This window comes from Homo sapiens, chromosome 1, assembly GCF_000001405.40.
Source record: "Homo sapiens chromosome 1, GRCh38.p14 Primary Assembly".
Lineage (NCBI taxonomy): Eukaryota > Metazoa > Chordata > Mammalia > Primates > Hominidae > Homo > Homo sapiens.
In genome coordinates this window covers 29890926-29961996 of record NC_000001.11, presented here as the reverse complement: position 1 = coordinate 29961996, position 71071 = coordinate 29890926, and the positions used below count along the sequence as shown (strand labels likewise).

At 49.2% G+C, this 71071-nt stretch overlaps 4 annotated features.

The window, feature by feature from the left end:
- Nucleotides 27788–28543: an enhancer, noted in NCBI's record as "H3K27ac-H3K4me1 hESC enhancer chr1:30406301-30407056 (GRCh37/hg19 assembly coordinates)". NCBI's record gives its function as "activates a minimal SCP1, AML or CMV promoter by ChIP-STARR-seq in primed H9 embryonic stem cells {active_cell/tissue: H9 hESC(primed)}" and the evidence as "EXISTENCE:reporter gene assay evidence [ECO:0000049][PMID:30033119]".
- Nucleotides 30506–31087: an enhancer, noted in NCBI's record as "H3K27ac-H3K4me1 hESC enhancer chr1:30403757-30404338 (GRCh37/hg19 assembly coordinates)". NCBI's record gives its function as "activates a minimal SCP1, AML or CMV promoter by ChIP-STARR-seq in naive H9 embryonic stem cells {active_cell/tissue: H9 hESC(naive)}" and the evidence as "EXISTENCE:reporter gene assay evidence [ECO:0000049][PMID:30033119]".
- Nucleotides 34498–35143: an enhancer, noted in NCBI's record as "H3K27ac-H3K4me1 hESC enhancer chr1:30399701-30400346 (GRCh37/hg19 assembly coordinates)". NCBI's record gives its function as "activates a minimal SCP1, AML or CMV promoter by ChIP-STARR-seq in naive H9 embryonic stem cells {active_cell/tissue: H9 hESC(naive)}" and the evidence as "EXISTENCE:reporter gene assay evidence [ECO:0000049][PMID:30033119]".
- Nucleotides 39602–40496: an enhancer, noted in NCBI's record as "H3K27ac hESC enhancer chr1:30394348-30395242 (GRCh37/hg19 assembly coordinates)". NCBI's record gives its function as "activates a minimal SCP1, AML or CMV promoter by ChIP-STARR-seq in naive H9 embryonic stem cells {active_cell/tissue: H9 hESC(naive)}" and the evidence as "EXISTENCE:reporter gene assay evidence [ECO:0000049][PMID:30033119]".

Sequence of the window (71071 nt, the reverse complement as noted above, 5' to 3'; positions counted from 1 at the left end):
CATACAAGAGGCTGTGGGAAGATGAGGGAGACTAACTCAGATAGGGGTGATGTTAGGAGCAGATATTTAAGTTGAGAACTGAAGAAGAGCTAGGTGAAGAGTAGGGGCATGACAGAGTGATCTAGGGAGCAGGACAGCATGTGCAAAGGCCCTGGGGTGAGAAGGAGTGTGCTGGGAGGAATAAAGAAGGCCCTGGGGCAGTGTGTGGTGAGGGGAGAGCATGAGGAGAGGGGAGAGCATGAGGAGTGGGGAGAGGCAGCAGCAACCCCAGGTCTGCTGCCCCCAAAGCCTGAGCCTTACATGATGCTCTCTCAGGGACCACCCACCCTATGGAGGGATCAATAGGGCACAGTTGGGGAGGAGCCAGGGCAGGGCTCTGTTCGGCCTCCAGAACAGAAGCAGGGGTGAGCCAGGGAGCAGCCATGCCTCTGATGCTGGGACTCCCTCCCACCCAGAAGTGCTCCCCTTTCAGGCCCTGGCCCCCCAGCAGCCTTTAGAGCCCACCGACTCCAGTGCACAGGCCTCACCTGGCACTGTCCTGAGCCCTGTTCTGACATCTTGGAGGAGGGCAGTGCGTTCGGCTCCACAGGCTGAGAAAATGCACCCACATCTCCCTGTGCTAACGCCTCCCTGATTTTCGTTAAAAACAAGCAGGGGAGAGGAGGGACGCTTGGATTTGTAATGAGCCCCAACACATCACCTGGTTACAGATCTCACAGCCTATCTGATCTGCTCAGGCCTGGCTGTAATGACCTGGTCCCCCCCCCACCTATCATGGCCTATGACAAGGTACGTGCCTTGGGCAGGAAAGCCAGCCCTCGGGCTGTCCCTTTTCAGTGGCGGGGCCAGGGTGGGCGTGGGGCTCAGCCACAGCCAGAGGGCTCTGGTTGCCATGGAAACGGGTGGCTGGGGAAGGCTGGCCCTAAGCAGAGGCCCCTCAGCCAGGCTCCAGTGTCCGGAGCCTGGTTGATCTGAGCCTGGGTAGAGCATTGGCCCCTGGGTTCTCTGACCCTTGTTCCCCTTGTGCAGGTGGAAGCCACCCGTCCCTTCAGACCCCCCAGGGCAGAGGACTCAGGCTCCTTCTAGAGCAGCCTTCGTTCACTACCAAGGTCCCGCCCACGGAGATGAGCAGAGCCCAGGTTCAGCTGGGCACCTTCAGGTTTAGAGACCTCAGCTGCTGGGGCTGAAAACAGAGGCCACTGGAACAAGCCTGGAAAGAACCAGGACTGAGCTTGTGATGGCCCAGAGGCCTTCAGCTCCCTCTGCTCCTTTTCTTGGAGCAGCTGAGGCTCTGAGGGGTGGGCAGCGCAGACCCACGGTCGTCGTGCTCAGCCCCAACTTCCCTGCAGATGCCTTTCCCTGACATACAAAGCTCCAACCCCAGCCAGGCTTTTCATGCCCTTGTGTGTCCCGTTGGCCTGCAGACCACAGCAGGGCTTGGCCCCAGTTTCCGGACCATCTGCCCACATGGCCAAGGCTGGTCCTGGATCCTGAAACCCACAGCTGCCAGCTCCCACCCTGTGTCCAAGCCGCCCTTGCAGCACTTGAGCCCAGCCAGCCTTCCCTGGCCCTGTCTGCTCCCTGGAAGCACTGGCCACCCTGAATGCCCTGCCAGGGCCCAGCTGTCCTTCTGCCCAGCAGCCCCCTTTCCTCTGTGGTGTTAGGACCCCATCTTTCTTTGGGAATGGTCCCTCCCATCCCTGCTCAGTTCATGTGATTCTGTGGGGCAGGTCCGGGCACAGCCAGGCGGGGTCTTCCTTCTATCCCCCATGCAGTGAGTGGATCCGTGACAGGCAGGCAACCTGAGCTGAGTCAGGGAAACCCATTGCTGGGATTTCTGCTATGGTGGTGAGGAAGGAGGCCCTCTAGGTCTTCTGGGGCAGATGGAGTGGTTGGGATGAGGCTTGGAGGACCCCACAGGGAGGTGTTGGGCATCTGAGTCCTTGTGGAATCAGGTAAGAACCTGGATCTCTCTTATACACACATACACACACACACACACACACACACACACAGATGCAAACACAGAGACACACACGCACAGCCCCCTTATGCATAGCCCAGCACATAGTAGGTGCTCAGCAAACACTCCCTAACACATTGAAGAGCACATTCTGCTGGGAGCAGTAGGGGATTCAACAGTGAGTTTCCAGCAGAGCCACTAACCCCCTGGAGGCATGGAGGGGAGAGGATACTGGGGACCACTCTACCCCTGGTCTCCACTTTACACAGCCCAAACCCTGGCTTTAGAGCAGTGTCCTCAGCAGGTGGCACACTAGGAGCACCCAGGAGCTTTGAGACGGCACCTTGCAGGCCTGGCCCAGCCCTATCACTGCACTAGAAGCAGGGCCATTATGGGGTGTTGTGGTCAGAGGGAAGCAAGGGCAGTGGACCCAGGGCCTGGCCCTCCTGCTCTGCTGGCCTCAGCTCCCAGAAGGGGTAGACCTAGGTGCCCACCTGAGGCTGGTGGAAATGGGTCCTGGATGCCTGCCTGCTGCTGGTCCTCCTTTGCAGTTCCGTTAGGGGATGCCGAGGGGCCAGAGGGGATCTCGAAGCCTCCTGTGATGCCACAGGCAGCCTCTACTGCACCCCCACCCTCTCCACTCAGCACCTATGGGCTCCTCAGGATGTTTTCCTCCTGCCCTGTCCTCAGAGCCAGGGCCCCACAGCTTCTGAGGATGTCGTAGCACAGGCAAGGCTGTTGCAGCACAAGGAGGTCATATGGCTCATTAGCTCATGCTTCTTGTTACTGCAAAATACATGTAGCTGCCTGAGAAATGAAGATCTATTGACTCTTGCCATCTTAAAACACATTTTCAGTGTATAAGCATGCCCATACTTGATCTTTCCTCATATCTCAGTGTGAAATAATCAGACTCCCCCATAAACCATAAACCATCAGGGCACTTGGGTGAAATATGGGTGTCTTTAGACCCGTGGTTCTCCACCTTGGATCGGAATCACCAGGGGAGCCAGGAAGACTGACCAGCATGTGCCCCTCCCCATGCCAGGTGTTAGCTTAATTCATCTTGAGCAATGCCAGGCACCTCCCCAGATGGTCCAAATGCTGGAACGCTGAGCATCACTGTAAACAACTGGTTTTCCATGGTATTGTGGGGGATTCCAGCCGGATCTCAGCAATGTCTGGATCCCACTTGACAATCCACACTCCCAGCCCTCCCCTCGCTTTCAGGGTTTCACAGGGAAGCAGCTCTACTCAAAGGAGAAAAAGCAGAGTGGACACAGGGGATCACTCTGGTGGCTTCAGGCTGCATCAGCTAAGCTCATCAGGACCATGTTTCCCAAATTATCTTCCCCACATGGTTTCCAGTTGGCCCTGTCCCCTGTCCACAAGAAATACTATGCACATGTTTGGAAGGCAGGAGACAGGCAGCATCTGTGCCTGTTGGCCTCTGAAGGTCATAGCTGGGCAACAGGCATGGGGCAGCTTTGTCTGCTGGTCCACCATGTTGGCATGGGCACCATCTGGTGTGTGGTTTCTCCAGCTCCCACCGGATCTCTTCCTCCAGCCTCCCCAGGTCCTGGACCAAGAACACGTGGAGCTCCGTGGTGAGCGGTGTCAACCTCCCTGCAGGTCACGGGTCATGGTAGAAGGAGTGAGGGACAAACAAAGGTTCCAAGGTGTCTGTGTGGGTCCCAGCTCATGGGTTCTATTTTATCCTTAGATTTCACTTTGTCCTCACTTTCATCCACATCCAAGTCCTCTGTGCCTCCCTGACCAGCTGACATAAAGGCACTTCAGCCTCAGCGCTAGAGTGAGAGGCAGCAAAGAGCCTCCACAGGCTGCTTCTCCAGCCCCACAATTGCATAAGATCTAGCCCCTCTTAAAACAAAAACAAACCCACCTTTTTCTTTTCTTTTTCTGTGAGAGCAACTCAGCAAAATAAAATTCCAGTTTATTATTAATGTTGTGAACAACATTGTTTCACACATACATCAAACAGGCCAAAATAAATACATAAATGAACAGCAACTGTATAGACAAAAAATGACTTTGTAACCACCTCATACAAACTAACTACTTGTTTTTATCTTTGACCTTTTTCACCATCTCATACAAGCCAACTACTTGTGGTACGGCTAAGGACATTCACAAAAGCAGTTACTGGAATGCTCAAAATAAGTTTGGGTTTTTATTGTTGCTACTTTTTTACAAGTTTTTTTCCACCTTTGATATTATAATGAACATGGTCATACCACAAGTAAAGTCAGAAGCAGGACAGAGAATGCTCTGAAGGCTGGTTTGTTCATTCCAGATCATTAGAAATGGCTGACCCTAACAATCTATACAAAAACATAAAATGTAAATTAAAAATATAAATGAATCTCATTTTTAAAGTAGTTTTACGAGAAAAAACAGGGCCTGGGAATTTTGGTTCTTCTTTCTTCCCCTGTTGCACATTCTCACGGTTTTCGTTCAGTGGCACCCAACCAAAGCAAGGGCCATCTGTGCAAGATCACCTATTCTTCTACAGCACTTAGAGCATTTCTGCTTCTCTGATTGATCCTTGACTGATTTTTAAGAAGTCTTATTAATAGCTATGTAAATGCCTGATGTGGCTGCCACAACCCCCATTTGGGGGCCTCTGGTAGGTCCCAGCTCAAACCTTGTACCCACCAATGGCCCATCTGCTCTCCGGTTCATTTGTTCATTTCCCCCCCTTTCCATGCCCTGTGTCTCAGGAATCTAGGTGTTCCAGGGCCCTTGGCCTTCTGGCCTCCTGATAGATTAAGCTGGAAGAGATACTGGAGTAGTATGCTGCTTTTCTGCTTCAGGTGGCATTTTCAGCAGCAGCTGCCTCTCCTTTGTGATTCCAGCTCCCATCGGACAGCCCCTGTTTCCATGGCTCCAAGCTCTCTTGACATTCTCCCTCCACCATGGCTCTGGCTTCCACCTGATAATCCCAGCTTCTGGGCTCCAGGCATGCCACCTTGTTTCTGTGTCCTTTCAGTCCTAGGAATGACAGCTGCTTTTCACTACTGCTGTGTTTTGGGTGGCCTCATCATCTTTCTGGCTCTTCAGCTCATCCCTCTTCTACCTATAACCAGTTTCCTGCGTCAGACCCTTCGCTGAATCTCTAGTGTGGTTTTTCTGTTGCTGACTGCACCATGACTGGAGGTCCAAGTGAGACTTGAGTGAGACTTCCTGCTTCCTCCCATCCTGGCTTCACCATGGCTGGGTCTGCAGAGCTGACTTGCCTCCTAGTTGCAGGTGGTGGACAAGGAGCTGTGAAAGGGAGAGAGCTGGGTTGGCCGCCATCACCTTCCATGCATTGACCCTGCCTGCTTATGGTGGTGGCCCAATCAGTGTCCACTTCTGACCAATCTCTTTCTTCCTTGGGGAGTAGAACGAGGTCTTAAAAGGGCACCACATGTGGGTCTGGTACAGAATGAAAGTCAGAAGTTTCCTCCCCAGCAATAATAATGAGTCACACTGTGATAGTTGTTGCTATGTTAGTGATTACTGGAAACACCAAGCAGGACATCAATTATTGTTCATTTCAGCTGGGAGGTGAACTAAGACTCTGAGAAGTTCTGCTTTCAACCTAGATCTTGGAGGTGTGATTTCAGTGGGCAGCTATGGATTCAGTGTTGAGGGATGGGGGCAGAAGGAGCTTGTATTAGTCTATTTTCATACTGCTATGAAGAAATACCCGAGACTGGGTAATTTATAAGGAAAAAGAGGTTTAATGGACTCACGGTTCCACATGGCTGTGGAGGCCTCACAATCATGGTGGAAGGCAAAGAAGAAGCAAAGGCATGCCTTACATGGCAGCAGGCAAGAGAGTGTGTGCAGGGGAACTGCCCTTTATAAAACCATCAGATCTCATGAGGCTTAATCACCATCACAAGAACAACATGGGAAAAACCTGCCCTCATGATCCAATTACCTCGCACCTGATCCCTCCCATGACATATGGGGATGATGGGAGCTACATTTCAAGATGAGATTTGGGCGGGGACACAGCCAAACCATATCAAGCAGGAGTATAGAAGGTTCAGAAACACTGAGGAGTCAGGTGTGGCTGAGGACGAAGGATCCCATAGGTAAGGCTGGGGTTAGGAAAAGTGGTTTCCAGCAGAACAGAAGAGCTGGTGGGAATAAAGATGGAAGACTTAAAGTCACAGAGGGTCAGAGATAAACATTCCCCAGACATCGTACAGTGCAGGACTGAGATGAGCACCGCCAGTGGGCTGAAGGTTCAGAGCAGGTTTCTTCGAAGCACACAGCTTCAGATTACTAATAGGCCTTAGGTGAGTAGAATTAGTAGAATACAAAATCATTTCTTAAAGCCTTAGAATTTTAAAGACTTGTAATCTTAGGATAGTTGAATCATTGGATCTCGGAGTCTTCGGTTTTTAAAACAACAGAAATATTGTATGTTAGATCACTCAAGGGTGTCACACCCAGCCCCTCCTCCTCCTAGGTATGATAATATGTACTCTGTGCTCAGCGCTTTGCACACAGTCTGTCCTTTCGTCTCCATGACAACCTTAGGAAGCAGGAACTATTATTCTGCCTGATTTTCCGGATGAAGAAACCGTGGCTCAGTGAGGGTAAGTGGGTTGCAGAAGGTCAGATACCTTGTAGGCAACATGGACAGGGTTCAGCCCAGACCTCTCAGTCTCTGAAGCCCATGCACTCAGCCTCTCTGCTGTTTGCCTCCTGCAAAGCCCCTCTGCTGAGTGCTCACCCATCCTCTGTGCACACCTCCAGGGATGGGGAGCTCATTACCCCTTCCCAGGGTTGTCCATCCATCCCAATTTTAAACACCTTTCTCCTTTTCAGAGCATCCACTCATTGGACCCAAACCTCCCTTGGGAAACCCCACAGAAGACAAACCTTCACTCAGGACTCTTGTAGGGAGAGGGAGCATCTACTGGAGGTGGGGCAGCAACTACACAGGAGAAGAAACTCAGATGAGGAAAGCCCAGATGCAGCCCAACCTGGTGAAAGATGAGGGAGTTTACCCTGAAGGAGGGAAGCAACTAGAGGCATGGGGAGCAGGCCCCCTGGAAGACTAATGGGACAAAACCTAGAACACTGGGCCATGCGGGGGGTGAGGCATGCATTCATAATTCAGAAATACAATTCTCCAGCAGTCAGAGTTATGGGGCCTAATGAGATTGGAATCGGAAGTGCTATGCCTTTAATTTCTTGGCTTTTCTCCCTGGAAACTTATTCTGTAAAATGTGCCTTGTGCCATCCATCCTCCCAGATGGCTTTTTAAGTGAAGCTGTTTGTTAAGTGGGAGAAGAACAGAGACAGGGTGGGAAGGGGAGGAGCAGGTGGAGCCACTGCAGCCCCCAGGGAGGAGATCCAGTGGGAACCGCAGTTCACTCCTGGCCAGGGTGGGCTTTCCAGGATGGAGAGCTTCCCTACCTCCAGGCTCAGCCAGGCCCACAGGGCTCAGAATCCCTATGATCACTGCTGTATTTTGAGCTCTCATTGTCTTATTCTAGATGCTTTGCATATATTAGCCTGACAATCTCTCACAACACACTTAGGACCAACCAACAGATAGAGAAACTGAGGCCCTGGAGAGCAGAAGTGAACAAGGCTACACAGCAGGTCACTGGAGACGGATGAGAAAACACCATTGCTATCCAGCCCACATGGGCCTCAAATGGATTCTGGTCCCGTCTCCTCCTCTTGTGAGTTCTTGTTTCCCCTCCCCCTCTTCCTCCTTCGTCGGTACAGCCCAGTCTCCCTCCATTCCCCCCGCTCCCCAGCATGCTGCACTGCTTTACCTCTGCATGCCTCCAGAGCCCCCATGGCCTCTCTTCCTGAAGGGCAGCTCAGCACAGGAAGCACAGCTCCAGCTCCCGTATTGACCTCACCCCACCTCATCCTCCCACCTTCCTCCTCTGCTTTCTGAAATGCCTTGAGTCTCAGATAGCACTTCTCGCCCAGTATGTCATAGAATAAACCTGTATTCCTGGGAAGGGAGGCTGATGAACCCTTGCTATTCATACCCTTCTTGAGCCAGGAGTGCTGCGCACACTGCTTCACAGTGCCCATGGGGCCAGGGAGTACCAGCAGACACCCAAGGGATTACCCGGGTTCACAAGCCTTCTCCCCTGCCCCCTTGTAAAAAGGTAGCCCTACCTCTTCCTACAGACCAACATTCATCCCCTCAGCCACTATTGTAACTCCATTTTTTTGGAGATTGCCTTTGGGGCAGCCAAAACTTGTAGTTTCAATGGGACCCTTGCTGTGTGTCCTAGCAAGAGTATGTGTCTTTGGGGACCAGGATCTCCAAAGTTGTAGAGCTAAGAGTGGCAGAGCTGTAAATAAGTATCGCTGTCTGTTCCATGTGAATGTGAGCTGTTTCTTATTCCGTTTCCTAATAGAAATGGAAAGGAACACATTTCCTAAGTCTGCGGTTGTGTACTTTCTTCCTGAGAACTCTTTAATCTGTTCCAGCGATGATACTGTGTTCCGTATGTCGCCTCCAGTCAAGGCTGCTACCTGATGGAGCCTGCAGTGGTCTAAGGTCATTTTCCAGGCTCTTTCTATTTCTGCAGGGGCCAGACTTGCAGATCAAATGGAGACGTGATAAGAACACTGTCTCTGTTAGATTTTTAATGATGTTACTAATCTTCACTATCCTCTACCCCTACCTGAGATGTGATATTGTGTTCATGGTAATCTTGGCCAGGAAGGGGATAATTTCAGAGGCTTTCACTTCTTCACTGTGATAGTTCTTACCTCACAAGCCAGGAGCCCAAATGTGGGGTTAACCAAACTGCCAAGTGTATTAATTCCAATTATGCACTGTAAGACTGGGGAATGGGCCACTGGGTGGTTCTGTAGAACCAGTGGGCCCAGTGTAAAATAGACTTTAGCCAGGATTCTATTTAATACCCAGCTCCTATATGCCCCTACTCGAACAAGGGAGTCATGATGACACTGAGTCTCCAGGAATCAATGCCATCTCAGACTCTGTGCCCAATAGTCCTCAAAATGTCTGGTTATTCTCCTTTCCCCAGCGTACAGTCACCGGCCTCACTCACTGTCAGTCCCTTTGGGGAAGGACTAGGGGAATCATCATGGTCTATACTTACCATATTAAAGAGAACCTGGCCACAACTTCAATTGGTTCCAGATCTGAAAATTGACTATGGTCTGATAACTGAGCAACTGATTATTATGTTTTAATGGAGTGGCTTCTGTAAGCCCTTCACCATTCTTGTCTTTTATTAAGCTTTTATTTTGTGAGGATTACATATTCACATGAAGTTTCAAAAATGGCAGAGAGGTCCCACATACCTTTCACCCAGTTTCCCCCAATAGTTACAACTCATGTACCTCTAGTACAATATCAAAATCAGGAAATTGACATGGGTGCGATTTGTATGTATAGTTCTATACATCCATCTTATCATATGTGTAGATTTTTGTAACCACACCCAATCAACATCAACTATCTCATCACCACAAAGATCTTCCTCAATTTACCCCTCTGAAGTCACACCCACCATCCTCCCACTCCCACCATTTCTAACCCCAGCAACTACTAATCTGTTCTCCATTTCTATCATTTTGTCAGTTTAAGACTTACATAAATGGAATCATGCAGTATGTAACCTTTCAGGACTGACATTTTTTTCTATTTGATATAGTGTCTTTGAAATCCACCCAAGTTGTTTCCGGTATCAGTAGTGTGCTCCTTTCTATTGCTGAGTGGTATTGTGTGGTACAAGTGTCTGTCTTTGTCTATTATTGGCCATCAATGCTAGGTGACACACTTGTGGCCATCTTTCTCTACACTTTCCCACAGGTCCAGCTCCTGTGGCTTTCCCACTGATCTTACCATTCATTTTAGTAATTGCAGCCCCCTTGCTTCCAGTGGTAAGAGCCACCAGCCGGCCTCCATTACTCAGGGTACCCAGCCTCTGTTACTCAGGGCCCCCTCATCCCAGATGAGAGGAGAGCCACCACTGCACTTCTCAGGGACACGGATGCCCCTCTCCCCAGTGTATTCCTGATAGCTTTGGTGAATGACGTGTCCTCAGGGCCCCCCTGTGGGCATTCCAGCCTCCTCTTTCCACTCAGCCTCTATTCCTTCCTCTACCACCTGCCAAGGCAACTCAGGCATTTTCACATCATTGAGAATCAGCAATCGCTTTTTTCCAGGGCATACTCTGGGGGCCTCGCTGGATTATTAAATCCTGTGTCCCCTAATGTTCCATGAAAGGGCCATATATGCAATACGACTCCCAAATGCTGAAGGTGCCAAGAAACCAAAGAACAAGGCAGGCAGATTCGGTTTTATTGGGGGAACTTACAGACAGAAGCATGGTCTTGGGTAGCCACAAGACAAGTAGATCTCTGTGCTGTTACTCCCCAGATCTAGGGCTTATATGCCATAGGGAAAGGGTAAGTGCTCTGTCAAGACAATTAAAGGCAGCCCTCTAGAACAGGCAACAATGCTGTGTGCATCATAGCCTATACTTGATAACATCAACAAGGTTGACGTGCTCTTACACTGGGGACAGTAAATAAAGTAGGGATCAGAAAACATTCACGGGACTGGGGCTAATCAGAAGTCAGTGTGGCAGATTAGCATCCAAGATGGAGTCACTTTGTCTCTACACCCAACATGCCCTCAAGTCAATAAGTTCTCTTCATGCAGTCTTATATGATGGCTCCTTGATCAACATACATTAAATCTACTCCCCTGCTTCCAATAGTACATGTTAGCTAATTCTTGCTACCCTTGGTGGACAGTTTCTTTCTTCTCTTATCAGGCTCAGAATGCTCCCAAGCTAGATTATGCTAGAACTGAATCCCTATATAACATCCTGGCAGGCAGAAGAGGGGGTGAGTCAGGTGCTGAAGGAGGCTCCTGCTACCTTATGGAGGAGAGGCCTCTACAGCATCTTTCAGCACAGTAGAAGTTCTGGACCTTTATAGGGAATGGTAGCCATATCTGAGAGCCCAGAGGGTTTTGAGGAGGGTTACAAGGTTAATATCTTCTGCTATCCTAGTCCCATATTTCAAAGTTTCAGATGTTTCCCATCAAGGCCCTGACCTTTGTATAACAGACCTTCCTTTGCTGAGCAGCATTCAAATATGTCTAGAAGGCTATGACTCTGACAATTAGATCCTTGATCTGATTTTCAGCAGAGTCTGCCATTCCACTGCAACGGATAAGGGCCTCTTAGTGAGCTGCCATAATGGCTGGCTCTCACTCCTAGCCATTAAGGGCTTATTAAGAGCCTCCTATCTCTCATTACCCTTCCACAGGGTATGAATACAACTTAGACTCAATTCTCAACAAAGTAAAAATGTTTGAATTGTCTTAGCAGATGGTAGGTAGAGGAAGCAACCGGCCAACTCTGCTGCCTTTATGGGCATTGTCCCTGCCACCTCACATCTTTTGAATGCCCGAATCATTGCACCTGCCACAGGGTGGCCCTCCACTGGCACATTTTCCCAGGTAACCACAGATAAAAATCTTGAGCAGTTAAGCCACCACTTTATGCCAAGTAGTATCTGTGTCCAAATTTCCACCATGTTGGAGTTCTTTGCCTAGGGTGGGTGAGCCAGTTCTTAACCCCTTCTCGTCATTTATTTTCTTGGACCACTTTTTCCCTCAGACCACTAACTTTTGTGGGTCTGAGTTTTCCAAGAAGCAGACAGCAAAATGGAATTATACACAAACAAGATTAAGTCTGGCAAACGCTGTGAGGAGCAAATGCAAAGGGATTCCAAGAAGCCTAAAACAGCCATCAGGCTGCAATTCAGGTCTGATCCTTGTGAAGGAGAAAGAAGGAAGGGAAGGTTGGGTGGAGTATCATAGATGGTAGTGAAGGGAATGAGGTGAGCAGCTTTTAGAAAGTTTCTTCTTCATGGAGAGGGTAAAAAAAGAGCTCACATTTACCAAACACCCACTCTGAGCCAGGCCCTATATATCAGTGTTTATATAGCTCTCTAGGGCACCTTGTAAGGTGGTTACATTGCCCTTATTTTACTGAGGAGGAAGCTGATGCCCAGAGGGGCCACCTGGTTATCATATGGCAGTGAGCCAGGGCTGCTAGCCAGTGGACTGATGGCAAAGTCCATGCCTTGTCCATGGCACCACACTGGCCCTGAGAGCACCATGGACAGAGGTCCAGGTAAGTGGCCCGTCATTGGCCCAGTATGGCCAGGGCTCAGGGTCAGGGTTTGGAAGCTGTGGGAGGAGCCAGTCAGAGTCAAATCATGATAGGCTCTAAATGCCAGGATAGAGGGGTTAGATTTGATCATGTAGGCCAGAGGTGGCCTCTGGGCATATCTAGTCTGCAAGCAGGATTTGTTTAGCTCATTCAAAGTTTTAAAAACATTTGATTTAATTCCCAAGAAAAACTTTCAGATTTGAAATAAAAATCTTCATTTCTGGTCTCTCCTGAAAAATGAGAATATGTGACCATTTGGGACCCTATTTCCTATTGCAGGAGTTGAGGTGAAGTGGTGACAGGTGCTCTCCACATTGCAACCACCTACGAGGAAGCCACCACACACGAATGTCCCTGCTTGGCTCCTTGTAAATAGGATAAGTGAGGCTCTGCTGCAGTGACAATTCCAAATCTCACTGTCTTCACACAGCTCATACTGTAGGTCCAGGAGATTTGGCAATTCGGGCTGCCTCTGCAGTTCCACCACCAGAGCATAAGTCTTCCTCCAAGATGCCCAGGCCAAAGAAAGAGAGCATTGAAGGGTCTTACGCTAGAAATTAAGTACTTCAGCCTGGAGGCATCCTAAGCCTCTTCTGCTTACAACTCATTATGGAGATCTGGTCACATGAACCCAAATAATGTAAGGGGATCAGAAAGGTGGGCTCCTCCTTGCTCCAAGTAGGCATGGAAAACCACATATGAGTGGGCAGGAGACATCTTTACTCTGTGCCTATAGACTTTAAGTCTGTAACCCTGATACAGGAAGCAGCATCTCAAATTCACTTACCTAGGGCTTCTATCTGCAAGTATCATTCTAAAATTTCCTCCATGACACTTTAGTTCATTCTTACCATAACTCTATGCAGTAAGCATTACAGGACTAGTTTTATGGAGGGGAAACTGAGACAGAGAATGATTATGTAACTTTCAAGCCCAGGCCATGTGGCTCCAAAATCTGCCTTGTCAACCACCATCCTACGCTGTCTTCAGCAGAGCACAGGGAGGAAGAAGGAAATGCAAGTCATGGGAGTTCAGGCAAAGGAAAAGGGGAGGATGTGGTGGCCGTGTGTGTGTGTGCAGAGGCAGGGGTGTACGTGTGTGTGTGTGCACAGGCAGAGGTGTGTGCGCGCGCGCGTGTGTGTGTGTGTGTGTGTGTGTGTGTGTGTTTAAAGAGCACTTGGCAGTTCAGGCTTCAACAAATATTTACTGAACACCTACTGTGTGCCAAGTAGTGTTCTTGGTACCAGATGGGCTGGAGGGAGGGATAGCAGCAGGGGGCTTTGCACAGGTGGCTACACAGAGACCCAGGAAGGATAAAGGACATGCCCAGGCACATAGCAGGTGAGGGTAGGGGTAGGACCAGCTGCCCTGACTCCCTGCCAGGGCGGTCAACCCCAGCCTAGTTCTTGTCTTTGTCATAAGGCTTCCTGGGCACGTGGGGATCTGATATGATGATCATGTCACTGGGAGCCAAGCACCCCAGGCCAAGGCTCTGGCAGTGGGGACAGGCACCCCTCATGGGCTGCTGGAGGTGCCAGTCAGGGTGACTTCAGGAAAGCGACTGGGCGATAAAGCCCCCCAGCCTGGGAAGTGTCCCATTTCTGGATGTCCAAATCCCACCTGCAGGAATCTGTCCTGAGGAAGTGTTCAGGGGGCCAGGCAAAAGGTGCCCAAAACGTTCATGGCAGCCTGATGTGTTTGAGAACAGCCCCGGAAGCCTCCAAGCATCTGACAGTCGAGGATGGTGAGGTAAATGATGGTGCATCAAAATGAGGTACAATTACAAAGCTATTAACATCATGCTTTTGAGGAATTTTCAATGATGTGGGAAAATGCTGATGATATATAGTGAGTTTTTTTAAAACTCTGAATAGCTGAATAAATTGTATGATCCCAATTACATAAAATTCAATATGTGTAGTGAGAGATAAGAAGATGGGAAGGAGGAGGGAAAGGAGGAGAGGGAAAGAACCGCAAGAGGGAGAGAAACAAGGAGGAGATGGAAGAGGATGAGAAAAGGGGAAGAGGAAGGAGGAGGAGATGAAGATGATGGACAAGGAAAAGAAGAGGAGGAAGGAGATGGTGCCTTTGTACTGAGCATTTACTGCGTGCTCCGTACTACCCCATACTGTGATTCACCCCAACCCCTGGGGAGGTTCCATTGTCTTCATTCCACAGATGAGGAAAATGAAGCACAAAGAGGTTAAGTGACATGTCCAGTGTCACAGGGCTGAGCCACTGAGCCACAGTGTGAACCCAGGTCTGGCCGACCCCAACTTTTTATATTTACTAAGTTGGGGAAACTGAGGCAGGGCTGAGTGTGGGCATTTAACCTCCAGATTCAGGGTGATTTGGCAGGTTGTAAAAGGAATCCCATGAGCCTTACAGGACGTGTGGTGGTTGCAGATCACGTTACCTCTATGAGGATGGTGTCATCATCAATCCCATTTTATAGATAAGAAGACTGAGGCTGGACACAGGGGCTCATGCCTGTATCCCAATACTCTTAGAGGCTGAGGCAGGAGGATCTCTTGAGCCCAGGAGTTCAAGATGAACCTGGTAGCATAGCAAGACCGCGCTCTACTAAAAAATTTAAAAATTAGCCGGGCAGGGTGGCAAATGGCTGTGGTCCCAGCTATTCAGGAGGCTGAGGTGCAAGAATGACTTGAGCCCAGGAGACTGAGGCTGAAGTGAACCATGATTACATCACCGCACTCTAGCCTGAGCAATGGAGCAAGACCCTGTCTCAAAAAGAAGAAGAAGGAGAAAGAGAAGGAGGAGGAGGTTGGCAGTGTCTCTTCAAGATAATAGTGGAGGTGGACGCAGGTGCACCAATTCTCTTCCCCACCCTCTTACCTCTACTCTGAGTGGCTGGTCTGGGGCTGGGGAGAGATGCAGACAGGGACATAGGCTATTGGTATATCCCCTGGCAATGTCCTTACCCAAGGCCTGTGGGGATTCTGCATGCCTGCTTGTGGGGAGGAGAGAAGTGTTCTCCACTTGAGCCAGCCCAGGGTCCACCTGCAGGTACCCCCATATGACTCCATTCAAATGGGTCAGCCTCAAGGTCCTCTGAGTTAATCCATGCGTCTTCTCAAAGCTGGGGCTGCTTAGCTTAGGGATGGACAACCTAAGGGCTGCCTGGTAACCAACCTGTGACTCACATGAGCTGCTTCTGCATCCAACATCTTCTGCAAAAAGCAAACAAGAGGCAGGAGAGACTATTACTCAAGGTACCCTCAAAAGCAGAAGCCTTCCCTGCCTCACCAATGAATGACTTTTCCTAGCGCCATGTCTTCTCACCCTCTCCCCTCTTCCACCGCCAGCTCCTCTCCCTGCCTGGTCAGAGGCTCTCAAGAAACCCGGGAACAAGAACTCTACCTCTCAGGCCTGTCTGTTGACTGGCACACCTAGGAGGACTGGCACACCTAACCCCACCCTGCCCATCCTCCCAGCTGCCCTGGGGGCTTGATCCTCTCCTCCTCCTCTTATCCCCTGCTGTGCCGATGAATCTGATGCCTGCTCTAAAACATGCTGCAGCAGCTCCAGCAGGACAGGGAGGCTTCTGCAGAGGAGGAGGGAACTTAACATTTCCCTACTCCTTACCCATTCCCTCCCCATCTCTCTGCTTCCCACTCCCTCTCCTGGGGTATTTGGACTTGAGGTTTAATGCGGGCTTTGCTGTGCCTTGGCCACTGGAGTCAGGCTGTTCAGGCTCCTTCTTAGTGGAATCTCTGCTGCATCCTGTACTGTGTGCATTCACTGGGAGGAGTTGGAAGGGTTTTAATTCACTTTAATTCACCCTGTGTGTGTGTGTGCACGTGCACGCATTGAATCTTTTACAAAACACTTTTTTTCTATCCATTCTCCACAAACCAGAGAGGCTGGATGAACTATGAGTCCCATTTTACAGATGAGACAACTGAAACACACTGCTTTCTTACAGAGTTTCCACCTAGCTAGCTGTGGCAGCTGGGATGAAACTCATGTTTGATTCACAACAAATTACTGCCTCCCGCAGAGAAAGGAATCCAAAATCTCTGCAAAAGGGTGGAGGAGAGGGTCCTGAGCTGGGCAGGCTAAGGATCCTAAGTGCAAACATATCCTTTGGTCAGTGCTGGAATTGCCTCCGTCTGATCTTCTTCACTGAACCTCCCAGCTCACTCCCAACACTCCCAGTGACAGAGCAAACTCCCCATCCCGAGGACTCCCGCGACCAAGACCAGCTCTGATTACATAACCCCTCTCTTCCAATAAGCCGCAGTCTCTTCCTTCATTCCTTCGTGTAGCCATCACTCATATTGACACCTATTACGTGCCAGGTTCTGGGTGCCAGAGATACAGCAGGGAACAGGCACGGAGCTGCGTGTGTTCAAAGAAAGATACATGGAGGCAGATGAGGAAAAAGCCAGAGGCCCTGGCGGAGAGGGGGTTGATGTGGAGCCACTTTTTTTTTTTTGCAAACAGAGTCTTGCCCTGTCACCGAGGCTGGAGTGCAGTGGCATGATCTTGGCTCACTGCAACCTCCACCTCCCAGGTTCAAGCCATTCTCCTGCCTCAGCCTCCTGAGTAGCTGGGATTATAGATGCGCACCACCATGCCTGGCTAATTTTTGTATTTTTAGTAGAGATGGGGTTTCATCATGTTGGCCAGGCTGGTCTCAAACTCCTGACCTCGTGATCCACCCACCTTAGCCTCCCAAAGTGTTGGGATTACAGGTGTGAGCCACTGCGTCCCGCCTGGGGCCACTTTTGACCACGACTGGGGAGTGTACACTCTTTTATCTGATCTGTGGCTGCTCAGCTCACCTGCCCCAGGCAGCTCCAGCCAGTCTCCACCGGCCTGCTCTGAGGGATCTCCCCCAGCCTTGGGCCCCCCCAGAGTCTCAGAGGGTCTTCTCGTCCTGTGAAAGGGGCTGCTGATACTGTGGTGAGCAGCTCTGTGCCACAGCCACCCTCCATGGCCATGTCCTTGGCTTCCTGCTTGGGCCATCGTAAAAGGCAGAGCTGGCAAAGCCATTCGGGGCTCTGCCTTCCCTTCCCCTTGCCAGAAAGCTAATTGGTTTTGCAATTTAAAAACGCAGAGAACAGGCGATGCGATCACTTCTATGAAAACTTGTTCAGTAATGAAGTGTTTGCTTCCAAATGGGGTGCCTCTCAGTATATCAATCTGGGCCCCTCGCGCAGCTTGACAGAGGCAATCCTCGTCTGCCTCATTTTCCAGATTCTGATGCGGTTTGCTGGGTCCAGGAAGGACCTCGAGGCATCGCTGAAACCTGGCCCCCTGGCTCAAGTTTAGGGGCAAGTATAATTTTCTCTGTTTTAAAGAGAAGAAAATGCAGAGTCAGTGAGGTGTGGTGGCCTCCTAGGGTACACAGTGAGGCTGGGGCAGAGGAGTCCATCTCAGGCTCCTCCCACTTCCGGCCTCACTGCCCTTCCGGTTCCGCTACACATTCAAGCCAGAAAAGTCTCTCAGCTCGAAGAGAGAATGGAGCTCCTCTCACCAAAGGAAGCAGCCTGGCATATGTTAGTGTCCACTCTGTGCCAGCTCCAAGCTTGGCCCTCAATTTACATCACCGCATTCAACCTACAACAGCCTTGCAGGGGGTATCATGTTCCAGTTTCATCAAAAAGGAAACCGAGGGTCAGAGAAGAGCAGTGGCCTGACGGAGCCCACACAACTGGGGGACTAGAGCCTCAGCATCTTGCGGCTTCTGGCCAGTGTGTTTCTCACCCTGTATGTGTGGTTAAGGAACATCTTCTGAAATCAATGAGAGATAGGAGAATATTGAAGCTCTTGGTCCCTAAAAAGAGGGACAAACTTTTTAACACCTACTTTGTGCCTGAAGTGTTTTGTTTTTTGTTTTTTTTTTTCCTTTGAGACAAAGTCTCGCTCTGTTGCCCAGGCTGGAGTGCAGTGGCGCGATCTCATCTCACTGCAACCTCGGCCTCCTGGGTTCAAGCGATTCCTGCTTCAGCCTCCCAAGCAGCTTGGATTACAGGCAAGTGCCACCACACCCGGCTAATTTTTGTATTTTTAGTAGAGACGTGGTTTCACCATGTTGGCCAGGCTGGTCTCAAACTCCTGAGCTCAAGTGATTCACCTGCCTCAGCCTCCCAAAGTGCCGCGATTACAGGCATAAGCCATTGCACCCAGTCTCTGAAGAGCATTTTTAACACTGACTAGGTCCACCTTACATTTTTCTCTTAGTTAATCACTGCAGCAGCCAGCCAAGGTCGAGGCTGTCATTCCCATTTTACAGAGGAGGAAACAGAGACACAGGGAAGTACAGTAAACACACTCAGAATCACACAGAAAGCAAGTGAAGGAGGCAGAATTCAGACCCAGGTTCCCTGACTCTGAAGCCTCCTCTGGACATGGACACACCTGCTCTGTTGTCCCCATAGAGGATGGCGGGTTCCCATCACCCACTGAGAACACTTTGTCCTTAGGGAGAGGCGTGAGGTGGGGCTGATCAGCCAGTCTGTTGTGTCTCCTGGTTACAGGCTTGAATCCTGACTCTGCTGTTTTCTAGCTGTGTGATAAAAGCAAGTTACTCCCCTCTCTGGGCCTCAGTTTTCTCAGCTGTAAAATGGGTTCATATGAGGACTTTCTCACAAATACATGGTTTGGAGGACTGAGTGAGGTAGGTCTTTTAAAGGGGCTCCAGACTCCTCACACCCCAGCCCTCTCAACACACCTGGTGTCAGGATCTCCCTGGCCATGTAGGGTCCTGACCTGAACACATTTATACTTTTCTTAAGCATCCACTGTGTGCACAGAATCCATCCTAAAGTCAACTGTGCTGAGGGAAGAGTCCTCTCCCTTATTCTTGATGTGCCCCAAAGTCTTGGGGTCTTCCCAGCCCAGGGAGGTCAAACCACGTCTTGCTGTTGTTTGAATACACCAAGTACATTCCTGCCTCAGGGCCTTTGCACATTCTGTTCTCTGTCTGGAAGGCTTTTTGGAATGATTTACTCCTTCTTCACTCACTCAGGTCCTTGCTCAAATTTCCCCTCCTCAGACAGGCCTTCCCTGACCCCTGGTTCAATGTATTTCCTCACTGCGAGGTCCCTTATGTGTTCCAGAGCAGGGCAGCTTGGGTTCTAAAGGCCCAGCCTCTGTGAGCCTATGCGGCCGGTTTCCAAGGGCAGACACAGGCTCTGCTGGGGTGGGCAAGCCTCGGTTCAGGCTCCACCTCCATACTGTTGGGATCTAGGCCTCCCTCTGCCCCCCAGACCCTGTGACTGAGTCTGTCTCTTTGACTCCCTGAGGATGGCTTCTCTCTCCCTGGGGTCCTGCCATGTGGGCCCCGTGTGAAGCAGCTTCTACCTCCAAATCTGCTGGGTGTTCCCACATGGCTGCATGTGCAGAGTCACACCGAGTGTCAACTGTGCACTCAGTGCTGTGCCAGGAGCTTAATGAGTTCATTTAAAAAGAGATAGGAACTTGCACAATCCCAGTTTTATAGCTGGGGAAACTGAGGCACGGGTGGTCAAGTAACTTGTCTGAGGCTACTTCACTGTTAGATGGAGGAGCTGGGTTTGAATGCAAGCTTCTCACACCATGGCCTACGCTCTTAGCCACAGTGACCACGCGGCCACTCTCAACACCGGATACCAGAAGTTTCTCTGTGGATGAGCATAGGCCTGGGGGAGGGTTAATCACTGACCTCACACCCTCACCCATGTGAGCTCAGTAGGGTCCCAGTTACCCAAGGTTGCTGCTGACACTAACCCAGCCTTTTGGGGCAGATATGTGGCAATTGGAGGTTTCCCTATAGCCTTGTAGGAAGAGTATAGGCTTTGGTAGCCAGTCATCCACTCATTCATTGAAATCATTCATTACTTTGGCTACTCATTTGACAAATACTGATTGAGCACCTGCTACGTGCCAGTTCCTGTGCTAGGGATGCAGCACGAGCAAAGGAAACCAAACCCAAGCCCAAGGGGCTCCCAGTCCAGGAGATGGGAAGAGACAAAATCAATGACACAATCGTGAAAATAAATGTAACCTGGAACCTGTAGGGGATCTAACAAGGCAATGCAGATGAAGCCATGGGACCTGTAATGGGGAATTTGATCTAGTTAGAGATCAGGGAAGGCTTCCTGAAGGAGGGGGCACCGGAGGAAACTCTGAGGCCAGGAGGCTACTTGTTGGTACAGTGTGGAAGGAACTTGGCTGTGGGTTGAGCAACTGGCAAGCTGATAGTTAAAGATCTGGAAATTCTGAGAATTGCCATGTCCTCGGGTTCTAAGATTGTGACCCAATGTTTTACAGTTTTTAAGATTCCATTAAGCCAAAAGCTTACGGCTTGAGAATCTAAGATCCTGGGTTCCACCTCAAGAAATTATAGTTTTAAGATTCTATTAAGTAAGGATTCTAAGACTTGGAAATTTAAAACTCTGGGATTTGAGGACTGTTAGGTCCTGAGAGACCAGGATTCCACAGTGGTGGCCTTTGCTGCTGGAGAACAACCTGCCAAAGCCCTCCATCACCAGGAGTGGGTTCCTCCCTCTTCCTGGCTCATGAAGTGGGTGTATATGATGCAGCTCTCTGTGGCTGAGAGAATGTAAATTTATTCTGCAGTTTTAGCATCAGGTGTTCGTCTTATCTGCATGTTCCAGTTTCCAGAATAAATATTAGAAGACAAGTCTGCAGAGATTTTCTGTGTATACATGAGCTAAGTCCTCCAACAGGGGCACATTCAGACATGGATTTTAACACAGGCACTATTCCTGCATTCACAGAAAGCTCAGAGAAGGGAGGAGGCCCCCATCTCCTGAGAAGGGGCCTTTGTGTGCAGAGCTGGGGGGCTGAGATGGAGGGATGGGAGTGAAAGCACTCTAGAAAGTCCCGGCTGGCTGTATGCATGGATGGGGCTATTCTCAGCTGACAGGCTGGAGGTCTGTGTGTGAACCACCTTGTCTGGCTCAGTCAGGACTGGGGCTATGGGCACCTCCCCAAGAGGGTTGGAGGGAGCAAGGCAGCCCCCACCAGCAGTCAGACACTGTGCTGGGCACTGATTGGGCTCCAATGTCAGATGGGGGCAGATCTTGGCACCTTCCTGTGTGACCTTGAAAAAGCCACTTCACCTCCCTGGGATTCAGCTTCTTCAGTGCAACCCATGTTCCTATCCACCCACTTGCCTATTGGTTCTGAGGATTGGAGGGAAACACTAGTGTTGGGCAAAAAAAGTCAAGGGGTAAAAAGAATCTAAATGATGTCTGCCAGGTTGTTGTAGTAACCTGGCTCCATGCTTATTGCTTGTTGTTTTCAGTTAATTACCTGGTGCCTAAGTGTATCACTTTTACATCTCAAGCACTGCTCTTACAATCAACTCATGTTTAATTAATGGCACTGCTGATTGTATGGCAATTGTGTTGCTGGAAGCACTGCACAGGGGTTCAGTCCTCACCCAGCCCGGTGACACAAAGGAGGAACAGTTCCTGCGCTCAAAGCTGCAGGAAGAAGGAGTTGACATGGATGAAGAAAGTGGGGGCTCTTATGTCCTCCATGCTCCTTCATTAACTCCAAGGTGACCTTGGCAGCCTGGAGCAGGGTCAGAGTTCTCAGACTACTCCCTTCTAGTGGGGCCTCTGGTCTCAGGAATTACAAAACCTGAGTGGGGGATTTTCTAAAATGGAAGTAATGATACCATCACCATGGGGTTGGTCATCCTTCTAGAAATGCAGGTCTTAGGACAGAAGTAACATTTTATGAATCTTGTTGGAAGGAAGGGACGAGTGAACCCAGTGGACAGGCAGGTCTTGAGGACAGAATCGTGTCCCCTCTGCCCCACCCACTAAGTGCTGTGATGAAGGATGTGCTGGGTGCAGGGATGCATGGAGGTGGGGTGGCGGCAGTCCGCAGAACATGATGTCTGGTCTGGGTCTTGAATAGACCCAGTATAAGTAAGAGTGATGGACAGGCAGGGAGAAGGGTGTTCCAGGGAGAGGGAGAGGGCACAGCATAAGCAAAGGCCTGGAGGCAGGAACTGCCTTCATTGAGGGTTGACCAAACCCAGAACTTCAGTCACAGCAGAAGATCGAGAGCCGGATTCTAGGGCAGTGGAGCTGAAAAGTGGCCAATTCTTAGGAACCCAGATAGGAGGGGTTTTAGAAAAACTGTGAACTTGTTTACAGATTTTTGGAGTCAATTGCCTGATGTTGGACAAGTTACTTAATCTCTCTGTGCCTCAGTTTCCTCATTCGTGGGTGGGGATAATGATAGCGCCATCATCACTGGGGGTCTCTGTCTTTCACTTTCAGAGACCAGAGACCAAGAGAGGATGTGGCCTGGCCTGGAAGAGAGAGTCAGACAGAAGAACCAGGCAGGATTGAGAAGAGAGGTGCAAAAGTGCAAAAGGCTGGACCCTAGAGACGGGGCTGCCTGTGCCTGCCTCACCCCCGTCCCACATTGGTACCCTCATGCTCCCTCCTCCTGGTGATGTGGGGAGTCACAAGCATGGGCTTGAGTCAAACACATCTTGGTTCAAGCTCCATTTCTGCTCCTCACTCATAAGGTGATCTCAGATCAGTGACTCAGCCTCTCTGTGCTTCATTTCCCTCATGTACAACATAAAGAGTATGACAGCACCTGCCTTTTAGAACTGCAGTGTGGGTTCATGAGGTAATGCAGATGAAAGGCTAGGCCTGTGTTTGAGGTCCACATTAGCTCCATTTCTAAATGTCCACTTGCTCAGGGGTGACTGGGGGTAGAGAGGGAGAGAAAGGGGCCACTGAGGGGTGGTGTTGGGGTCCACAGACAACTTCAAGACAGGTCTTTGTCAAAAGGATGCTAGACAGCAATATGAAAGCATATAAAAATGTAAAGATCTCTGGTAAAGCAAAATATATAGGCAAGTACAGAATTCTGTAATATTATAGTGGTGGTATATAAATCATTTTTAACTTAGGTACAGAATTTAAAAAAATAAAATCATAAGACTATAAATATAAAACTATGCTAATGTATTCAAAATGTAGAAATGTGTAATTTGTAACATCAATAACATAAAAGCAGGGATATGTAAAGGGGTAGAGCTTTTGTAGGCAATTGAAGTCGTTATCAGTTTAAGAGACCCGCAGAATCTCTAGCCAAACTGATTGATGAAGATTTTCCTGTATAAAACCAGTCAATAAAAACTACTAGAGGTGACTGTTTTTTCAAATGCAAAAATCTCAACAACAACAACAACAAAAATAACAAGACATACAAAGAAACAGAGAAACATGACCCAATAATAATAAACCTTTAGAAACCAACCCTGAAGAAATGGAGATCTATTAATTAACTAATGAAGAATTAAAAACAATTTTCTTTTTCTTTTTTTTTTTAATTTTTTTGAGATAGAGTTTTGCTCTTGTCACCCAGACTGGAGTGCAATGGTACAATCTCAGCTTACCACAACCTCCACCTCCCAGGTTCAAGCAATTCTCCTGTCTCAGCTCCCAAGTAGCTGGATTACAGGCATCCACAACCACACCCTGCTAATTTTTTTTTGTATTTTTAGTAGAGACGGGGTTTCACCATGTTGGTCAGGTTGGTCTCGAACTCCTGACCTCAGGGGATCCACCCGCCTTGGCCTCCCAAAGTGCTGGGATTACAGGTGTGAGCCATCGTGCCCGGCTCAAAAATAATTTTCTTAAGCTCAATGTGCTATGAGACAACATAGATAGGCAACTAAACAAAGTCAGGAAAATGATGTGTGAACTCTTACTGTGTGACCTTTGGGCCCACTCTGGGCCTAAGTTTCCCCAATTGTACCATAAGACAGTTGGATCAGATGATCTAGTAGCATTCTCGATTTGGTGGTTCAAGAAATGGACCATATATTTCTTCTATTATCCTATACAAGAAAATCTTGACCAGATGTTCATAGAAAAAAAAGGCATTAGTTCTATTATGATGGTCTCTTTTATGAGAAGTGAGACAGAGGAAAAACATCAGCCTGATGACAAGTCACCAACACCATGACCAGAAATCAAAAATCATAGTGCCATCCTGGTCAACACTGGCCTGGCTGCAGGGAGCTTTAATGCCCAGTGTGACCTGAGCAAGATGAAGACCTGAGCCAAAATAAACATGCCCCCTCCTCTTATATGTGGGTCATAGAATTACCTAAGCCAGTGAGAAGGAATGAAGCCCCTTTTTGATGTCAGAGCCTTGGGGGACATGCACCAGTGAGGAGGGGCTGAGACTGATGACTGGAAAGTGGTTGTGGAAATGAGGAACAAGTGTCACCATCACCATTATTCATCATCATCATCATAATCATCATCATCATCATCATCATCATGATTAGAATAACAGCTAAGAATTATCATGAGCTTACTATGCACCAGTCTCCTTCTCCTAGCTCTTTGTAAAGCCCAGGGCCTAGCAACAGTAAGTGTCCACGCTGGCTGGACTGATTAATTCAGTGGCTACCAGTGATGTCTATTTTTGATCTTTTGAAATGGCATTTCCTCATATTTCTGATGTTTCAGGCCAGCTCTTGAGATACCACTAAGTGAAGCTGAACAAAGAAAAGGTAGAAAATTCTCTAGAATGAGAACGTGTTGGAATGAGAAAGTGCTGGACCAAGGAAATATGGTACCTCCCGAGGAGAACGTCACCATCCCATGAAGGAGGCTGACCTGAAAACAAAGAGGAAGCAGCATGGCAGCTGTCCCTCCTATTACTGCCCACATTTTAATGAAGGAAATGCAGTCCCAGAGAAGCCAAGTGATTTGCCCAAGCTCACACATTCCAGGATGGCAGAGGAGGCTCAAACTCCAGCTCTGCCACTAAGTCCCGTGCTCTTTCCCCAACCCCACACTACCCTACTGGAATTACGAGGCCAGCATGATCTGGAGGCATCAAGGAGGGATTCTTGGAGGAAGGGGAGCTCAAGCTGGGCCCTAAGGGACACAGTGAAGGGGATGAGCATGCAGGGAGGGCGGTGAAGCCTGCAGTTTGCTGCTCTCAGATCTTTAGGCCTCTGTGTCTGGAATTCTCCATGAAGAGGCTCAAGTATTTCCTGGGGCAGGTCTGCCCAGGACCCTCTCCCAGAGCAGATGGAGCTGCACCTGGGCCCAGGTGGGAGGCAGTCCCCAGGTAGAAGGTGGTGGCAGAGTGAAATAGGAGCTGCTGGGAATGTCCTGTTCACTTGGTTTTGGACCCAGGTGTGCCTGAATGAAAGTAGCATCCTTGACCATCTGCTGCGCGGGGGACTACGGTCTCTCAAATGTCTTTGATAAGGCTATTAGATCACATTCCATCAGCCAGTCAGCCCCAGCAGCCATGCAGACCAACCCTGAAAAGTGTTTCATCAGCAGAGAAATGCACAGCCAATGAGCCCTGTGATTTCCCTTGCAAATTCCCCATGCCAGTAGCATCCTTCGAAGGTAAGAATCTTCCCATTATGTCCACAGTTGGGAAAATTAGTCCATTTCTCTTCCCTGTTCTGCCTCTGAAGCCCATGTTGACAGTCTATTTTCCCATAATGAGGCCACAGACGCTAAACAACATCAGGCAGGCAGGAAAATACACATCAGCTCAGCTGCTGGAGGATATTCTTGACGTGCGGGTGGGGCCGGCAAAATCGCTACTATTTTGGGAGCCAGCTGCCTGCATGGGTGGGAGACACATCGATTCTCTGCACAGATCAGCTTTTCAGACAGAAGCTGAGGAAGCTGAGTCTGCAATTCTTTAAAATCTCAAATCCCCTTTCTCTCCTGCCCACTCTCCCTGCAGTCTTTCAATAGATATTTATTGTTGCCTATTAGGTATAGGCTCTGAAGTGGGGCCCCAGACTATGGGGATGATTGAGACAAATTCTAGCCCTTGGGGGAAGGTCGTCTTGGGAGAGAAGTGCGCTAATCAGGGGACGCCCTGCAGTGACAGCTTACCTGATCCTCACAATTAGTTACCTCCCATTTTTTACTTCCATAGAACCCTGGGAACATCGCTGATTTAAGCATGCATTAGTTAGCATTCTCCAGAGTAACAGAACCACTAGGAGACAAGATAGATCGATGATAGATTGATTGATAGATAGATAGATAGACAGATGATAGATGATAGATAGATAGATAGATAGATAGATAGATAGATAGATAGATAGATAGATTAGATAGATAGATAGATAGATAGATAGATAGATAGATAGATAGATAGATAGATGATAGATAGATAGGAATTGGCTCACACAAGTCTTGAATTGACTTGCCTCTCACCTGAGAGGTCCCACGATTCACTGTCTGCAAGCTGGAAAACCAGGAAAGCCTCTGGTATAATTCAGTCCCATTCAGTCCCCAAATTCAAAGGCCGAAAAACCAGAAGTATTGAATATCTGAGGGCAGGAGAAGATGGGCAGTTCACCTCCAACAGAGAAAATGAATTCACCGTTCCTCCGCCTTTTCATTCTATTTAGGCCTTCAATAGATTGTACGGTGCCTTTCTCACAACAGTGAGGTTGATTTTCTTGACTCAGTCTACCCATTCAAATGCTGGTCTTTTCTGGAAACACGCTCACATTCTCTTCTGGAAAGGAAACACCCTCACCGACACACCCACAAATAACGTTTTACCAGCTTCCTGCGCATCCCTTAGCTCAGTTAAGTGACACAAAATCAACTATCACGAGGTCCCAGGTCCCCAGCAGCCTTCGCCACATCCCATGAAGGAGACTCAGGAGGGCAGGGGTGGTGTCTAGCTTTAATCTCCTTCCTCTGTTGTCCTCCTTTTAGACTGGAAGCTGCACGAGAGCAGCATCTCATGCACTGTTGTTTTCCTGGGGCCTGGAACACTGTGGGACACACCGCAGGATCAAAAATACTGGATGGAAGGAAGGGAGGGAGGGAGAAAGAGAGGGAGAAAGACAGAAAGGGCCTTGTTTCATAGGCACAGAGTGAGGATAGGAAGCAGAGAAGACAAGTGAAAATTAATGGTTTGTGAGGTGGAAAAAGCAGAAGAGATGAAAGATTTTAAAATGGTCACACTGTGATCTATAACATTTTACTTAATCAAGGACAAATTGCTCTTCACCTTCGGTGGATATGAGAACTGGCCAGAGTTTGCATCTCAGAAGAGCTTTTTGAAATGAAACAAGCTTTATAAGGATCATTTCATGCTCAGCTGGACACATCAGAGATGCCACAGACAGGAGAAAATCCTAGCACAGCATCGTAGAGAACAGAGGCCCTGGGCTGGATGTCTGGTCCACTCCTACTGCAGCAATGAGTCAGGATTATTCAAAATCCTGCCCAGGCCCCAGGAAGCAGAGGGGCCCTCAGCCACCCCCTCCTCCCAGCCCTGCCCACAGGCTGTCTCTGGGCCCAGCTGGGGCTGATCCCTACTTGTCCCCCCAAGATCTGCATCGCCTGTCTAAGGGTGTGGGCTGAGCCGGGACCGGCTGGGCCCCAGATCCCTGAGAAGTACCAGGACCGGCTTCCTGGTGGTTTCCTGAGCACATCACACTCAAGCCCAGCCTGTGGGTTCACTTCCCAAGCACCAGAGAAACACTCACTGGGGCGTCCTCATGGCTCTGGGACTCTCCACACCTGGATCAGTCTTGGCTGCCCTGACCACCAGCTGCGTGACTGGAGCGCTTCCCTTTAACTCTGCAGGCCTCTGTTTTCTCATCTACAAAATGGGAATATTCCATTCATTCGACAAATATGTATCAGGTACCTGGAGTGTGCCAAGCACTGTCCTAGGTACCAGGGATAGAGCAGTGTGGACAGACAGGGCCCCTGCTCCCATGGCGCTCCATCTAGTGAACAATCCTCCTGTGTCCCGTGCCCGAGAGGATCTGGATGATGGGCATAGACACAGAGCCTGTGTGTCCTCAGAGCTCAGTAAACCCCCTTGGGATGAAAGACAGCAGCAGAGAACCAGGCCCTGGGCTCTGAGGTTGGAGGCACTGACTTACCTCCTCTCCCTCACTCCCACCCCAGCCCTAAGAGCTGGTGTTTCTCCCCATGTTAGAGATGAGTACAGGAGGCTCAGAGAGGTTAAACACATTGACCAAGGGCACACAGACCAGGACAGTGTAGGTCAGATCCCGGCCCTGTGCTCTTCTCATGACCCCCCCAGTTGAATTTCTGGCTCCAAAGGCACCTTTCCATCCCTTGGGGTCATATCCCTGGGGTCCCAGGGACTCCCAGGGCCACCCATAGGATCTCAGTACTTGGCCCAGTAAGTCTGTCAAGTTCTTCTCTCCCCTACCCCCACCCCACCTGCCCTGACCCATCCCTGCTCCCTGAGAGTGGGATTGAACTCTACCTGGCCCCTTCACTCCACCTCTCTGGAGCCACGTTTCCCTCCCCTGTAAAACAGGGCCAATAATAGCCCCTTCCAGGGTTGTTGGGAGGATGGAGAGAAGTAATTTGCATAAAGCTGGGAGCAGCTGGCATCTCTCCTCTCTCCAGGAACTTCCTCTTGCCCTGTGGCTCCCTCCTTCCCTCGGGCACTTCCCAACCATCCTCCCGAAGTCCCCTCCCCTTCCCACACACCCTCCCTGCATCTAGCATTTGCTATCTTAACACCCTATTTATTTCTTTCACAGCAAGTTTCAGTCTAGGTGATGATTTTATTTATTTGTTCATTTAGTCATTTTTTTTGGCTGCTTCCCCAAATGCATCTGAGACTTCCTGTTGTTCTCATCCATGGCCGTGCCCTGGTGACACAGAGCCTGGCCCACGGAGGAGCTCAATGAACACTTGCTGATGAAGGTTGATGAGGAGTGGGACTGGGTTACATCAGCCAGAGTGGGTGAAGTGACAAAGAGCCCCCAAATCCCAGTGGCTTTACTCAATGGATGTTTGTTTCTCTTGAGCAAAGCCCAAGCGGAGGTCCTGGCTGGGGCTCCCTGTGGGTAGACAACGCCTCCAGCCGAGATGAAGGATCCAGGTTCTCTCTACCTGAGATGCTGCCACCTTCTTATGTGGCCTCCAGGCTCTGGGAAGGGAGGCTTGGTGGGGACTCCCTGACCACCCACGGTGTCTCTGGACTTCCAGGAACCCTTCTCAGCCAGCCCTTCTGAGAACCCTTCTGCTGACCCATCCACACTGTCCTGAGAGTCCCACGCTAGCAGCCGCTGCTTCTGGGCTAGGATCCCAGCTTCGCGCTTCTAGCCCTGTGACCTTCTGTCCACTGAACAATTCTGACTTTTCTTGCTGTTTGCTCTACCTGTAAAACTTTTCCCACCTTTCTTTGCCTACCTAATTCCAGCTACTCCTCTGAGGTCAGCTTAGAACTTCCTCTGGGAAAACTTCTCTGACTCTCCCACCTCACCCTCGTGTATGTTGAGTCTCCCCAGCCCCGTGCCCCTTTAGCAAGAATCTTCCCATATAGTCCTCATCCGTTCACATGTCTGCCCCTTCCTATATCTTCCCCAGTGTGAGGCTGACCATAGCTGGGTCACAGCCACGTCCCCGGTGCCAGCAGTACCCAGTGCCTGAGATGCCCAATCAAGAGGGAAGAAACAAAGGAATGAGCAAATGCAATTCTCTCAGCCTCAGTTTCCTCATCTGAAAAAATGGTGTTAATAACTCCTCCCTCACAGGGTGGCTTCAAGGATTCAGTGAAATAAAGCAAATGAGGTATATTGTTTGTAAAAATGTCTGTAATTACCCACCCCCCTTGTCTGGCCCTTCACAATGTGACTTCGCATCTCCCACATTGGAATTTGGAGTCTTCTTCTCTATTCCTTAAATCTGGGCTGGTCTTGTAGCTTGCTCTGGCCAAAAGAATGTGTCAAAAGCGACGTCATGCCAGTTCTGCACCTAGAGCTCAAGAAGCTATGTACCTTCCCCTCACCCTCCAAGCACTTTGTAATCTCATGCAAATATGGCCAGCCTAGGGCAGGCCATGAGGACCAGAGCCATACCGGTCAACCCCGTAACAGCCAAGGCCCCAGACTCAGGAAAAAGCCCAGTCAAACCAGCTAAGCCTACCCACTAAGCATCTGCAGATACATGAGCAAGGCGGTCCCGGGCTCCCAGACTTGAAAGTGAAATCAGTGCTTCTTGTTTTAGGCTAATCTGCATTGGGGAGGTGTGACCCCATAGCAGCAAACTCACTGAACAGGCAAATGCTGAAATGCAGCAGGCTGCCAGCAAGCATCACCGCCTCCACTCTCTCCCAGGAGAGACAACAATGAGAAATCAATCAGAAGGGTTCCAGTGCACTGCGCAGAGCCAAATGGGAAAGGTGTTTCGAGGTTGGTTCCTGTGGAACTGCTGCGTCTCAGAGATTCCCACAGCCTGAATGCCAGATTGTCGGAGGAGGTGGGAACAAAGCCCCCTCTCTGTGCAGAGACACTTCGGGAAGACAAAGGAGACAGGACTTATCAGCTGCATTCTTGTCATTGGCACAGGTGAAGATGCATTTTTAACAATTCAGCCTCACAGACTCTTGCTATTTATCTCAATAAATGCCAGGGTGACTTTTTCTTTCTCTTTTTCTGTGCTATAAAATGCTCAGAGAGTAGTGCAGTGAGAAGATGAAGGATTGACACGCAGGGAAAATTCATTTTTAGAGGTTTCTATAAAGCTCCCCCAGCCGTGCACCCACTGAGCAGAGCCAAGTGGCCTGGGGGCTGAGAGGGGCAGGGGCAGGCAGGTAAGGACTGGGGTGGGGTTGAGCTGAGTTGGGCAGTGGGGTGAGGGAGAGAAGATGGGCAGCTCTGGATGTCCCGAGGGGAGGGGAGGGGGATAGAGGGGGAAAAGCATGTACAGCGGCCCTGCCTTTAGCCCCACTCCCTCTAAAAAGGGCCCCTGCCCTGAATTCCCACCTTAGAGGGACCCACTCCAGCCACCCTCTGGCTGCCTACAGCCCCTTGACCTGAGGACTCCACAGAGGACACAGTGCTTGGAACCTGCATCTCCCTTCCTATGCCCTGCTCTGCCTGCCCAGGGCCTTGGGATTCTTGGATGCTCCAAGCCCACTTCAGATCCTGTGCAAGCCTCTGTCATGTTCCTTCTCCCAAGAACAACCCGCACTGCCTACGTGAGCAGCCCTAGGCCACAAGGTGGGTCCAGGGACAGCTGTAGGGAGAGGGTGGAATGGATGGATAGTTCTTAGACCTGCAGGTTGTGTCATCCCATGGGAGCCAGGCTCCAGTGGTTGAGGACAGAGCTGGGGGTGGGCAGAGGAGGGGGACAAGGAGGACCACACACACTCTTGCCCTACAAGTGGTAGGATTGGGCCCAACTGGAGGATTTCTACCATGCATCCGCCTTTCCCACTGCTTCCAAGACAGCATCCTCCCTGACAGCAGTCCAGGGACAGGCAGCCCTACTCCCACCTTGTAGACAAGGAAAGTGGGGGCTCAACAGGATCCCCAGCCTAGATCACATTCAGCTGACAAGAGGCCCAGGCAGGATCAGAGCCCCATCTGTCTATACCCAGGACCTAGCAGGTGGCAGGGAGGCAGTTCAGCACAGGAGTTTAGAACCTGGATGTGCACTGGAATCCTTGGCTGTGAATCCCACATCTTGCCCTTGCTAGCCAGGTGACCTCAGCCTCAGAGAACCCTTCTCCTCTTGGTGCCTCAGTCTCCTCAACTGCACATTTGGGTAATTTGGGTTCCCAGTCCTTTACCTGCAACTCCCAAATCCCCAAAGTCCCCCAAGAGAAAGTTGGGTTTTGTTTTTCCTTTAATTTGGCTTTAGAACTACTTTGATGGCAAAAACTGACCAACGCTGATCTGAGGCTATTTATAGTCTATATTTAAACCACTCAATGCTGAAGAAGTATTGCTGGGTTCCATTGCTAGGGTTTGCCCTGGGTTAGGGTAGGGATTGTGAACCTTAAGTAGCTGCTTCAAAGGGTTGTTCTGAAAATTATAGAACAAACGACCCAGTTTCTTCTGCAAATAAATTGTAAGAGCACATAAAGCGTGAAGGAGAAACTCTCAATTTAAAGAGACATAGATTTATCAACCAATCACATGTGTCAAATCCATTTGAATCCTTAGTCAAACAAATTATGAAACAAAGACAAAAACAAAACGTCTATGAAACCATAGGAAAATTGAATATTGTCTGCATACTTGCAGATACTCAGGACTTATTGTTAATTTCAGTGAGTAGGATAATGGATAGCAGTTGTATTTAAAAATTAAAAGTAAAACAGGCACGGGAGGAAAAATAGGTTGTGTCCCTGAGGCTACAATTGAATTGAAACTACCACTTTCTGCCACAATCTTTGGCAAGTCGGAACCACAACTTAGTTTTTCTTTCCACCTATGACTAACAGGATTCCTGGCTCCAAGTACTCAATGAGTGCATGCTCAAAGGTGAAGAAGGGAGAAGCAGTGACTCCCGTTGGAATACCCCTCAACCCACTAGGAGACTGGGGTCTGGAACCTGGTGTCCAGGTCTCTGCAGCTCAGTGATTTTTAGCCTCGCATGGCTAAAAACAACCTCCAGGCCGGGTGCGGTGGCTCATGCCTGTAATCCCAGTGCTTTGGGAGGCTGAGACGGGCGGATCACAAGGTCAGAAGTTCAAGACCAGCCTAATCAATATGGTGAAACCCCGCCTCTACTGAAAATACAAAAGTTAGCCAGGCATGGTGGTGCACGCCTATAGTACCAGCTACTCGGGAGGCTGAGACTGGAGAATTGCTTGAACCTGGGAGGCAGAGGTTTCAGTGAGCCGAGATCGCACCACTGCACTCCAGCCTGGGTGATGGAGCAAGACTCTGTCCCAAAAAAACAACAAAAAAAAAAAAACAAAAAACAAAGCAAAACAAACAAAACCCTCCAGTGGTTTCAGGAGCTGCAAGACACATTGATGGCAATCAGCGCTTGATGCATCAAATTTTTTTAAAATGCGCTGAGCAGTGTTGACCATGGATTCCTTGGGTATGAAAAGGGCAGATCCAGCCATAGTCATTGGTGACTCTTCTCCTCAGGTGGCAGCCGCCACTCACCTGAAACACAGGCTGACCTTGTGACTCGGTTGATCAATAGAATGAAGGAAAATTGGCACTGCGCACAGATAGAAACATGGCAAGAAATCTGTGAGCAAAGCCTAGAGAAAAAATGGTAAGAAAACTGTTAGGGGAGGTGGGAAAGGCAGAGAGGAAGCTCCTACAGCAAGTTTGAAAAATAAAGACTCATGTGATGTAGTTGCAGAGCAATGGACAGTACTTTGGAAGATGGAAAGTATGTGGAATGAACCCGCAGACCTTGGCAAAACGATTTTCAGAAAGAATGGTCAAAATGTCTGTGATAGTTAATTTTATGTGTCAGCTTGACTGGCCAGGGGATGCCCAGGTGTCTGCTTAAACATTATATTCGCGTGTGTCCGTGAGGGTGTTTCTGGGAGAGATTGCTATTTGAATTGGTGAACTGAGTAGGGCAGATGGCCCTCCTTGATGTAGGTGGGCATTGTCTAATCCCTTTAGGGCCTGAACAGAATAAAAAGGCAGAGGAAGGTTGAATTCACTCTCTGCCTGACTGCCTGCGATGGGACATCAATCTCTTGCCCTTAGCATTTCTAGTTCTCAGGGCTTCAGACTTGGACTAGAGTCTACACTGTTACCACTTTAGCTCTCAGGCCTTTACACTATGCCATCAGCTTTCTTGGGTCTCCAGTTTGTAGATAGCAAATTTGGGGACTTCTCAGCCTTCATCATCATCATCATCTGAGCTAATTACTTTATTATTTATTTATTTTTGAGATGGAGGCTTGCTCTGTCACCCAGGCTGGAGTGCAGTGAAACGATCTTGGCTTACTGCAACTTCCGCCTCCCAGGTTCAAACTATCTTCCTGCCTCAGCCTCCCAAGTAGCTGGGATTACAGGCATGCACCACCACGTCCAGCTGATTTTTGTATTTTTTGTAGAGACAGGGTTTCACCATGTTGGCCAAGCTGGTCTCAAACTCCTGACCTCAAGTGATCCACCCGCCTCTGCCTCTCAAAGTGCTGGGATTACAGGCATGAGCCACTGTGCCTGGCCTGAGCTAATTCCTTATAAGAAATTTTATTATATTTACAGAGGGTGGGGAGGGGAAGTGGAGCCAAGAGCCCAAGGAGGGGGACAAGACCATGGAGAACAATGTACTCCCAGAAGGCAGACCTGGGCCCCAGTCACGGGCATCCCTGTCTCTGCAGTGGCAGAACCTGGCAATATTTGCCCACCAGGGTTCCAAGATGATATGGACCATTCTCTTGTCATTTTAGTTTCTGGATCTCTTGATTGAGAGAGTCATGCTCAGGGATCCTCAGCCACCTAAGGACCTGATTTGATCATGAGATCCAGGACATCCTGGCTTATGCTGTAATTGGGTGAGATTTGGGAGATCCTGAGGATATTTGCATGTGAAAGTAATGTAATGATTATGGCCAGAGGGAGGATAGTGCCACATGGCAAAAATGGACACAGGGCTTTCCAGCTCTTTACACCAACAGATGAAGTTTATTATTGCACTGTCTGTCAGCAAGAATGAGTTTGTCAGATCGTTTTCCTTCCCAGCCTCTTATCTGAAGGGTTAAGGGGGACTCACCTGCTCATAGCTCCTTACTGGTGTCAATACATTTTATCCTCACAGTATCCTCTGATGAGTGGGACCGTGATTGTTCCCATTTCACAGATGAGGAAACTGACGAACAAGAAACGGAGTTACTTCCCCGAGGCCACACAGCTGGTCAGGAAATTACTAGGATTCACACCCAGCCAGGCTGCCGTGTGGCCTGCCTATCCTCTTCACCTCCCTGCCCCCAGCACTGCCCAGCCCTGGTGCTGTGGATGGGTCACACGTAGGCAGAGATGGTGCCCCCTTGGCCCTGGTGCAGGTGGTGGGCTGGGGGCAGCAAGATGCCACCTAGGGAGCAGTGTTGCCCCTCCCCCAGGGCTTCGGGCAAAGGGCACCTGATGAAGGGGAAGACTGCCAGTGTGGCCTGCTCTGTGTGGCACACCCTCGTGGCTGGCATCTAATGAAGGGGTCTGGCTGTTAGTGCTCCTGGTCTGCTATTATCATCCCAGCTTTTGGCCTGTGTGCCTCCTCAGGACATCTGCACACACGGGTCATTCCAGGCTCATCTTCTAGGAGGTCACAGGGGCCAGCCAGGTGGCCTGGTGGGCCTCCTGCCCTGGAAAAGGGGGCCATGTCCATTCTGAGCCTCTCAGTCCCTTTTACCTTTTAGTTCAGACCAGAGCAGGCTCTGCAGCCTATTCTGTGCTCTCCCCTGAACCTCCAGGGGGGAGACTTCCTTTGGGCTGTCAGAACAGGTCTGTCTCTAACCCCCTTTAAACACAAATACTAGAGAGATGTGGGGAATCCTTTATAAAGACGTGACATAATCACATCCCCTGTTTCTCACATCACTCACCTCACTCCTCCCAGGGGCACTAGTAACCCCTACATTCCCCTTTCTCAAGTCCCCAAGAGGGACCAGCCCCCAGGCCTTGGAATCCCCAAGCTCTGAAGCTGGCGTGGGGGAGGCAAAAACAAAGGGTCTTGATGCCTCTGTCTGAGAACAGACCAGGAGGTGTTCATTGCAGGAGTCGGCTCAATGCTTTATTAACTTCTCATAAAGCCAAACAGCCTGTCGTAGAAACACTGGTGTCATTGACAATTGCTCCAATGCCCCATTTAGACACAGTCATTACCCAAAGGCCCCCAGGTGTTTTGAGAACAACCTAACAATATGGCTACTGCCTCACGTGCATGCAGAATGCTGTTCCTTCAGAGCCCTGTGCATGTTGCACGTGTTTCTTATTTTAAAACCAAGAGGGTCTCAGCCATGTGAGGGAGAGGAGACTCTGCCGTCTTAGGGCAGTTGGGTGGGCTGGGACTGGAAATTTCTTTAGACCTAGGGGTTGCCTGGCAGGTAGAGTGACCAAGTACCTGGGACTACCAGGGGACTTCCTGGGGCAGGGGACTATGAGTGCTAAAACCAGGACAGTCCTGGGCACACTGGGGTGGTTGGACACCCTATCGGCAGAGACAAAAGCCCAGGTCAGGTGTCATGTCAGTCAAGAGCGGCGTGCTGAGTCAGCCGATGCAAGCCAAGCTCGAGGGGGGATGTCACAACATGAATTTGATGATACAAAGGCAGATTTCCTGGGCTGTTACCATGTGCCAGGTAATACTCTCAGCACTTCGTGTTTGTTTACACATGCACTACTCTTAGTGTCCTTCGAGGTATTTTTGTCCCTCTGTAGCTTATGAAAAATGAGAGATACAGAAAGGTAAAGTGAACTTCCCAAGGTCCCGCAGTGAATAAGTGGCAGAGCCAGGATTTCATCCTGTGTCCCACAGTCTATTCTCATAGTCACAGTGATAAACTTCAGACTCCCCAGCCAAGCACAAAAGACCCCTCACTGATGGAGTCCATCCTCCCACGTATCAGTTAGCTTCTGCTGCATAACAGACCATCCCAAAATACAGTGGCTTCCACCAGCAAACGTTTATTATGTCTCATGATTCCATGGGTTGGTTGGGCAGTTCTTCCTGTCTCGACAGGCTCTACTGGGGCTGGATGGTCTCAGGTGGCCTCATTCACCTGTCTGGGTCTCAGCTGGGACAGCGGGGAGGACTTGATGGCTGAGGCCTCACTCCACATGGTCTCTCATCCTCCAAGAGACCAGCTCAGACTTATCCACGTGGTGGTGCCTGCAGCGTTCCCAGTACTGGAAAGGGCTAGGGCTTTTCAACCTGCTGTTTGTGTTTATTGATGCCCCTTTTTGCAAAAGCAAGTCAGCCAGGCCAAGTCCAGATTCAAGGTGTGGAGAAACAGCAACGTCCTAGAGCAAAGGGCATGGCTTCAGAGGTAGGAGGAATTTGTGGCCCTGTTGCAATCTGCCACACTGAGTCTCTAGTTTCACCTCCCTCCACATCTCCCCACCTGTCTGCTATGGGGCTCCCAGAAGGTACCCACCTTTCTCTCACCACGGGATACACAGGTGTGCACTGTTCTCCACCAGGAATGCTTCTCCCTCAAATTCCCCTGGCCAGCTCTTTTGTATCCTTCAAAACTCAGCTCAGGGGATGCCTCTCCTGGGAAGCCTTCCCTGACCACTCCCCAGAAACCCAGGAGGCTGGGTTAGGGCCTCCCTGGCTTTCCTTCTGTGTCCCCTTCTCAATACTCTCACAGCACTTCCCACCTCTAGGAGGCTGAGAGGCCCTGAGGTCAAGAGTAGCAAATTACAGCCTCAGTGTCCAGTCCAGAGGAGGGGCTCAGTAAATGCTGAGGGAAGGAGGGAGGGAGGGAGGGAAGGAGGGAGGGAGGGAGGGAAGGAGGGAAGGAGGGAGGGGGAAACTGAGGCTTGGACAAAAAGGTCAGCGTAACCAGGGGATGGAAGCCAGGCCAGTAACTAGGCAGGGCCAGGCAGGCCCAGGCTGTGTTACCAGCTGTGAGGAGGCATCTTGACCCTGAGCCAAAAGCCTGCTAGCCCTCCTGCTCAGGAACTCCTCCACCTCCATCATAGATAAGCCTGACCCACAAAAGGAGCTGAACACCTGGCTGGAGTGGGGGAGTGGGGACCTGGAAGGACTCAGAGGCCAGGAAGTTGCAATATTGATTGAATGCCAAAAAGAGCCAGGCATTGGGACTACAGCAGGAAACCAGACAAACGGATCCTGGCAGGGGGACTCAGACACTGTCTTGTTAATTACAGTGAAATGAATTACCCCAGCAGGCAGCCAGGGAGGAGATGGATAACTTGGTTTGATCTGGTCCCAGGTGAGATCCTGGGAGGCTTCCCTGAGGAGGTGACGGTTGAACTGAGGAGGCATTTGTGGAGGAGGGGAGAGGAAGGGAAAGCATTGAGTGGGAATGGTGGGTGGTCAGAGCATGCTTGAGGGGCTGAAGGAGACACAGACTAGAGTCTCAGGAGAGAAGCAGCAGCTCAGCCCCCATGGAATTAAAGGAGGGAGCCCTTCCTGGGGGCTTGATGCTCCCCAACATCAACAACAAGAATAATAGTAAGTGCTTCATTAGCACCTGCTAGGAGCCAGGTGTGGAAATGTTTCCCACGTTTACTCATTTAATTCCATAGTTATTGTCCCCATTTCAAAGAGGAGGAAGCTGAGACCCACAGGAGTTGAGTTATTTGCCCAATGTCAAAGCCAGGTTTCAAACTCAGTGTTGCTTCAGAGGCTGGGCTCATAACACTGACCTACTGCCTGTGATCACAGAGTCACTCTACAAGCAATCTTTAAGCAGCTGGTGTGTCCTGTTGGTGCTGAGGAATGTAGAGGGGAATAATCAAGGCACGGCCCCTGCCTTGGGGACAGGGGGAGGCTGACATTGTAACCTGGACAAAGAAGTAAATCACAAATATCAGATGGAGATCCATGCTACATGCAAATAAAGGAGCACAATGTGACAGAAGTGATAGTGGGGGATGTGGGGACACAGCTGGATGGGTGTCTGCAGAGCCACTAGGAGGAAGTGACATTTGTGCTGAGATCTCAATGCCGTGAGAGGATGAGGAAGAAGAGCCTCCCAGGGAGAGGAAAAGGCAGGTGCAAAGGCCCTGCGGCAGGAATGGATTCCATGCATTTGAGAAACTGAGTGTGTTAGCCTGTTCTTACATTGCTATAAAGAAATACTTGAGGCTGGGTAATTTATAAAGAAAAAAGGTTTAATTGGCTCACGGTTCCACAGGCTGTACAGGAAGCATGGAGGCTTCTGCTTCTGGGGAGGCCTCAGGAAACTTACAATCATGGCAGAAGGCAAAGGGGAAGCGGGCGCATCTTACATGGCCAGAGCTGGAGGAGGAGAGGGCAAGGCGGGAGTTGCTACACACTTTCAAACAACCAGATCTCCTGAGAACTCACTCACTATACAGTACCAAGGGGGGTGGTACTAAACCATTCATGAGAACTACCCTCATGATCCAATCACCTCCCACCAGGCACCACTTCCAACACTGGGGATTACAATTCAACAGGAGATTTGGGTGGGGTCACACACCCAAACCATATTACTGAGCAGAGGTCAGTGTAGTGGAAACAGTAAGAAAGGCAGAGGGCAGGAGATAAGGTCAGAGGGGCAGGCAGGGACAGATCCGGTGGGCCTTGGGGCTACATGTGCTGCCATCCTCTGAGTGCCCTCCAGACCCATCCTCAGCCTCCTGCCAGAAGACTGACTTGCATGGACGGCATCAACAGGGCTCTTGTGCCCTCCTGTGCCCCAGCTTCTGTGCGTTCTGGAAGCACCAGAGGAGACCAAGGTACGGGAGTAGAGAGAGGACGAGTGCTTATTTCCCGGCTCCCTCCCTCTGAGCCACAGCAGCAATGGCTGCATTTCTCTCCCATGGCCCCAGCTCCATCACATGGCTCCTTTCCCAAGGCTGCAGTTCTCTCTGGGGTCTGGTGACAGCTTCCTCCTTTGGTCCCTTCAGTACTAAGATTAAAACAGCCTCCCACTGTTGCTGGCCCCAGGGGTCTCACCATCCCTGCTGGCTTCCTGTATGCCTGCCACACCTTGGAGAACCCTCCCTCCATTCCACTCCTTTCAGTTCTTCCCACGTGGGCCATCTGCTCCCTGCCAGTGCCGTGGTTTTCACTCCATGATGAGGAATTCAGATTTTGTTTTAAAACACTAGGAATTTAAAACAGGAGCAGGGCTTAGTTTGGATCCAAAGTTTGCTAAGATGTCCCTGCCTGCCATGGAGGAGGGACAGGAAATGGGGTGAGAATTAATGGGGAACATATTGGGGCTACTGCAGGGTTCCATAGAGTTTGATGGGATTTGGTTTAAGATGGAGGCAGTGCAGAAGGATGGGGCCCAGGTCAGGCAGGACCAACAGCCAGAACAATTGAGCTTGCGTAGGATCCTGTGGCCCCAGACCAGGGAGGCTGTAGGGCCAGGATCCAAGCTCTGAGCTAGTGATGGGATGCCAGGAGACTAGCATGCCAGGATGCTGGAGAGGGAGCCCTGGGCACTGGGCCTGCCAGGGACTGGGAAGGCAGGACCAGCGCAGGGGCATGAATGAGAGCCATGAGCCTCTTGTGATGTCCTTTAGTGCAGGGGCCCCCAAACCCCAGGCCACATTAGTAACAGCCACATAGCAGGAGGTGAGTGGTGGGCAAGCATGAGTGAGAGAGGCTCCATCTGTATTTACAGCTGCTCCCCATTGTTCACATTACTGCCTGAGCTCCACCTCCTGTTAGATCAATGGTGGCATTAGATTCTCATAGGAGTGCAAACCCTACTGTGAACTACAGGAGTGAGGGATCTAGGTTGTGCACTTCTTATGAGAATCTAGTGCCTGATGATCTGCCACTGTCTCCCATCACCCCCAGATGGGGCCATCTAGTTGTAGGAAAACAAGCTCAGGGCTCCCACTGATTCTACATTATGGTGAGTTATATAATTATTTCATTATATATTATAATGTACTAATAGAAGAAATAAAGTGCACAATAAATGTAATGCACTTGAATCATCCCAGAACCAAACTCCCCACCCCCGTCTGTGGAAAAATTGTCTTCCACAAACCGGTCCCTGGTGCCAAAAAGACTGAGCACTATTGCTTTAGTGGGGACTTTGGGAAGCCATACAGTCCCCAGCCATGAAGCCTGTATCTAAAACAGCAGCCATCCAATTGCTTCACACGTACACATGCCCCTGGTAGCATCCCTGCAGAGCCGAGCAGCAATGCAGCTGGTCCTTCGTCACCTCTTCCTGAACAAGGTCTCACACCCTGGTCTGTCTGGCTCCATAGCCTCTGTTGTCTTCTCTGAGCTGGCAGCAGACCAGGTGCTGAGCGTCCAGGGGTGACAAGAGGTGGGATCGCCTAGGAGCTGTCACAGAGACCTCAGTGGAGATGGGGCACATGTCAGCAGGAGGGAGGCAGGAACTGCCAGGTTGTACCCTGGACAGGACAGGCCAACCCGGGAGCTGGATGCTTAGCCGAGACACCCAAGAATAGACTCTGCTGGGTGCACGCGTGAGCACTGAGCCTCAGCCGTTCTCGGCGCTTTGGCCTGTCAGCACCTGGGAATGATCAGAATCCCAAAAAAGCACTCATTATTTCTCCCAGGGCGGTGGTGCCCTTTGGAAAAATGGACGTTTCCTGCGAGATCATCCCCTGAAGCTGCGTTTGTCATAGGCCATTGTGTAAACCCATGTTTGGCCCATTTTTAAAAAATATGAATTATCCACTTGACTGGCTTTAATGCTCCTTCTCCAAACTCTCAAAATGTGTCTGATATCAGGAACCCGGAGAGGAGCCATAAAGCCTCACACGGGAGCGGCCTGGCTGGGTCCAGCCTGGAGCTCTGAGCTCCTCGTGCTGCCCCGTAGGGAAGGCCAGCGTGGGCAGCCAAGGGGAGGGTCTGGGTGGGGTGGAGTCACCCTGCTGGGGGCTTAACACTGCTCAGGACGCCGGTCACCCTGGGGTAGCCATCTGTCATAGCCTGTTTGGGCTGCCATAGCAAAATACCATAGACTGGGGCTTAAACGACAAACATGCACTTCTCACAGTTCTTGGGGCTGAAAAGTGCCAGTTGGGACTTAGGGTTTGGTAATGACCTGCTTCTGGTTCAGAGGTGGCCCTTCTCCCTGTGTCCTCACATGGCAGAAGGGCCCAGAGAGCTCTTGGGAGCCACTGTTATAAGGACACTAATCCCTTCCATGAGGATTCAACCTTTGGGTCACTTCCAAATGTCCCACATCCAAATACCATCTCCTTGGGGATGAGGTTTCAACATAAGAATTTTGGGGGAACACAAGCATTGAATTCATGGCACGCCCAAGTGTCTCTCCTGTCAGAGGCCTCAAAGAGAGAAGCTGGGATCTTCAGGAAGGCTCATTCATTCCACCAAGGTTCACTGAGGCCCTACTGTGTGCAGGCCTAGGGGTGCAGCAATGAACAGACAAGGTTCTTGCCCTCAGGAGCAGACATTATGGAGTGGAGAGGAAGACACAGGTAAACAATGCATCAACAAGACTGTTCCCGGTAGAGACAGGTGCAGGGAAGAAAGGAAAACTAGGTGACACTATGGGGATTGACTCACAGTGGGGGTTAGACAGACACCACCTTAGAATGTGGGGACAGGGAAATTCTCTCTGAGAAGTGACCTTCAAGCTGAGACCTGAAGGACAAAGAGGAACAGGCATTTGAATGACAGATGGCATGGCAGGATGATATTGTTTGGCTGTGTCCCTACCCAAATCTCATCTTGAATTCCTACATGTTGTGGGAGGGACCCAGTGGGAGGTAATTAAATCATGGTGGCAGGTTTTTCCTGTGCTGTTCTCATGATAGTGAATAAGTCTTACAAGATCTGATGGCTTTAAAAAGTGGAGTTTCCCTGACAAGCTCTTTTTTCTTTCTTTCTTTTTTTTTTTTTTGAGACGGAGTCTTGCTCTGTCATCCAGGCTGGAGGGCAGTGGTGTGATCTCAGCTCAGGGCAACCGCCGCCTCCCAGGTTCAAGCAATTCTCCACCCTCAGCCTCCCAAGTATCTGGGATTACAGGTGCCCACCAGCACACCCGGCTAATATTTTGTATTTTTGGTAGAGACGGGGTTTCACCATGTTGGTCAGGGTGGTCTTGAACTCCTGACCCCAAGTGATCCACCCACCTCATCCTCCCAAAGTGCTGGGATTACAGGCATGAGCCACTGTGCCCGGCCGAAGCTCTCTTCCCTTGTCTGCCACCATGTGAGATGTGCTTTTCATCTTTCATCTTTCATCATGATTGTGAGGCCTCCTCAGCCACGTGGAACTGTAAGTTTATTAAGCCTCTTTCTTTTGTAAATTTCCCAGTCTCAAGTGTGTCTTTATCAGTAGTGTGAAAATGGACTAATACACAGGCCAAACATGGGCAGTGGTGGGGCCAAGATTGAGCCAGGAGAAGAAACAGAGATGGAGAAAGGGGTGTGGATAAGTGGAGGAGGGAGACCCACCCCCAAGGGGGCCTAAACTGACACTCCCCCTGGAATGCTCTCCGTCCAACCCTTCCCCTGACTCCTCCTCATCCATCAGGGCTCAGTTGAAATGTGCCTTCTTCCAGGAAGCCTTCCCTGAATCCCCCAGACCCATTTGGAAGGATAGAGGTGTGTTATTCACAGACTTAACCCTTGCCCTTTTCTTTGACATTCAAGGAGTACATGACCACTCATTCAACCTTTCTTCCCACACACTGATGTTCACAAGAGGAGACACGGGGGATCTGTCTCAGTTGTGGCAGCATCCCCAGCACCTAGCACAGTCCCGGTCCACAGTGGGAGCTCAGCAAATGTTTGTTGAATGAATAAATGAGTCCGTCCAGTCCAACAAGATTTTCTCCTTTCAACCCCTAAACCCTCCCTTACTAATCATTGCCCTTATTATGCCATTGCAGGCTATGACATTGGTGCTGGCATCACTCTGCAATGTTGAGCTGCAGGTAAATCGTTGCTTTATTTTATTTTCAAGCAGACTTTCTGATGGTCCCAACAATGCTCACCTCCTGCTTGCATACTTCTGTATAATTTCCTCTCCTTGAGTGCAGGCTGGACATATTGCCTCCCTTGTGTCAAATAGAACATTCCAGAAAAGATGGGATTTCCTTCCAATACTAGATTATAAAAGACTGTGGCTTCCGTTCACGTGCTCTTTCTCAAGCTCTTGGATTGCTCATCATCGGATCAGCCAGGTGCCATGTTGCAAGACAGCACTGTGGAGAGACCACCTGTGTAGACTGCAAAGTAGATGCTCCCAGAGTCAGCCCTGAGATGACCACAGTCCTGGCTACTGCCTCTGTTGCAGCCACGTGAGAGACCTGGAGCTTCAGGCACCCAGGTAAGCTCTGCCCAGATCCCTGCACCACAGAGACTGTGAGATAATGTTTGTTGTTTTAAGATGTTAAATTCTGAGGTTGTGTGTTACGCGGCAATAGATAATTAACATAGTCATTCACCTTCTTACAATCCCATTATGGTTCCTCATTGCCTTCTGGATAATTTTCAAAATCCTTTTAAGTAGGATTCTCAACAGCTTGAGATTGCAATCTTGTCCTAATCTCATATATGCACTCAACACCTAGTACAGAGTCTGACTTATAATAACTGTATACAGGCTGGGCGAGGTGGCTCACGCCTGTAATCCCAGCACTTTGGGAGTCTGAGGCGGATCACGAGGTCAGGAGATCAAGACCATCCTGGTTAACACGGTGAAACCTCGTCTGCTACTAAAAATACAAAAAATTAGCCAGGCGTGGTGGCAGGCGCCTGTAGTCCTGGCTACTCGGGAGGCTGAGGCAGGAGAACGGCGTGAACCTGGGAGGCACAGCTTGCAGTGAGCTGAGATCGCACCACTGCACTCCAGCCTGGGTGACAGAGCAAGACTCTGTCTCAAAAATTATAATAATAATAATAACTGTATATAATTTGTGAAAGGAAGAGAGGAAAGAAGGAAGGGAAGGGGAGGGGAGGGGAGGGGGAAGGGGAAGGGGAAGGGGAGAAAGAAGGAAGGAGAAGGGAAAGGGAGAAGGAAGAAAGGAAGGGGAAGGGGAGGGAAGGGGAGAGGAAGGGGAGGGGGAAGGGGAAGCGGAAGGGGAGGAAGAAGGAAGGGGAAGGGAAAAGGAGAAGGAAGGAAGGAAGGGGAAGGGGAAGTGGAGGGGAGGAGAGGGAGGAAAGAAGGGAAGGAAGGGAAGGAAAGGAAGGAAGGGAGGGAGAGAAGAATACTAAAATTCATGTTTTTCAGTACTCCATTATGTACAGCCTTGAGAATTCATTGAGAGTGACCATCCAAAAAACTAGGTGGGACATGATTTGTCTAAGATACTCAGGGAATCACATTCCTCTTGCCACAGTAACTGGTTCAATCAGTACAAACTCTAGGATTTTTGCTGAGAATTCTGTGACGTAGATGTCTCTGTCTTTCTGAATGGTTGGGATAAGGATCTTGAACTGAAACTTAATGCAGCCACTTTATCACCATGAATAAAGCCAGCCTGAGACCAAAATCAATACATGAAGGTGGGTATAGTAGAGAAAACTATCAAGAAGTGAACCTGACACCCTGATCAAACCACTCCTGAAGCCCACATCTGGAACTTTTTAGTTCCGTTGGTCAGTAAACTCCCTCTATTGTTTTGGGGAGTTTGTGTTTTGTTTTCTGTTTCTAGAAACTGAAAAGCTTCCTTTTCATAGAAGTTTCTGTCTTCAAAAGTCTTCAGTCTGTTGTTCTGTACTCAGCTCAGTTGTCTGATGACTTGGTTACTCAATGCTTCCCTGTGCTGGGCTCTTCTACTTGTCCTAGGATAGAAGCTTCTCCTAGGAACACAAAACTAAAAAGCAGCCCCCAATTTAAAGGGCGCGCTATTTCTGTGGGCTAAATTGTGTCCTCCCAAAATTCATGTATTGAAGTCCTAACCCCCAGTGTGACTGTATTTGGAGTTAGGGCTTTTAGGAGGTAATTAGGGTGAAATGAGGTCACAAGGGCAGGGCCCTAATCCCTATTGGATTGGTGGCCTTATAGGAGGAGAAAAGAGTGAGATCTCCCCCTCTGTCTACACGTGTAGACACCTGGGAAAGGCCTTGTGAGGACATAGCAAATAGGCAGGTGTCTGCAACCCAAGCAGATAGCCCTCACCACACACTGATCCTGCTGGCACCTTGATCTTGGACTTCCAGCTTCCAGAACTGTGAGAAAATAAGTTTCTGTGGTTTAAACCACACAGGCTGTGGGATTTTGTTCTGCTATGGGATTTTGTTCTGGCTGTCTACGCTGACGAAGACAAGCAGCCAACGAAGCACCAGGAGTCACTATTCTGGCAGAGGTGTCTACGGCATGGAAGGCAGAGCAGCTACTTCCTCCTGGTAGGATCAGGGAAAGCTTCAAGCAGGAGGTGACACCTGAGCTAGTCTCTGGTGGGTGCCGAAAATTTCACCAGGTGGGAGAGAGGAAGAGTATTCCAGACAGAGAAGACACAGGTACAAACGCCCAGACCTGAGGAGGTGCCTAATATACTGAGACAATTTCTATCATAGCCAGAGGTGAGGAGCCATGCAGGGCAGAGGCGGAGCCAGGACAGAGGCAAGGCTGGGTGTGCCCTTGGATCAGCAAGTAATCAAATGCCATGCTAAGGGGATCGGACTCCATCTAAATGCCAGGGGGCCCTTTAGAAGTCTTGAAGCAGTGAAGGAGCCATTTAGTCTTTGAAGGAGGTAGGGTCCTAAAACATCCAAGATCTTTTCCGGCTTGAAAATGCTGTGAGCCAGCAAAGCCAGCAACAACTAATGACTTTCACTGGGTGAAAGTTAATAGACTTGTTTGAATTGAGGTTGCACAAATAGATTTGAGGTTTCATGAAATCCTGGGAGGAAGCTGGGGGCAGATCACAGAGACCAGAGCTGGTGGGGGAGATCAGGGCCATAGTAACCTAGGCTTCCTTGTGTGGTGTCACATAGAAACACACAGCCAAGCACCGGGATTAGTCTTCCTAGGAACAGCCTCCCCATCCAGCTTTCGTCACCCACCAGATGTGGCTGCAGAGCCCAGACCTCCCACTGCTTCTGCTGGGAATTTACATACAGACTTCAGGAGCAGCCCCCAAGACCAGTCCCTCCAAGACCAGCCCCAGTGAAATCAAACCTTTTCCCCTTTTATTTTAGAGCCTTTAGAGTCAGACTTCCCCTTGGGAGGTGATAGATGCCCATCTCATCAAATTGGTAGAAGCCAGCAACTCTCACAGCAGTGAATAGAGACCCTTTGAAGGAAAATGTCAGGCCAATAAAACATCAAAGGCAGTTTGGCTTCCTAGGTAACAAGGAATAATGATGATGGGCTCCCAATTCCCCCAGCAAGGCAGAGCTTTGGAGATCTCCAGTGGAGGTGAAGTAAAAAGGCTTTTCCTGAACCTAATCAGGAAAAGCGTCCTCAAATGACCACATGTGGTGGATGCTGTCACAGCAGCCCTACTGGGCAGATGAGGATACTGAGGCATAGATAAGCCACGCCCTCCTCTGGTGAGTGCCTAGGTCCTGGCCTGATGGACTCCAGCCAGCACGCTCTTTACCACTCTGCTCACTAGGCAGGAAGCAGGAGCCCGCAGTGTTAGGTCCTCCAGAACCTCAAAGCTGTGTCTGTCATGGGATCAGGGTCCAGAAGTCCTGCATTTGAATTCCAGCTCAGTCAGTGCTTCAGAAAATTGGGATAATAGTCCTAAGATCGTAGCATTTTGCAGGGGGTTAAAGGGCAAATGTGTATAATGTGTGGAGCATGGGGTTTTGCACAGAATAGATCCTCGATGGGTGCTGACTCCCTTCTTTCTTTCTCCCATTTATAGATGAGGAAATAAAGCCCTCAGTTATAATATCATCAGAATACTAAAGATGATATTAGCAGCTCTAAAAACTTCGCCCTAATATTTAAGGGTCTGCCATGATAAAAGCTGATTTCTCTCCCATGTAAAGTTGAGGGTAGGTCTTATTGATGGGTAGGTGGCTCTCTGCAGGGGGAAACTTTGACCCATGCCCCTTCCAACTTGCAGCTCTGCCGTCTTCAACACCTGGTTTCTGAGGTCAAGGTCATCTGGCTCATCTGTATGGGGCTGGCAGAAAGGGAAGGAGCTCCTCCTGTGAGGTTCTCAAGGGCCCAAGGTGGAAGCAAGACCTGTCACTTCTGCTCGCATGCAATTGGCTGGAATACAGTCACACGGTCCCACCTACCTACAGAGGAGGCTGGTGGACATAGTCTTGCTGTGTGCACAGGAAGGAAAAAAAAACATACTTGGTGAACAGCTGAACAGTCTATGTCACACCTGGAGAAGTGAAATTATGTCCGAGGAAATCCAGCGGGTCAATAGCTGAGCTCAGTTTCGAGCCCAGGTTTCCTGTGTGCACCTGGGTCCCAGGCTCTTCCCTCCACATGTTGTGCTCCAGAGTGAGGCAGAGTCACGGGTGGCCAGTGGAACCTCAGACATGGGTTCACCTGAGTAGGGGGAAGGAGGCACACAGGTGGTCAACCTATTGTCTCTGTTGCCTGGAGGAATGACAGGTAAGGGACAGAGAGCCACAGCTCCAGGGCTCTGGGCTGTGAAATGGGTCCAGATGCAGAGTTGACCTCAGGCAGCCGTTGGGAACAGTTTCCTCTCCTGCCCCACAAGGCTGCAGGGAGAGGACCCACTGTATAGGATTGTGTGAGGGTGAAGGGAGATTTGACACCCTCATTGCTCACCTTTTCCAGCCCTGCTTTCAGGGCTTCTTTCAGGGCCCTACTTTCTGAAGGGCAGTTCTGATGTAGTCAAGCTAAGGACTTTGAACAATGTTAGTTCCAGGGACCTCTCCTTCCCAGGGATGTTTGAATACAATAGGAAGCTGGGGAAAGGGGAAGGCAGTCATGCAGAAGTCGAGTCCCTCTCATCAGACAGGTGAGGATGTGACACTCTGATAGGGGATGCTTTATAAATATGTGTCCCAACCCAGACATCCCACCTCTAGGAATTTAATCCTTAGAAACAATCAGGGATGCACACAGAGCTCTAATGTATAGGATATTGCTGATAATAGCTAAAGAGCAACACACAATAATCTAATAATCTGGAAATAATCTATACACCTCAAGAGTTAGGTAGAGTTATTTATGTTACATCCACTCAAATGAAAACTAGGCAATAATTCCACATTTCAAAATTATCCTGTGGAAGATGTTAAGTGGCAAAGCAAGATTTTTATGCCATAGTAAATGTAAACAGAAGATTATAGAACAGTGTGTTCTATACAGTATGTTATCCTTTTTGTAGGAAAAATGTAATTATACAAACACACACACACACACACACACACACCAATGTTTGATAGAAGTTATCTGTGGGTAATGGGATTGTGAGTGATTTTTCTTTTGTCTTTTTCTTTCTTTCTTTTTTGGTTTGTTTTTATTTTCTATGATGAACATGAATAATTTTTCAAGGAGGAAAAAATATATTCTCAAATCAAGAGGTTTGGGAGCTTTCATTGGCATCCTCAGGACTGGGTAATACCTCAGAACAAGGAAATTCTGTCCTTCTTTGACTTTAGGTTTAGTAATCAAGAGTGTCTGAAACAGAGCCAAGGCTACATAGGTAAGGCCTGGGCTTCTTTTGCCTTGGAGATCATTGGTAATTGTATTTTTTGAATTTTTCAAAGTGTTCTTGTGTCTTAGTCCATTTTCCATTCCTATGATATAATACCTAAGACTGGGTAATTTATAATAAACAGAAATGTATTTTACTTATGGTGCTGGAGGCTGGAAAGTCCAAGAGCATAGTGCCACCATCTGGTGAGGGCCTTCATGCTGTGTCATCCCATAACAGAAAGCAGAAGAACAAAAGAATACATGCAAGAGAGAGAGAAAGAGCATGACGGGCCAGGCTCACTTTTGCAACAACCTACCCTCAAAATAACAAACCCATTTCCATGATAACAACATTAATCCACTTATGAGATCTCTGCCCTTATGATTCTATCACCTCTTATTAGGATTCACCTCCCAACACTATTGCATTGGGAGTTAAGTTGCAACATGTGAACTTTTTGGGACACATTTAAGCACATCAAATATCATCTTGATTTCAGCTTTCTAACTTATAATTCCAATGAACTTTTACCTTCTTGATTAGATTGAGTATATGCAAAAGAGTTCAAAAACACTGTATTAGTCAGCTATTGCTTTATAACAAACAACCACGAACACTGGTGCAACATGCTACAATCAGTATGTATTTCTCACACATCCACAGGTTGGTGGCTCTGAGACTCAGATCAGATGCAAATCTGCCCCCATGTACTCCTTACCCTCCTAGAACCAGAGAGATAGACAGGGCATCTTCTTCTCATGAAAATGGCAGGGGCACAGGATGGCACACAGGAACATGCAGTGCACCTTAAAGCCTAGATTCTGAACTGACAATGATCACCTTTGCCCACATACCATTGTCTGAAAGAAGTCATGGGCTGAACCCAAAGTCAAGAGGCTAGGAGGTTTACTCTGCCTTCTGTAGGAGTAGCTGCAGTCATGTGGCAGAGTGCTTGGGTCCAGAGAAAGGTGAAAAATTAGGACCAGTTCTCTAATACAGCGTCTCATATCCACAAATGGCCACTGCAGTCAGGTCATGGTGCAAGATAGCTAAACTCACTTTGGACACTTTAAAAATGACAATATTCCTCCTGATTCTAAAGCAATACAGAAGTATAGTGAAAAAGTGTAAAGGAGAACATGAGTATTGCCATAATTCCATTTCCTCAGACGACCCCTGTTAGGATTTTGCTGCATGTCCTTGCAATATGCACATCAATTTACATACTCAAATAAACATAAGCATATATTTACGTTAACAAAAGTGGGAGCATACTTTATCTGGTTTTGTACACTACATTTTTCACTGAATCTCATTTTTTGAGCTTTTTCTTGCATGATTAGATATTCTTTTGAAACCAGGCTTTTTCATGGCTGTACTGTATTTTAAAGTTGCACTATAAATTACCTAGACCTGCACACTCCAATGTGGTAGCTGCTAGTCACATGTGGCTGTTTAGCACTGGAAATGTGGCTGGTCTGAATTGAAATAAACATAAGCATAAAAACTGTACATTCAGGCCGGGCGCTGTGGCTTACGCCTATTATCCCAACACTTTGGGATGCTGAGGCAGGTGGATCACCTGAGGTCAGGAGTTCAAAACTAGCGTGGCCCACATAGCAAAACCTCATCTCTATTAAAAATACAAAAATTAGCCAGGCATGGTGGCACATGCCTGCAATCCCTGCTACTCGGGAGGCTGAGGCAGGAGAATCACTTGAACCCAGGAGGCGGCGGTTGCAGTGAGCGGAGATCACACTGCCCTCTAGCCTGGGCAATGGAGTGAGACTCAACAAAAGACTATACTTTCGGGGTCATTTCTATAGTCTGAAATAAATGTAAGCATAAAATACAAATCAGATTTTGAAGACTTGGCACAAAAAAGAAGGTACAATATCTCACTAATAATTTTTATATTGATTATAAGTTGAAATACTATTTTGGATATATTGGGTTAAACAAAATATATGATTAAAATAAATTCCACCTGTTCCTTTTTACTTTTTAATGTGCATACAGAAAAATTAAAAATTACATATGTGTTTATATTTGCGGTTTGTGTTGTGTTATACTTCAACTGGGTGGCACTGATCTGGACTCCTCTGTGGTTAGATATTTAGGCTCTTTCAGATTTTATCCCACTATAAACAACACCATAGTGAGCATCATGGAATACAGTACTAGTCAGCACTGAGCTGTGTTCCTATTACCATCCCCTTTTATAGATGAGAAACCAGGACTCAGAGATGTCAGCAACGTGCTCAGGGTCACACAGCAGCTATTTAATTGGTGAAGTCAAGACTAAAACCCCAACTTGATTGACTCCCATGATTTTTATCAGGTGGCTATCCCCACTTTTTGTGTATCTTCCTGATAATTGCCTTGGGATTAATTTCTAGAAGTAGGAGTCATGGGTGAAAGGGTTTGCACATTTTCATGCTTTGGGAGCATATTGCCAACACATCTTCCAAAAAGAAGTTGCCGATTCAAACTGTAAACAACAGTCTACTCAGCAATTATCCACAGGGTGTTTACCGTGAGCCAGGCACCATTCTATGTGGAAAAAGTCCATGATAGACAAGACAGACATGACCACCCCACCCCCCCTCCCCGACCCACTCCTGGGGCTCATGTGACCACAGCTTCCTGGGGCAGAGAGAGGTGACAAGCACTGAAGAGAAAACACGCTAGTCTCAGGGAGATAGAAGTGTGCACTGTGAAGTGGACAAAACAGAGGGATAGAGCAGTGACGAGGGTGGGGCAGGGTGGGCAGGAGGCTCCACTTTAAGTAGGGATATTCGGCAGGGATTCTCAGAGGAGGTAGCCTTGGGCTGGACCCCAGGTGACCGAAAGGGAAGATTGGAGGAGGAGGTTCCAGGCAGGATATAGGACAAATGCATAGTTGCCAAGGTAGGACTGAGCTCACTAGTTAGAGGGCCAGGGAGAAACCCTGGGAGTCTGCAGCCCGGTGAGAAAGAGGAGGGGGCAGCGAGGTAGGGTGGGAGGTGAGCAGGGCAGGACTACAGGAGGATGCGACATTTAATTCCAAGTGAAGTGGGAAGCCCTCAGGGACAGCGGGTTCACATGTTGTGGGACCTGAAACATACAATTTGGAGCATCCTTTTTAGAAAAGAAGAGCCAGATTCCAGAATTAGGAATCAAAATGAGCTATGTAATTGAACATTTATTTAGAGTGAGAAAAGAATTCACAATACATTACAGATTTTAAAAAGCTAAAAATTACCAAAAACATTACAGAATCAACAAAAATAACAGTGTTTTTTAATTAGCTCCTGACACATCTCCAGAGTCCTTTTTTTCCTTACATTTTTGGGCCACATTCTCCTGGATTACATCTTCTGTGGCAAAGACTTCATAATACCGTTTTTCATAGAGAGAAGAAAGATTATTTAGTGTTTCCTCTGGCTGAGTTTGATAGAAATTGATTTTTTGTTACTGATGGTTTAGGAACATTTTATTTTCATCGTTGCAATTGATTATTGATGACGTCCCATATATCATTAGTACTATTGCCAAATCTGGGAAAATCACTATCCAGGTTTTTTCATATAGCAGCCATGAGATTTCAGGGCTTTTTAAAACTTCTTGAGCAACCGTGAACCCCAAGTAATTCTTGAATTGATAATTCTCACTAAGCACATTGCTAGGGCCCTTCCCAGGGTCTTAAAAGGGTCAGGGGAATGGCGGGCCCTAAAGCTAAAGCCACATGTAAAGCCGCCTCTAACTGAATGGGATTCCACTAAGGAGAGGAAGGATCTGACTATCCTGGCCGCTGTGCAGAGAATAGACAATGGGGCAGCGGGGGCAGCTGGACAACAGCTGGGCTGTCCAGGAGAAATGGTAACACAGGACAATAGAACTGGGAGAGATGAGCAGATTCCAGGAATCTTTGAGATGTGCTGGCGTTGGGGTAGGTGGGGAAAAGAGGCCTCGAGGATGACCCAAGGTTGGACTGTCTGGGCCACCAGAGCCCAGATTAGACTTGTTGCTTGACTATTCTCTTTCTTCCTTGTATTTTGCGGTCCAGGGCCTGGCCTGCTCGCCCCAGTCTCCTCCCTTTGCTATCTGGGCTTTTTACACATACTGGAACTAGAGGCTCACCCTCAAGCACAGCCAAGTGAGAACTGATGGAAGAGTAACAGGCTCTACAGTCTCACTCTCTGAATGCCAAGGGACTTAATTAGACGCCCAGCATCTGATGGCAGATTGGTTTTCCTAATAGGCTCCAGTGAGAATCCAAGGAGAGAGGCAGGCTTGGGTGGCTTCAGAAGAGATCAGCTCATTCCATCCAGAAGAGAAGAGAGACAGCAGCTACCCCAGAGGGTCAGGAGTGATGAGCAAACCCCAGCCATTGGTCATCACTCATTCCACCGCAGATTGGCAGCTGGGGGCCTAAGTGAGTTGGAAATGGACTTGGTGGTAGCAGAGAAATTATATCTCTTGCTGCACCAGGGAATAAAAACATGTCCATTAGGTTGATCGATCCCATCGTCTAGAGAAGGAAAATGAACTTCGTAAAGTTGACTAAGTAGATGTGCTGGGGGTGTCTCAGAGCTGGGACTATAGTCAGGGGTGGCAGCTTCTGGTGAAGGACTCCGCCGGCTTTAATTGTGCTGCTCCTCCTGCCTTAGGTCCTCAATCGGGTGCACCTGGTTCCTGTGTCCACGTGCAGGGGCCATGCCAGCCAAGTGGAACCAAGACAGGCCCAGGCCCTGTGACAAGAGGGGCTCTGGGCTGGGCACAATTTTCCTGAGCTGTCCAGTTAATGTTAACTTTGGTCTGCTAACAATGAAGGGTGGAAACGCACCACAAACAGGAAAAAAAAAAAGATGAAAAACTGGAAACAAGTGGTCTCCCTTTCCATCAGGCAAGGAAAAGGCCACAGCACCAACCTCCTCTTTCTGCTGAAGGTCTGAAATATCATGAAGTAAATACAGGGCTGGGCTCTGAGGACAGGCTCGACCTCGAGCAGGACCTGCGTGTCTCTGCATTTATGCATTCCTTCATTCACTCCTCCCTCCATTCACAAATGTGTATTAAGGCCAACCGTGTGACAGGCTCGGCCCCCAGCCCTAGTGATATTGCAGTAGACAAGAGAATTTTCCTGCCTTTATGCAGCTTACACGTTAAAAGGGAGGAACAGATAACAAATATAATAAAGAAGTAAATGTGATGTAAGAACTAAGGCAAAAGGAAAACTAAAGCAGGTTCAAGGGAGTTGAGAACACAGAGAGTGCGGGCAAGATGAAGCACTGCAGAACATGGCCACAGCAGGCCTGGCTGAGAAGATGACATTTAAGGACAACTGAAAAAAGGTAAGGAAGTTGGCCATGCAGATGGGAGAGGCACCTTCCAGGCAGCAGAGGCCACTGTGCCAAGGCAAGACAGGAGTGCTCCTGGAGCGTCGAGGAAGAGCAAGGAGGCTGGTGTCGATGCAGGGGAGGGGAGGCAGGGGGAGATGAAGGGGAGAGGAGGAGGGGCAGAGCAAAGTCACACTGAAGCTCCAGAGAGGACAGGGCTCCATAAGCCTGACTAACATAGAGAGCCCTGGAAGGGTTCCCATGCAGTGGAATGACGTGACATGATGAGACTCATGGACAAAGGAGGGAGCAGGGAGACCACTCAGGAGGCTACTGCAGCTGTCCAGGCACGAGGTGGTGGCCCAGGTATGGCACGGCCCAGGGTGGTCAAAATGCAGGGGGTGAGACGGGAATAAATTCTGGACACAGGTTGAAATGGAGCCGACAAGCTCTGTGGATGGGTTCATTGTGGGATATGAGAGAAACACAGGAATCAGGGTTGACTTCTGAGTACTGGAAGGATTAGACTGTTATTACATGAGACGTGGAGGCCAAATGCTATGCGTCAAACTCCTTGAAAGGCCTGGCAGTAACCTTTTAACTGGTGTGAGGGGAGGTGTCGGCAGACTGGCTGCAAGGGACCCAGTGCCCTGATTCAGCATGGCAGAGGGAGAGGGGCCGAGGAGACCTCAGGCTGGCAAGCCGTTACCATGGTCCACGCCTGGTCTCCCAGATACCACTGAGATGAAGAGGCCTGTGGAAGGAGCCGGGCAGGGTGGATCCCCAGGTCACAGCACACAGAGAACCTGTGGCCTTATGTGATTTTCCTAGAGCCATGCTAAACTCTTGCTTGACAACTAAAAATGGAGGGGCCCTTACTTCCCTCCCTTTGACAAAGAAAATGACACATTTGGGGTGACAAATCCAAATGCAAGCAAAGGACTGTCCTGCTCGCTGCCTCTTCTACTCCAACAAATGGCCAGCTCTATTCAGAAATAAATAATGGCCAGCAAGAAACAAATGCAGGAGCTAGCACACAGAGCCAGGCCTCCCAAAGGAAAGAGAAATGAGAGAAAATGCATAGAATCAAAAGGTAGACGAGGGACTTACTTTATACAAGAAATTGCCCAAGAATCAGAACAAAAGTTCAGAGAAGCTAGCATGAAAACTGAACACAAAACAAAACAAAAAACTCAGAGCCAAAGGGCTCAAAGAAGAGTTATTGATGAAAATTACAGAGAGAGAGATGAAAATGGAGTGGCATATCTTAAGAAAGAAATGAAAGAAACTATAATGAAAATATTACAGAGGTGAATGCCATAAAATCAGTAACAGTGAGTAAGCATGAATGGAAATTCCATCAGCGAAGCAGAAGAAAATCAGCTTCAGAAAATCATTCAGCTCCAAACAAAAAAGAGCAAAGCCAGAGAAATGAATATGAAAGCTCCTGACCGGGCATGGTGGCTCATGCCCCCATAATCCCAGCACTTTGGGAGGCCGAGGCAGAGGGATCGCTTGAGGTCAGGAGTTCGAGACCAGCCTGGCCAACATGGCAAAACTCCATCTCTAAAAATACAAAAATTAGCCAGGCATGGTGGCACATGCCTGTAATCGCAGCTATTCGGGAGGCTGAGGCAGGAGAATCACTTGAACCCAGGAAGTGGAGGTTGCAGTGGGCCGAGATCATGCCACTGCCCTCCAGCCTAGGTGACAGAGCAAGACTCCGTCTCAAAAAAAGAAAGAAAGAGAGAAAGAGAGAGAGAGAAAGAAAGAAGGAAAGAAAGAAAGAAAGAAAGAAAGAAAGAAAGAAAGAAAGAAAGAAAGGAAAGAAAGAAAGAAAAAGAAAGCAAGCAAGCAGGCAGGCAAGAAAGAAAGGAAGAAAGAGAGAGAAAGAAAAAGAAAGAAAGGAAGGAAGGAAGGAAGAAAGAAAGAAAAAGAAAGAAAGAAAGAAAGAAAGAAAGAAAGAAAGAAAGAAAGAAAGAAAGAAAGAAAGAAAAGAAAGAAAGAAAGAAAAAAGAAAGAAAGAGAGAAAGATCCTCACCAGCCCTGCCCTGCAACCCAGGCACAGCATGGCTTCCAGTGGGCCATGCTCAGGACCCCCTCAAGGTGGGCTGCAGCAGTGGCATGAGGGCCACACTCAGGACCCCCATCTGTGATGACCTGTCCCACTCAGACAACACCAACATGGGTCCACTTACAGAAACTTTGTACTTACAGAACCTCACCCACTGGCCAGAGTATTTGATAGCTACAGAGGTGCTTGGAGAGCTTATGGGTCACATGATGGGTAAAATAAATGTTTCTCTCGTAGCTAGGGAAGAATTTCCCAGGCATGTCACAGCCTTCTCTGTTGTCCTGGAATTTCCATGCCTTGGTTTGGCCGCTGAACTAATGGAGGAGAATTCCAAAAGAAAGGGTGATTTTGAAATGGATCTCTCAATAAGAGCATCCAGTCATGTTTCAGTCAACATGTACATACAGTTGGGCAAACTTCATGTACAAGATCGTCTTACCATCATCAAGTACTCAACTTGCAAATGAAGATGCTTGTGATAAGAGGAAAGCATTTTCACAGAAATCTGTGATACCATTACCTCATTCTGGGAGGCCTGAAGATACTGAATAACTATGGGCAGTGGTCCTTAGGCAGGTGCTCCAGATAGTTTATAAATAACCTCATTTTCTTTAGATGACCTTTGGAGCCCTGTTAGGATAAAAAGGGTCCTTAGGTCTTAAACACATCAAGAAAATACAGGTTCTAAAGTCATTCTCATTTTTTCCATTTAGCGATATTGTATCTACTGAAGTTGTTCAATGTAATGAAATGCAACCAGAAACGCAGCTATCTAGGTCAAAAGAAGTTATTCCACTATCATGGTTCATAGTGTTAACTACATACTAGGGAAAAAGCTCTGTGTGTGTGTGTGTGTGTGTGTGTGTGTGGTGTGTGCATGTGTGTGTGTGTGTAATTTTTTCATTAAATGGGCTAGGTGCAGTGGCTCACACCTGTAATCTCAGCACTTTGGGAGGCCAAGGAAGGCAGAACACCTGAGGTCAGGAGTTTGAGACCAGCCTGGCTGACATGGTGAAACCCCATCTCTATTAAAAATACAAAAAATTAGCCTGGCTTGGTGGTGCATGCCTGTAGTCTGAGCTACTCAGGAGGCTGAGGCAGGAGAATCGCTTGAACCTTGGAGGCAGAGATTGCAGTGAGCCGAGATCGTGCCATTGCACTCCATCCTGGCCAACAGAGTGAGACTCAGCCTCAAAAAAAAAAGAAAGAAAAGAATCAAAAATGAAATGTGTAAATCTAAGATATATAATAAAACTTGTTGTTGACTCTAAGTAAAATAATGAATACAGAGAGAATGATAGACACCGAAGACAGATTAGGAAAATCTGACACATACATAGAGCTACTGAAGAAGAGAACACAATGACTGGAGCAAAGGAGGATTCAAAGGACGCCATTGTGTTCCACTAAATCAGGCTGCATTCATTAGGCACCTACTGCATAACAGGCACTGGCTCTATGCCAAGAGTACAAGTAAGATGTGGTTCCTGTCCTCAAGGAACTCTGGAGCCTGTGAGGACTACAGGCAAATATGTTGATGATTAAAACACAACTGGAGAAATACTAGAAGAAAGGTTAGGACCGTGGACCATGATTCATTGTGTCAGGTGACAGACATTGTGCTCAGCCTCTCAGTAACCCTGTAAGGTCATTGCTATGGGGAAATGTGTGACCGAGGGTAGAGAGCTGCTGGTTCAAGGTCACATGATCAACAAATGATGGAACCAGATTTTGAAACCAGATGCATCTGCTTCCAAGTTCATTCTCTTTATCTTTGAACATGCTACCTCCAGTCTTACATCAGCTTGAAAACATCCATCACCTCTGTAAGTGAAAGCACCAGTGACTATAAATCCCGGATATTTTTCAGAAGGGTTAATTATGAGGGGTTTGGTTGTTCTACTAGGGGGACATGACGGTGTACCTGTGGGATGTGCACAGGCTTTGAAGGTTTCGTTTAGGGGTGATTTCCTACCCAGCCAGAAGGGGCTTTTATAAGAAAAACAGCAAGCACATTCATCAAGCAAAGCCATGCTCCAAGGCAAAGGGTGTTTGCAAGATGAAAAATGGAGCATCCTTCAAGCTACAGGCTGGTGTCCAAGATGTGCTAAGAATTTAGAACCACAGGACAATGGGAGTGACCAGGAGAGGGGTCAAGTGGCTCAGAAAAAGGGGGAAAACAAGTTTACTAAAGAAAGAGCATTTTGAACGCCATCCTCTGTTGAAAAAAAGGGAAATGCCAGTTACTTGCCTTTGCTTTAAGTTGGCCTAAGGGGTTTGGCCCCGCCTTGCTCAGGCCATCTATTGCAGCCTTAAGGCCCGAATGTAGAATGACATGAGGATGCTTGTGTTGGAGCTGCCGAGTGGCTGTGCAAATATAATATCCAATAGTGCTCCAAGCCCAGCACTGAGCCCCTGGGAGTTTGCCTAGGATATTTCTCTAAGGCTTTGTATTATTTTTTAAAAACAGCAAAAAAAAAAAAAATAGCATTTATCTTTTAGCAACATCAGACTCTTGCCTGCTTCTAGTGCTCTGTGCCTGTTGCCTCTAATGCTGAACTGCAGGTTCCTAAGTCTCCCGAACAAAGTTTGGGGGCATCTTCGGAAAGGAAGCAGTGAAGGGGACGAAGGAGCAGAAACAGAGTAAACAGAAGTGAGAGCTGGGGGAACCACGGTCACAGATGAACAGGAAGAGAGCTAGGGTGGGAAGCCGTCAGGAGCTGAGGGCCAAGGCAGGGATTTACTGATGAGGAGTTGTCATGGAGACATAGCAAAGTGGGTCAGGAGCCTATTTGTAAAGGGCTGGGGAGTAGTTTACTGGGTTGATTAAGAAGTGCAGATTCAGGAGTTCGAGACCAGCCTAGCTAACATGGTGAAACCCTGTCTCTACTAAAAATACAAAAAATTAGCCGGGCATGGATTCGCACACCTGTAATCCCAGCTACTAGGGAGGCTGAAGCAGGAGAATCACTTGAACCCAGGAAGTGGAGGTTGCAGTGAGCCAAGATCCTGCCATTGCACTCTAGCTTGGGCAACAAGAGTGTTTCTCCATCTCAAAAAGAAAAAAAAAAAAAAGAAGTGCAGATTCCTGGGGAGCGCCGATGCCAGAGCTCTTCATCAGCCCCCAAATCCTCCCCTGAGTATCTCAGAGCCCTGCCTGTCCCCAATTCTTCCCCACCCAGCCTTCTTTCTGCCTCAGAGGGAGCTGGCTTTCCTCCTGGAATACTCTCCTCCCCTCCTGCCACTGAACGCTGGTCTGGTTTTATTTTTCAAGACATCAAGGAGGTTTACATATGAGCTCCCTGAAAATGCCCCACCCTCAGCATCCACTGGATATTACGTAGCTCTCACGTTTTCCATTTTTTTTTTAACTCCTAAGAGGTCAAGTTGCTCTTTTTTCAGAAGTATCGCATGGAGATGAAGGGGATTCGAGTGTAATTTTATCCTGTTTAAAGGTAACCAGGAGCGAATGGGAGTAAACAGACCCAAATGGAATCTGTGGCTCATCTCCCTTCCCTTTCCTGGCCCCACCCACCTGTTCTTCCTTCCCACCCCCTCAAAGGCAGCCCTGGGAGCCCCTAAGTAGGGGGAGGATTAATCAGCTAGAGCTCTTGCTGGTGCCTGCCTTCCAGAAATCCTGCAGGCTGGTGAGTCTAGCACGGCAGGGGAAGTGGCCCCACCCGGTGAGCAGGACGACAGAGAGAAGAATTCACGCCTGTCCTGCCAGACCCAGGGCTAGAAGGGCCTGAGGGATCATCTCATGCCACCTGTGCACTGTCTAGGCAGAACACTGAGGCCAAAAAAGGAGAGGGACTTTCCTGGGGTCACTCGGCCGGTTGGTAGCAGAGTAAACTCTGGTCTTCTCTCCTGGACAACACTACTTCCATTCTCACGCTTTGAGGGCTCGTGGGAGGGTTCCAGGAATCTGAGATCTAAAAAGAGCCCTCTGTTGTCAATATTGTATTTCTTCGATTCTGGGACATATATTTTAAACGTTCTAAAATAAGACACATCCTTCAATGGGCAGACATTTCATTTTCTGTTTCTTTTTTGTTTTCTTCCCTCTCGAAGCTGTTATTAAATTGATGGTGTATCTTCTGATAGATATCATCTTAGAGCAAAGCAAACAGGTTAACATCGAAAAATATTACTAGTATTAATAACTATTATTTTAGTTGATTTCTGTCTTTCTAGCACCGTGTTAAATACTCAACGTGCTTTTACTCAGCTAACCCTTCCAATAACCCTATGAGGTGGGTGCAAGCATAACTCCATTTCACAACTGAGGAAACTGAGTCTTGGAGAGGTCCAGTTACTTGCTTGTTGTCACATAGTAAGTGGTGGAGTTGTGATTATACTTAAGCTTGCTGTGTGGCCTTAGAATAAGTCACCTTTCCTGCTATGTGTGTAGGGCCATTATGCCCATGAGAAGCTGTTGCTATTTAAGGAAGGTGTTTTCATTCTCTGGACCCAGGCCCTCCCCTGATGCCTCCTTAGCCACTTATACTGGGCAGAGTGCCCAAGGACAGGAGCACTAAATCCTCCTCATTCAAGTAACTCGGTGCCAACTCACTGCCAGAGGCCAGGGCCCCCCTAACAGGGAGCTTGCCCACAACTGGGAATGTCTTCAACACCTATTGACAGCTCTTCCCCCATCGCTCTGTGCCAAAGTTGAAACAGTAAAAGGTATCGATTTCCCATGACTGAGCTGGGAGGCCAAGGTGAAAGCAGGGAAGAGGTGGGTTGCGGGGGACCATGTAAGACGTCCGGTTTTACATGAAATTATGGTTCTCACTCTCCCGGTGGCATCTCTTCTGTGCCACCACGACAGACGGCTCGCTGAGAAACGACAGATTTGTATTTCATGAGGACACTTTAGTCAAAAGATCGATGATGCTTCTTGGAACCTCTCTGCTCATCCATGGGGGAGGGTGAGCCTGGTGAGAAGCCTGCAAAGACCCAGCTAAAATTAGGCAGCTGCCGACAGACACCCAGTTCACAATCACGGAGCATCGATTACAAAAATGATGCCGGGCTGACGGGCTTTAATCGGCCTCCGTGTTCTGTCTTTGTAGAGAGGGACCTTTGTAATGAAGTGGCTCCCTCTCTCGGAAAATGGAGCTATTTGGGGGCAGGCTCGGGATTTGCCCGAGTGTGGGCTGGGGAAAGCCTGCTCTGTCACTCACTGGCTGCATGGCCTTTGGCATATTATGCAGTTTCCAAGTTCCTGTGAGCAACTTGGAGCAATGACAGCTAGAGTTCTTTCCGAGATATTTATATACATGATTTATCTATATGCATATATATACAAGTTTAAATGATATAAAGCCTTTAGGATCTGGCATATAGTAAGTAATCAATATATTTCTGAGTTATTCTTATTCATAAGCCACAGAACCCTGAAGTGAAAGGGAACACAATGCCAGCTCTTCTTTTTGCAGAGAAGAAAACCGAAGCCCGGGGAGGTTAAATGACTTGACCATGGTTGCTCAGCAAATTTTTGGTTAACTTGTGCCTAGAACCCAACTGTCCTAAAGCCCAGCCAAGTTCTTGTCCTGCCACAGGTTTTTTTTTTTTGTTTTTTGTTTTTTGTTTTTTGTTTTTTTTAGGCAGTCTTTCTCTGTTGCTCAAGCTGGAGTGCTGGAGTGCAGTGGCACAATCTCAGCTCACTGCAACCTCTGCCTCCTGGGTTCAAGCCATTCTCCTGCCTCAGCCTCCCGAGTAACTGTGATTAGACATGCCCGCCACCATGCCCAGCTAATTTTTGTATTTTTAGTGGAGACGGGGTTTCACCATGTTGGCTAGGCTGGTCTCGAACTCCTGACCTCAAGTGGTCCACCCGCCTCAGCCTTCCAAAGTTCTGGGATTACAGGTGTGAGCCACTGTGCCTGGCCATGCCACATGGCATCTTTAGATGTGGATCCTGGCCCTGCCCCCCAGACCCTCCTGGCCTGCTAGGCTCTGAGACAGGCTGAGCTGTTGGCGGGTAGAGAGAGACCTGTTGGAGTTGTTTCTGCTGGGGCCCTTTAACAAGCAGTCACTGTGCATAAGGCCTACTTGTCCCCCATTTGCCAGACCTGCCGGCGAGCAAGGATGGAAAGCTTTCAGGGAGTCATCTCAGAGACCAAAGCCCCTCTACTCTGGGGAAGCCCAGGTGGGCAGAGCCCTTGCAAGCTGGCTCCGGGGGTAACTTCTGCCTTCCTCCTCCTCTTTCTTTCCCCCCACTTCTTCCTTCCTCTAATCCCTCTCCGTTCCATTCTACTCCATCCCTTTCTCCACCCTCTAAGACAGTTGCTTCCTCCTTGTTTTTGTTTCTTTTCCTTCCCTCCCCCATTTTTCTGCAACCATCTCTGCCCCTGCCCCCCCCTCGCTCTACTCCCCTTTGCTGTCTCTGCTGTCCCTTCTTGCCCATTCCCCTGCCTCTATAACCCCTTCTTCCAACCCTGCCTTTGCCCTCCCTTCTCCTCTCTGCCCTCCTCCTTACTGTACCGTTTTCCTCCCTTCTTCTCCCCTTGCCCTTGCTTGTCCTATTTATTTATTTATTTATTTATCTATTTTGAGACAGAGCCTCGTTCTATCACCCAGGCTGGAGTGCAGTGGCATGATCTTGGCTCACTGCAACCTCCGCCTCCAGGGTTCAAGCAATTCTCCTGCCTCAGCCTCCTGAATAGGTGGGATTACAGGCAACGCACCACCATGCCCAGCTAATTTTTGTATTTTTTAGTAGAGACAGGGATTTACCCTGTTGGCTAGGCCGGTCTTGAACTCCTGACCTCAGGCGATCCACCTGCCTCAGCCTCCCAAAGTGCTGGGATTACAGGCATGAGCCACCGTGCCCAGCCCCTGCTTGTCCTTTTATGTCTCTCCTCCTTTGCCCTCCTTACCCCCTCACCCTCCATCTTCTTCACTCATTTCTTCCTCTTCTCTCTTCCCTGTTTCTGCTCTTTCTCTTCTCCTCCTCTTCCTTCCACAACTTCCCATTCTTCCCTCTTCTCCTATTTCCCCCTTCTTTCCTCTCCAGAGATGTTCTCTCACCACTGTGGGGAGGGCTCACATCCCCAACCACCATGGGCGCTTAAAATGGGGCCTGCAAAGTGCTAGGGCGTTGGTCCGCCAGCCTGGCGGGGCCATGCAATGCACGTGGTAGTGGAGAGAGCATCTTCGCTAAATGGTGTATCCACGCACCCACTGGGTCCTGCAGGTTTAGGAAGAGCCAGACAGCTCCCTCTCCAGCCCTGGGTTTCTCCAGCAGGGCACAGGGAGTCTGAGAGTGAGTCACAGGCTATGTGACGAAGAAGAGACATCTGAGTATCCAGAAGAGGCAAGAGTTCATGGTGAGACACAGAACACAAAATGGCGAGTGGTCTTGGCTCAGGCAGATGCAGGGCAGGAGTGAAAAACCACACAGATGGGTTACTGGGACATGTCTCATAGACAGGAAAATTGGGCATACAGAGGTCAAGTGTCCTGCCCAAGTGTCCAGAGTAATTCACTAGAGCCAGAATGAACTTGATCTCCTGGTCAGCATCTTTCCCACCATAGCTGCTTCTATGGGTGACAAATATCAAGACGCAGATAGGGGTTGGGAGAGCAGGGCCATCTGCTCAACATAGGTGCTCAGAGTGCATTAGTAAGTGAAGGCATGAATGAGTGGGAGCTTAGGGCTGTGATGTCCCAGAAATAGATGTGCAGGACAGGTCACAGTTCTGCTCTCAGCAGGGATGCTGCATGGGGAGCAAGTAGGCAGCCAACCATCAGCACCTGGGGAGGCCAAGCAGGGACACACAGGCTGCCAGGAAGCAGCATTCCCAGCCACTATCACTCAGCCTCAGCCAGCAGAGTCCACAGAGGCAACAACACAGGGAGAGCCGGTGTCAGCCCTGTCAGGATACAGCTGCTCACAAGCACGCTCATATTCACACTGCTCAGTCACTGCTGTTTTCAGTTGTCTTGATGTGTAGTAGCCGAGAAGCACATTCTAAGGACAGAGCTTGTGTTCTAATCTTTCTGCTGCACCTTAACCATCCTCTGTGTGGTCTATGCCGTTCCCTCCTCTTCACCTTCACATGTGCCAACCTTGTCACCTGACACGATGGCCATAGCCCTGTCCAGTGTGTTTGTTACATTATTGAAAAATGTCTTCCTACTGATTGGGGAATTTCCCACTTAGGAGACAGAGCCTGAAAATGCGGAAGAGGCTCTTTCCTGGTCTCCTTTACAACTTGAGTGAAGTCACATGATGAGGCTTCTGCAATCAGGTCTCCCCACCTCCCAGTCTAGACTTCGGGCCAGAAGCCCAACAGCAAGGGTTCTCCTTGCTGAGCCTATTCTGGTGATGGTGGCAAGGGTAGCAGCAGAGGCCGGAGGCTCCATGGGAAAAGAGACAGCAGGGGTTCAGCTGTAGCCTGCAGTGTCAGGTAGTGATAGTGGAGGCGGGGCAAGCTGTAGGCTCCAGGACTTGGTGGAGGAGGTTGAGACGCTGTCATCCATCGGTTGATTTGCAGCACTTGTCCTGATGCCACAGCCCCAAGCCTGACTTTCTAACTGTCTCAGTGATTTTTGAAATAACCTCTTATTGACTTAATAACAACTTATTTTGCTTTCGTCATCCACAATCATTTTCTGTGGCTTGCAATAACCACCCTGACTGACACGCCACCACTCTGTTCAAACACTCCCTACCCTAAGGACCAAGTTAAAATGATGCCTCCTCCTGGGAGTCTTCTCTGATTCCCACAGCTAGAGGTATTGGTCCACTTCACTCACTTTGCCCGTGGTTCCATCTGTGCACTGGAGCTCCTGAGGGCAGCAGCACAGCAGAGTCATCTCCTACAGCCCAGGCAGGATCACAGTTAAGAGCATGGACTTGGGGGCCACTTCCTGGGTTTAAGCCCCAGCTTTGCTGCTAATTAGCTGTGTGACCTTAGGCAAGTTACTAAACCTCTCTGTGTCTCTGTTTGCTCATCTATAAAATAGGGGTGACAGCAGCACCTACCTCCCAGGATTGCCGAGAGGATTATTACATGTGTCCATATAATAATGTCCTGTCCTAAACTCACATTGTGTGACTTAATTCCCTGCAGGATGGCCCTTCAGAGTGTGTCTGTCGTTCCTGCTGGTGGCTCACAGAACATCCAGTGTTACCCACTCTTCCACTGCGCCCAAGCCCTCTGACCATAATCCACACTGTGCCCCTCAATGGCCCGAGTCCGCTCTGTCTCCCTGAGGCTCCTCCCATGCCCTCGCTTATTGCTGTCCCCATGTAGCTGCCTTGCCCTTTTCTGTCACCTGCACCATCGCTGGCCTCTTAGCTGATCTCTTTGCAGCCAGAGCCTCAGTCCCTGTTCACCTGCACCCAAATTCCTTCCTCAAACATGACAACCCTGAGCACATCCTCCTGCTGTAATGGAATGGGCTGATGAGTCCCTACGACCCACAGGTTAAATGCAAAACCTACAACCGGCATTCCAGTCCCCTCCTGCTCTGATTCCTGTGGCTCCTGGCCTCCTGTACAGCTTCCTCCTCCCCGCTGCCACACAGCTGTCCTGAACACCTCCAGCTCCATGACCACGCGGCTCTCCCTCCTCAGTACCTGGGCCTCTGCAGGACCCCTCAGCCCTCAGTGTCCTCCCCCTTCTCTGTCTGGTGAGTTGCACTTCTCCTTTAGGACTCAGCTCAGAGGTGACCTTGAGAGGTGACCTTGACCCCTGCTCCACACCCCCATCAGGGTAGGAGTGTCCCCTCTCCTCAACAACAACCTTTACCTGTGATGGTTCGTGGGTCCCCCCATGTATGAGCCTCTGAGAGCAGTGCTCCGCCAGGGGTCTGCAAAGTAAGATCCAGCCCCCAACTATGCATCAGGTGCAGAGTCTCAAAAGCATTGCAAACCCAACACGTACAAGCCCAAGATCATAAACTCTCTGCATCCTCCAAACCCAGCTCTTCTCCAGTCTCCTCACCCTGTAAATAACACCTCCATCTGTCCATGCAGTGGCCCCGGCCAGGAGCCTGGGTGCTGTCCTAGGCACCTCCTCTCCTCCCTCACTGAACCTGGCAGCCAAGCCTGTCCATTGACCCCTAATGCCTCTGAGCCCATCCTCTCCTCTCCATCTTTGCAGTAGGATCCTTTGTTACAGACACTACTAGGACCCCACTCTCCCCTTCAGAGCCGATTGTGAGTGATTCACACTCAGTCCTTCGATCCAGACTCTAAGATGTCTAAGGACAAAGCATCCAGCTTTTCTTCACCACCAAGTTCTCACTCCCCTGAGCAGGGTCTGGCACGCAGCAGGTGCTCACTAAACATCTGCTTACTGAATGCATAAATAAGAGCTACTGCTCAGTAAGCACCTACTATGTGCCAGACATTGTGCTGAACACTTAATTGCATCAACTGGTTTGTTCCTCCCAAATCCTAACATAATCTTCATTACATAGAGTAGAAAACTGATCAGATCACTTGAACCACTTGAACTGAGGCTCAGATCACTTGGGAGGTGGAAGTTGCAGTGAGCCAAGATCACTGCACTCCAGCCTGGGTGACAGAGCAAAACTCTGTCTCAAAAAAAAAAGAAAGCTGAGGCTCAGCACCGTAAGTCACTTACCCAGAATCCCACAGCCAGTCAGTGGCACAGCCGGGTCTCAGAGCCCAAGAGCCTCTGACATTTAACTGCGTCATTTCTATGCTGCCGAAATACAAACCCACACTGACCCCCACCACAGAGCATAATGGTCTGCATCATGCTTGTCCTTCCCCATCAGGCTGGAGCCCCTGAGGGTAGGCACCCTGATTTTTAAGCCCACATGCCCCCAGTTCTGGGCCTCAGGGCTTCCTAACCATCCTTGGTTAATAAGGGAGGCGAGAAGGAGGATGTGCCTGGAGTTCCAGCTCACCGGTGCTTGGCTGGTCCGGAATCCCGATGGTGTGTAGGCTGTTGCTGCAGGAAGGACCCCAGGAGATGTCAGGAAGACAGGGAGCTCCCCTCTGCCCTCAGCTTTTGTCGATGGGCCAATGTTGTCACAGGGTAAGCTGGACTCTGGGGGGCATCTACACCAGCAAAGCTACCCAGCCAGGGGTCCTCAGACCCTGATGCTCAGTAGCACCAGCATTCTCACGACTAGATGCCCCTAAAGACCCAGCAACAGGCAGAAGAGCCACACTGGCTTCACTGTCCTCAGACCCTCCAAAACCAACCTATTCACTCTTCAATGAGGAGCCCAGGGCATGCACACACAGGACTCAGGAGGGGACCCAAATCACACTGGTTATGAATTTCTAATCCCCTTCCAAGGCTCCAGCGTCCTCGGCAAACACAGAGCCACAGATCAGAGCCTCCTGCATCCCCCATGGGCTCCTTTCTAAATCAACAGATGAGAAATCAGGGGAGCCAACCAGGTGGGCCAGAGCGCTGGGCGGGCCTGCAAGAGGCAGATGGAGGGTGGATGGTCTTGGGGATGAGGCTGCTCGCTGTGGAACTCAGGTCAATAAGTGCTCTTTGCTGGGCAAATTTTACCACCATGAGCACCATGTGGCCATGGGTGACTCAGATATGGGGAAGAAGCATCTTTGCCAGCTGTTAAGAGACCCACTGGGTGGGCACCCATTGCCAGGGCTGGCCAGGACCCAGGAATGGATCCCAACAGGCCTGGGTTTGAGTCTGGCTCTGCCATCCCCAGATGGAGTGGACTCGGGTGAGTCTCATCACCTCTCAGAGCCTCAGTTTCCATACCTGGATTGGTGTGCGTGGGGTAGGAGGGAGCAGGGCAGGAGCTGGGCCTTGCAGGTCTGGGTCTTTGCTTTAAGAGCAGGGGGAGCCTCTGAAGGGCTTCAAATAGCGGGAGGACAGGAGGGGTTTGCATCTCAAACAGATCACCCAGGACCTTTATCTCGGCCCCACCGTGGGTTGTAGGGACAAAAGAGTAAAATGCTGCTGAAAAGCTTAGACCAGTGATGGCTCCAAGCAGCTTCCAGAAAATGGCAGCAAACGTTTTCTGGGTGGAGGTGGGTGGAGTAAGAAGTGGACCAGAGGCTCCAGACAGATGCCCTGCAGCCCTGCCCCTCAGAGCAATGGCCTCACCCATCACAGCAGCAGCCCCTCCCATTATAGCAGTGGTCCTGCCCATCATAGCAGCAGCCCCTCTCATCATAGCAGTGGTCCCGCCCATCATGGCAGCAGTACTGCCCATCATAGCAGCAGCCCCACCCACATAACAGCAGCCCCTCCCATCATAGCAGCAGCCCCTTACATCACAGCAGCAGCCCTGCCCATCATAGCAGTAGTGCCTCTTGAGTGCAGGCACTGAGCTGGGCATATCACATTTATCTTTGTACTGTCTCCCCACAGCCCCCGTTGAGGTGGGTGTTGGGTGTTATTACCACTCCATTTTATAGGAAAAGAAACAGATCGAGAAAAGAGCAGAAACTTACCCAGAGTGAACTGTCCATTAATGAAACACTTCATGAGAGCCAAGCCATCACCAGAGACTGGGGACACAGAAGTGAATCAGACACAACCCCTAGCCTAAAGCAGCTCCCAGTCTAATGGGGGGAGAAGGGTTCTAATATAAATTATTCTTCAATATCCACCATGAAATGAATAAGAAGGGAAGTGTGCAGAAGGTGCAGACACAATGCAGAGGAGGAAAGGATAAAGTCTTTGTAGGTGGGGATGATCAAGGGAGGCTTCTGGGAGGAGGAGGCAGTGTCAGGAAAGAGGTCACATCTCCTGCCTGCTCTTCCAGGGTTCTTTCTGCCAATAGTATTGGTAAGTCCCTGGTGCTTTTTCCTGAGTGAAGGGATAGGGTTTGTCCATCTGGGCTGAAGAGGGTAGCAGTCACCCCATGATTGTCCCTGTCCTCAGCCAGCTCCACTTTTGACACCACTCTGCCATTCCCTTCTTCCCCTGGGTGCTGACCTAGGCATTGCTGCATGTGTGTGGCCTTGCTGTAGGGACATTATTCATTCATTCACTCAGTTATTCATTCCATGTGTAGGTGTTGGCCAGGCACCATGCTCAGCACAGGGATAGGGCAGTGAGGAAATTCAGCTCCTGCATTCATGTTGCCTACAGCTAAGCAAAGGAAACAAGCCTTACAGAGTTGCACTACCCTTTGTGCAGTTTCAATACAACACGTAATACTCAGGAGAGTTCTGTGAAGCCATAAGACACCTCCCTCCATAGACGTGGGAAGATGAGATAGACGAAAAGTCAGGAAGAGCTCCTCAAGGGATGACATGATGGGATGAAGACCTGCAGGAGGAGTAGGTTCTGACTAACAGAGGGCTGAGAAGGAGCATCTGGGGCCAAGAGGGGACATGTGCAAAGGTTCTGGGGAAGCAGATCAGGGCAAGGACAGAGATGGAAACCAGCCAGAGGGGCTGGAGCACAGAGTCAGGGGGAAGCATGGTGAGGGTAGGAAGGGCCAGGGCTTGCAGCCATAGCCAGGCTGGCTGCATTTATCCCCAGAGCAATCAGGAATGAGATGGTTTTTAGTAGAACATGGTGTGGTCAAATCTGCCCTTCAACTAGATCATGTAAGAAGTGGATATCCCAAATCTGTCACCTGCCCTCCATACCAGGGAACACAGCAGAGAACAAGGCTAACTGAGCCCTGGTGAATGCACATTTTGGGTTGTCTGTAGGGGTGACAAACAATATCCAAATAAAATTAGGAACTATGTCAGGTGGTAAGTGGCATGAAGGGAAATGAAATGGGGTAAGAGGGACAGAGAGTGATTTGGGGCTGCTAGGTTAGATGTAGGGGTTGGGAAAAGATCCCACTGGCAAGGTGGCATTTGAGCAGAAACCTGGAGAAGTCAGGAATGAGCCAGGTCATTTAGAGTTGGTTGAATGAACTTAGAAACATTTAGAGAAGAGAAGACAAGATAGAGAGCAGGGGACCCAGAGAGAACTTCAAGGAACAGCCATTAGTGGGCCCAGGGCCTGGCCAAAGCTGCAAGAAGGATCTGGATTGGAGACCTACAGTTTTGCAGTGTTTGTGACCCACACGGACAGCATCTGCAGTCCTATGTGCTCACAGCATTGAGTTTTGATGAGAGATTTGAAGATGATTCCTCATCCCCACATACTGCTCAGTGGCACCAGGGTCCCCTAATCAGGGGCACCTCCCACAAGAATGATCAGGGGTTGCCTGAACCTCCTGCACAAGGTCCCCTGACAAGATGCCTTGCAGAACATCCCTGACCCTGCTCTCACACCCTCTGCCCTTCCCCACAGCCCTCCACCTCCACACCCTCCTCTCTCTCTCCTTCACTCCTTCCTTTTGGTGCAAATGCCTAGTGTTTGTTTTCAGAACCCTGACTCCTTCCCAAGCCACTGACATTTACTCTTTGGAATTAGAATATTTTCTACATCTCCTTCCCAGAGTGAGGTTCCTGGGTAAGACTTCCCTGGCCTTCCTCCTACCCCTCTGGAAATGAAGTGCCAGGGGTAAAACCAGGGTATGTCAGCCCAGCCCTGACTGTGTCAAC